At 35.4% G+C, this 63880-nt stretch overlaps 3 protein-coding genes and 1 pseudogene across 3 annotated transcripts; all 4 read right to left on the bottom strand.

Moving 5' to 3' along the window:
- Window positions 1–7586: 7586 nt before the first annotated feature.
- LOC120206297 (BEL1-like homeodomain protein 8) lies at window positions 7587–9258 on the bottom strand. Its single transcript, XM_039205991.1, is given in 5 exon segments — window positions 7587–7769; window positions 7906–7966; window positions 8049–8067; window positions 8070–8439; window positions 9037–9258. Coding segments are annotated over 5 exon segments (855 nt in total).
- On the bottom strand, window positions 9028–10271 carry LOC120206338. Its single transcript, XM_039206024.1, has one exon. It carries the CDS (start codon window positions 9970–9972, stop codon window positions 9586–9588), a length of 387 nt encoding a protein of 128 aa, XP_039061955.1. The 5' UTR covers window positions 9973–10271; the 3' UTR covers window positions 9028–9585.
- A 20681-nt stretch (window positions 10272–30952) lies between these two features.
- LOC120206337 lies at window positions 30953–36513 on the bottom strand (annotated as a pseudogene).
- Window positions 36514–52834: 16321 nt separating this feature from the next.
- On the bottom strand, window positions 52835–54687 carry LOC120206280 (high affinity nitrate transporter 2.6-like). The gene is made up of 3 exons (XM_039205981.1): window positions 53887–54687; window positions 53694–53809; window positions 52835–53612 (listed from the first exon to the last, which is right to left on the bottom strand). The coding sequence occupies exons 1-3, from the start codon at window positions 54685–54687 to the stop codon at window positions 52934–52936; spliced, it is 1596 nt and encodes a 531-aa protein (XP_039061912.1). The 3' UTR covers window positions 52835–52933.
- Window positions 54688–63880: the final 9193 nt, after the last annotated feature.

Here is a 63880-nt window from a genome sequence, read left to right as displayed (position 1 = left end):
GTTAAATTCCATCACCATATTCATTTATTAAATTTTTCAGAAATTCACTTTGAAACTCATTTTCTTTAATCTTTCGTAACTCCTTTATGTTTTGATTTCTAAGATAACTTAAGCTTCCTTAAGATTAATTATCTATGATCAAACTCAACTTTTAATTCCACAAATAATGAGTTCATAAACTCACCTTATCTCTTGAAGCTCACGGTTGGAGAAGAAGAAGAAAGAAAGAAAGCTCTGGATAATTCTCTCATTTCCCACGTGCTTATTACCCTTTATAAAGGGAAATAAAATCTTTCGTGAGAAATGACCATAATACCCTTATTACTTCCAAACTTTGTTATTAAATCCAACACCAATATTTTTTTCATTAAAATCCCTAAACTTTTAATCTTTCTGAGATTGGTCACTAAATTACCAAAAATTCCATTTTGGTCATTGACCAGACTTTTGGGATGTTACAAATCTCCCCTCCTTAAGAAAATTCGTCCTCAAATTTTCACTGCATACATTTATAATATCATCTCTCCTAATATTTTCATGTTGATTCCCTTTCTTAATCTTTCCTGTTACCGCTAGCAAACTTACCTTTTTCCGCAACTCAAATCTTCATATACATCCACATTTATAAGTCCATATAATACATTTATATATAGACAGTAACCCTAATCCTCATTCATCAATTATGAATCAATTGATCTTCTTCATCATTCTCTTTGTGCTTTGCACATAAATCAAGCTTTTGCTCATTCTTAATCATTGTCTGAATTACTATACACACAAATTTTTTTATAACCCTTACATATTTACTCAAAGAATAATCACCCGTTCTTGTTCTTCTAATAATTGAAAATCGTATCGTTTCAATATCAAACTTATAACTTATCTCTCAATATACCTCTTGTCATACTGATCTTTTAAACTACATCTTTGACTTTTTTCTTATCCCTTTATTCTTTCATTCATTCAAAATCAAAATCTTTTATACACATATTATATCTTTTCTTATCATTTATACTCAGCTCTGATTACCGATCTTTATCACGTCTTCATAACTTTGATAATCCACTTTACTTATATAGAACTTCATTCTTTACCATTTCTTGTACTTGTACTTCCTTCCTCAAATCCCCCTTTTTAAAACATACAAATACTTATTTCTTTGTCTCCATCATATCTATATGATCAAAACCATATCCAAATCCACATCATACTTGATTAACTTAACTTTATATTTTCTTCAAATCTTATAACTTTATTATCCATACTATTACAATTAATCAGTAACAACTTTTAATTTAGGGCATAAGCCCAAATCAGACTACTCATATTCATCTTCTCAGTTGAAATCCAATCAGTGCAATTTACTCACTTATCCACCCACACTCTTATTCATATACATATTATTCTATTGTCTCTTTCATTACCTTACATTTCTGTGATCAAAATACATAATCATGTCTCAATTCACACCATAATTAGTTAATTTACCCTGACAACATTTTATAATCCTTCAACTTAATACACTTATCATCACATAATTATGTTAGTCACCACCAAATATTCCAATCTAAAACATAAACCTTCATCGAACCATTAATATATATTCCTTTCAGTCGAAATTATCCCAGCGATAGTTTACTTAACTTATCAAATCCACATTTTCTCATACTTCATGAAATTTCCGTTGTTCCAACTCAACATTCTAACTTCCTTTATTATAAATGATCACTGATGTACCAATTCTTAAACTCTTCTTATCAACCCTTAGTTTTACTCAAACATACGAATCCTCATCTTCTTCACTATGTCACATTATAATTCTCAAAATATACAACTGTATCCCAATCCTCCTCATCTTTGGTTGTCTTATCCTGACAACATCTTAAAATTTTATATTTCTATATATATATTTCCATCACATAATCTAGTTAGCCAACGCTAATTCTTTCCATCTAAAATGCAAACCCTTATCATATCCATATTCTTGCTTAAACATAGTACTATCCTTTTGTCTTAAATTCATAAACTCTATCTCCATATCTCTTATACACTTGTCACTGATGCATCTATTCTTGAATTCTTATACAAATACTCACCACATCCTTTGATCTTTTTAACAATCTTATGGTGACACTTGTTCACCATATTCTATCTTATCCACGTAATAACAAAACTACTCCATATCGTGTGTCCGATTCAAAACAATGAAAACTTTCTATCATTATTCAGATATGGTTTCAACTTTCTGAAATCAACTTTTGATCTTACTAGGCATTTCCTGAGGTGTCCGCTCTTCATCCTGCCTGGCCAGGGCAGGTGAATAGCTATAACAATCAGGAATATCACATTTCCCTTTATTTCGGAATTATCATAATTATACTTCTATTATAACTTAGCAATCTAATTCTATTAGCAAGATAACACACTCCTTACACTATCATATCAGAAATTTCCACTCTATGTTGGCATGTACACATCTTTAAAACTCATTTGACTTCGTTTTAAGCCTAGAATCGACTAAACCTTAGCTCTGATACCATTAAATGTAATACCCCCAACCCATACCCGACCGGATACGAGTCTGAGGTGTCACATTGACTTTTCAAACTTTGACTCCTGACAAAATTCAAAGAATATTTAAAGCTTTAATTAAAGTAAAAACAATTTATTTACATAACTTGACCACAATAACTAAAATTAATCAGAGCATATTAACTCAATTCTTTAGTACATGCCAATTATATTCAAAATAACCAAAAATCATTTAAATCATCTATTTTCTTATCTGAAATTTGTAAGGGAGATGCTGACCTGTCTTGCTCTCTTAGATATTCTTCTAGCTTTCCGAAACCTACGTGTGAAACACTCACATGCTAAGTCGATGACTTAGTGAGGCAAATAAAAATTATAATGCACTTGATAACATTTAACAATGCATGCATGTTTCATTCTATCATGCTATACTAAATCACCTTATTTCATTATAGCATACAAAATCATATCAGATTACTTAACAAAATATACCTACATACACATAAAGCATCATCAACAGTTTATCTTTTAATCACATACTTTTATACTTAACCCCTTAATCAAACAATATACACACACACAACATTTATCATATCACAAACATATATTTATTATTATCTCCTGATTAGCCCATGGACGTATGTGAGAACTATAGGTATGTGAGTCTATAGAGGTTGTGCATTAATGCTGTCACCACAGCTCGTATAATTGCACCGAAGTGCCACGTAGACTTGCACCGGAGTGCCGCGTAGAATTGCACCGAAGTGCCATATAATAATGTCCATAAGGACCATATATCATTCCTTAAGAATCATATACATATACTAGGGATCAAGTATGTGTCTCACAAGACTTCACACATGTTCCAAAGAATATATATATATATCCCGAAGAACCGCGTAGAAAATTCCTTAAGAATCATATACATATGCTAATGGCCAAATATGTGTCGCAAAGGACCTCATAGATGTTCCATATGATACCTATATGCCCCGAAGGACCGCGTAGACCCTCGACTCTTGGCATGCCAACTATACCCCAAAGCTCTCAAGACACATAACATGGACACTATCTTTTATATCCTTGCACATATTCATGTAAACATATCACATATTCATATAAGCTCGTAGCTTCATTCACACATACATGTAATCACGTAGTTCACTTACACATAGCACATTTTCATGTAATTCACAGATATCCCTTAGCTTATATCTCTTGATCATTTAATCATAACTTCTTATCACATATCTCATAGTCATGTCTTCGTATATTCATTTCATCACACAGACTCATAGTTTCTGGTCATATTATTCACATTCTCTGACTTATCTCTTATGATCTGGTAATCACTACACTTATTTCATATAACTTATTACCAAATAATTCACATATAAACACCTAGATAACTTCACATAGCTTATATAAGTTTCCTGAATCCTTTCATATTACTGATAACGTATATCATATAGGTATATAATAACTTATCTCATTTCGTCTACTTTATGCTTTATTTCTTTATATTCCCTTAGATTATATAACTTATGTCGTATTTCTAAACATATATATTACACTTAATCATATTTTATTTATATACTACTTTAATCCATTTAATTAATTCAATTTTCATACATTCCTTATAACCTTTTCATATAACCCCATAGATCTTTAGCATATAATTCCATAAATCTTTAGCATATAATTTATCATATATGTATATATATCATCGCTTTATATTCAAGTTCCCTAATAGATATATTATTCTCATTCCATTCTATAATTCAATCTTATTTAGTTTCCTCAATTCTCATTAAATCAAATAACTCTATTTTACTAATTCTCATAACCATGTATTTCACGTAGTCTTATATTTCATTATCTTATTACTTATATTTATTCTCCTATGATTCTTCATAAACCTTTATTTCCATTTCCATATATCTCTTGACTTATCTTCTATATTCATATAATTTCATAACTTATTTGATATTCTCTCATTAACACTTACTAGTGTGTGTACATAAACCACATAGCACATACAAACCATATCAATTCATATAATCAAGCATACATACACTCATATTCAACTTATACCTTTAATCATGAATTCATATGTAACTCTTCAGGAAATAGACTCATCGCAAGTCTTCTTCCCATCACCCATCATATACTATTGAATATGCACTCACCTGGCCTCACTAGTCAATTACAATATCTTATCTTTCCCTTTGATCGATCTTACTTGACAATGATTCCGGAACTCGTTCAGACTCTGAATCTACATAATTATACATTTTCAAGACAATTATTAGATACATACACCTTGTAATTTGATACTAGCAACTTAAACGAACTTAATAAACTCATATTCACATTTTTCCTTAGGGGTGCATCGATTCACAAAATGGCTTCGAATTTTCATGCATCGATGCATCCCCTTAATGCATCGATGCACCTTCAAAATTTGTCTTGGTGCATCGGTGCATACTCAAACTGCATCGATGCATTCCAGGTATTCAGTGTTCTTCTTTTAAGAGTGCATCGATACATATTGAATGTGTACCGATGCATCATGCCCAGAAATTTTATTCAAGCCCGAAAATCATCAACTCTTCACTCAATTCTTCTATTTTAAGCCCCTAACATGTCATTAAACTCAACTACCACTTTATAAACCAACTTATATCCATATAAGCTATCTTTATCTTTCATATCTCTTCATGATTCTTAAAATTAAGAATCATTCCCAATTTTCCATGTTATCCAAACTTTGATTTAACACTTATAACTTCTTATTCACACCTATGACAAGTTAAACACCATCACCACATTCATTTATTAACTCTTTTTCAGAAATTCACTTTGAAACTCATTTTCTTTAATCTTTCGTAACTCCTTTATGTTTTAATTTCTAAGATAACTTAAGTTTCCTTAAGCTTAATTATTATCTAATGATCAAAACCCAACCTTTAATTCCACAAATAATCAAGAGTTCATAAAACTCACCTTATCTCTTGAAGCTCACGGCTGGAGAAGAAGAAGAAAGAAAGAAAGCTCTGGAGAATTCTCTCATTTCCCACGTGCTTATTACCCTTTATAAAGGGAAATAAAATCTTTCCTGAGAAATAACTATAATACCCTTATTACTTCCAAACTTTGTTATTAAATCCAACACCAATATTTTTTCATTAAAATCCCTAAACTTTTAATCTTTCTGAGATTGGTCACTAAATTACCAAAAACTCCATTTTGGTCATTGACCCGACTTTTGGGATGTTACACGAATGTTCTCTACCTCTTTTGTTTTTGGTTGCATGTTATATGTGGTGATGGTTTGGGTAGAGAATGATGATATCTCTACATATGGTATGGTTTTCTGATTGATTCGGTAGGTAAACCTCAATTTTTTGGGATTATTGACATTTTAAAAATGGTTTTCAGATTAGGTTCTGACTTGGTTAATTTTGACTGATGGGGTTTTATATTTTGCACTATTTTGGGTACGTTGATGATGATGGCGGCGGCTCACGCGGCTAGGGAGTAGGGCGGTGAAGCTCACGCACTGGCTGGATGAGCGTGTGCATCTCACGCGCCGAGCGGACAGTCTATATTCCTTGATGGCGGTGGCTATTGATATGTTTAGGGTTTAAAACCCTAACCCTTAGGTGATCTAGACCGTTGGATGGGTCCAGATCCAAGGGTTGAGATTGGGGCGGTTGGCAGCTAATGTGGGAACCCTAACGGGTTTGGGTTGAGTGCTTGGCCTGGTGCTGGGCCTGAACCGGGTCGGGTTGATTTCCTGGTGGGCTGTTGGGTCATTCGGGTCAGATCTTGGGCCGAGTTGGGTTGATTAGTGTACTGTTGGGTTGTGTCCTTGTGGGCTTCAGGTTGTAATTTGGGTTCCATTTGGGTTGTTTGGGCTTTGTAATTTAGGCATGCAATAATGTAATAATATTAATAAAATTAAAAATAAGAATAATTATTATTATTATTTAAGAAGTAGAACGTGGACAAAAACGGGTATCTACAATATCAATGACATGAACTCCATCCTTTCTCCTTATATAAGGTTCTGCTACTCAGATACTTGATTCTTTTGCTCTACTTATTTGGTTCATTTTTTAGACAGGTGAAAGCAATTAATGGGTGCAAAAATTAGGCTTGTGGCTCTTGCTTTAGCATATTGATGGAGAGTTCCTGCTTGACAGCAAAGGTTATAAAAGAGGATGTACCGGAGCATGAACGCACCATTGTTGACAGCCGGCGGCTTCTAGGCAAAGCCAAAAGTGGGTATCCTAAAGAAAGCAGCGTGAACAACCACCATTACATTCCTAGGGAGAATTTTAACTACCCTGGTGGCGATGGAGATGGAAGTGGGTAAAATTAATGGGATGATCAATAATATGGGAATTAACCGGTTATACTGCATGGTTTTTCTACATCTAAACATAGTTATAATATAATTATTTTCTGTACGTGTAGCTTGAATAAAGACCGATAGAACCAGCAGAATGTTCCCAAATTTATATTGAGAATTTGTAGTTTCGGGGTATATCTAAGGATGTCAATCTTTCCAACCCTCAAAACAAACATGTTCGTATACGGTCAAGGTGGCCTGCAACCGTGTATTAGTAATTGTCACATTTTGAAAATTTATCGTAAGGAATAGCTAGGCTAGCTGCCCACTCCACTCATTTCAACTTCAGTACGATCGAACATAAGCTCAACCAACAAATTCGTGAATCATTCGGCCTCCGAACTGTCCCCGAAGTTGGTACTCGTGTGGCTGATATTGTAGCTGATGTTGGAAGACTTCTGCACTTTCTACTCCATGCTTGAGACCCAAGGTAAGTGACACAGCTCCAAGGCCACCCGTCTCAAGCCTGCTTTGGTCGTGAGGTGTAAAACTAATCAATGAGCCGTCCATGCTTGATGAGATACGAAAATCCATACTAGAGTGTTTCTCGTGATACCGGCGTTCAGCGTCATAGGCACCTTCCGTAATCCCAGCAATAGCCATGTTTGAGCAAGCCAATTGCTTGTCGGATGTTGTGTTATACATGAGCTGTTGATAGATGTTCTTCATTGGGCCGAATGGTTATGGCAGTAGTAGATTTTGTATCAGTTTTGATAGAGTTCTGATTGCTTGCTTCCAAGCCTTTGCTCTCAAGCATGTGTATTTCTTCAACCATCGGTTTCCAAACTCGAACTCGAGCGTTTATGAACCAGTTAGAAACCTGCATTCAGAAATCAAATTGTTGAAATCATGAAAACAAGCCAATCAAACACTTAACTGTGCTACATTCCAATTCAATCACACAGAATCGTTAGGCCAAATACTTTAGACCACAAAACAGGAAGCAGTGAGCTCACCTGGTTTCGAGCAAGACCGGTTCGATTTGCCAACATGTGCTTATCCGTGTCTGTGGGGTACCTATAAGAAAGTAGATACAGAAATTCACACCAAATTATATTACAGGACATAATGAAATGCTAAGGAAGAGAAGTTGATTTACGGATGAAGAAAATGCTCAAGAGCCAAGCTCTAAGAATTGCCACTGCACGTTCCGGTAGGCCTCTTTGGGGCCTCCAGCCTTCTTGTTGAGGTTCAAGGAAGCCCGTGTTAACCCCACCAGATTTCTGAACCCCATATTTCATCCTAGATATATTTATATCACCTTTGCTACTGCTAGCACCGGTAGTTGGGGACAATAAATCCTCCCTAAGGGTTCTAGATAAATGCCTGACACGGTCCGAGATAGCGTTCCTTAGGCACCGAAAGTTCCTTTCTACTGTCTTAAGAGCCAAGGAAATGTATGGAGTTGCAACACTTAGACAATCTACAGATTCGAAAGACGAAACCACCATTTGCATCTGCTGATAATATAGCTTGTATCGTCTGCAAACCTTTCAATTGCACGGCATATACAAGTTCTCATTAGAGTAAAACAGTAAGACAAAGAACACAATCAATTATCTTGATGAAGATTGATGCTATTAGGATTAGGTCCAAAAACAATAATGGTTCACAAGGAAACACGATGTAAGAACAGTGATTTCACTGTAGTATTCACTTATTGATCAAAGAAGTTGGCCAAGTTGGGAAAATAAATAGTAATACAGATATGCATAGCCTGTTATGTCAACCTACAATGGGTCCTTCATCAAAGGCAAGAGGACAACTTATTCGGGTTTAAACTTTTAAATAAAGTAGATTTGAAAGTGTGGTCATCACTTTTAATTGAGATGTAATTTTGGTTTGAAGGTATATACAGAGACGAAGAGTAACTGATATCCAGCGTCTAACTGCTGTTTCAAAATGACTTAAATTTCATTCATCTTCGGGTCTTTATTAATGTTAAAATAACTTCAAAATAAACATACGTGATAGTTTCCTTCATTAACGTTCATTAAAAAAAATGCAGATAAGAATTAAATAGCAATGTATAAATGAGAAGAAGAAGAAATGATGACCAACCTCATCCTGCAATATAAAAGCTTTGCCTTCTTTTGTTGGTACTCAGAGCTGCCCCCAACGCTAACATCAACTGTACTAATTTCATTAGAACTGCAAAGACCAGAGACCGAAGCCCCGGAGTTATTTCCCTTAATAGCTCCATCTTCCATATCAACTGCATTGGCAACAGCAACCGAGGCTGAAACACCGATGCTATTGGAGACCCCATCGGATGTCTCGTGAACTTTACCAAGCTTTGAGTTGGTCATATGACAGTATTGACCCAATAGTTCTTGTGCTGGTTTAAGAACCTTGAATTCTTGAGAATAGTTGCATATCCGGTGAATGGACCAAGGGGGTGAACGTAAGTTGAATTTCCGCTACTTTTACTGATTATAGACGGCTTCTGCATCGAAAACAAATGGCCAGCTTTAAAGCTTTTGAATCACGATGAGGTTCCTTGAAGGCATGCTGAGAACCACGCTGGTCCTCTGTGAATTGAGCCGCACCATAAATTTTCGACGAAGGATTCGACGAAAGAGCTAGAGAGAGCCCTTGGATAGTACTTGAAGTTTCACCCCACTGTGGACAGTGCTCTAATAGCGGCCTATTCGTCCAAGCACCAGCGTTATCAAAATGCAAAGCACTAGCCTGAGTACCCACAGAAGCTGTGGCAACATCATAAAGTGAAGATGAACAAACTGCAATTCCCCACAATGCCTTTTGCTATCCTGTCTACAAATGTCACTCCCAGTCCCAAAATACTGCATAGCTGCACATTCGTTGCTTTCCCTTGCATTATTTGACAGCACCTCCCCAATAAACATAGGGTTTTGATTGTTTTCCCTGCCACCTAATCCACTTGCATAACCCACCATCAGATTTCCACAACTTGGTGGGTCACCAGAGACTTTAGCAGAAGCATTTTCCTGTGGCGGAACACGGATGATACCTGAGTAAACAATAGTTGGCTCGTGAAGCATCTTAGCATTCCTAAGATTACGAACTTGAACAAGATCTGAGTTTAGCCCCGAATGGACCGAGGAGTCTTGCTCCAAACTATTGGGGAAATCCTCAAAAATGGTGAACCCTCAACTTTTCTCGCCTGCTTGTTGTGCTACATGAGATTCAGGTTTGAACTTGCTCGTATCCATAACCAAACTCATGCAAAGCTAGCTTTTAAGAGGTAAATGAAACCAAGCAGCTCGTCAAGTTCAACAATCTGGAGATACAAAACAAAACAACGAATATAAAACAGATTGAAAGGAAACAAATCAAAAACACAGAGAACAGATTGAAAGGAAAGAAAGAGATAAAGAAAGCACAGTGGTGAAAGAAAGTTAAAGTTTTTATGTATATATATATATATATATAAGAGAGAAATCAGCTAAAGCCTACACTGCAAAAAGTACATGTAAATGGAAATCACAAGCTTCACGTCAACCTCCGGAATATAAACCCTAATTCCTCAAAGCCGACGAAACCCCCGTCAGTTGCAAGCTCTATTGAAAAACACCCTACTTTTTAAAGCTTAAGATCTAAGAAAATAACATCAAGATTACAGAATCTTTAGCTTATATTTTTCGCCTAAGTGGTATATATATAAACATTTTTTTAAATCAAGATGTCATGAAGAATGAAGCCCCACAAACTGAGAAAAATAAGACCAAACTCAACATCCACCGATCAAGAACAAGATCCAACAGCTACCCTAAGTTTCTAACAATGGAGTAATAATTAGTTTTTAAGAAAAGAAAAATAAGACGTATTATAACTTGTTATTATCCATAACTTAAGTTACCTATTTCAAGATATCGCTGGTGTTGTTAAGATGTGAGATCTCAAATATATGAATTTTCACCAGTAAGAAAAAATATTCATTAGAAAAGAAAGAACCTTTGAGGGGATAATAATTGTGGGAAAAAGAAAAGAGAAATGTGCTTTGAATTGAAAGACTGAATCTTCAAGTGTTGAATTCCTATGTCCCCTGGTAGGGTCCATCTTTAACCTAATTTTTCATGCTTGAAAGTTATAGCTAAACTACGTGGGGGTGGGTTTTAGATGAACCGGCCTTACTTAATTAGGATAATTGTAGTCATTGCTTTAAGATAAAGACACCTTTAATAATGCAACCTCGTAAGTAACAACCCTTTTAAATTTGTTTTTCGGTAAACTACGTATAAAAGTCCAACTTATTTCGTGTTATGTTCTGGTTCACTCAATTACTTTTTTTTAATTATATTTGATATTATATTTTGATCATCATTATTAAAAAATAAATAAAATTATTGATGTGATAATTTTTTTAGTTTTTAATTATAATAATATAACATTATATTATAGTGACATTTAGTATCATAATTAATTTTTTAACGATGAGTGACCAAAACATAACATTAAATATGATTTTGAAAAAAAATAATTTGGTAACCAAAACATAATCAAAATAATACGTGGGTGACTAAATATGAAATTTACCCTTTAGTTTTTTCTCTATTCTCTATTTTTTTGGGGGTAAAATAACATTTTTTTATAATAACAGTAAAATTAATATTAGATACAACATTTAGAATCCTAATATAATCCTAAATTTAAAAAATATATATTAATAAAAGACGAATAAATCCCTACTTTATAAAAGGAAAAACATAAATGTGATATGCACGAATTTGTTTTTGTCAAGTAATTGTATATAAAAATTATCTTTAATGGTGTCTGCATCTATCACCTAAGGTTATTTAGTTATTCTCTTTTATAAAAACACTTAATGTATTATTTTTATTAAAATAAAACAATAATATGATATAATTTTAATCAGCAAAATTAATAATTTATTAACATTTATTTATATCATATACTCAAGCAACAAATAAAACATGATAAAATATAGTTTTTGCCTATTTAAAAACAAAGAAGTTATTTTTTAAAATAAATCATCAATTTTTTTTCGAAATAGTAAATATCCTAAATTATTATCAAGATTTAAAATCACAATCGTAAATTAAGCATATGATTAGGATAATTTCTTATGATCATTGAAACAAAACTAGCAACTTAATATCACATAAGGATCATATAAGGAAAGATTAAAATCCAACCAAGAAAACTCGAACAAAATTAGATACAAACAGATCTGATCGCATCAAGCTACTGAAAGACCACCAGCAAACCGCAAATCAGACTTGAGCGACGTGAAAAGTTATCCATAAATGCTTAAACAGGTATTCAAATCCAATCTGATGGTCCAAAGTAAGGAAGATCAACAATATAACAGATAAATACCATCTTAATCGATCGATGCGATGTTTAATCAACCCTTAAAAAATAAAAACAACTGCTAAAAACCAAAAAATGTCAAAAGATAAAAAAAATATACTATAAAAATAGTAAAAAAAATACCACAAAGATTGAGGAAAATGTACCACAAAGATCTACCAATAAGAAAAAACTATCAAAAATGAGAAAATTATGAGAGTTTTTCCTAAAAACAAAGAAGTTATTGATTGTACAGTCACATAAAACAAAGACATTCCTCTTTATAAAGCATCGTTATTGTATGTAATGAAAAAAGATGGCAATATAAAAATTATTAAAAATGTTACATATGTAATTAATTTTTTAATAGAAATCAATAATTTTATTTTAAATAGAAAATATTATAAATTATAACATAATAGTAAATTAAACACATAATCAATATAATTTCCTATAATCATTGAAACAAAACTAACAACTTAAGATCACAAAATAACCATACAAGAAAATATTAAAATCTTATCAAGAAAACTCGAACAAAGATAAATACAAATAGATCTGATCGCATCGATAAATGTACCACAAAATAGGGACAAACCGTAAATAAGACTCAAGAGATTGAAAAGCTATCTACGAACGTATAACAGGTATCCAAATCCAATATGATGATCCAAAACAGGAAAGATCAACAATATAACAGATAAGTTTAATCTTGATAAATCTTAACGATGTTAAATCAACCCTTAGAAGAAAAAAATAAATGAAAACAACTGTCAAACAACCAAAACACATACCAAAATGTACAAAAAAAAAATGTCATAAAGACAAATGAAAACATTCATTATAAATAAAATTATAAAAAAATAAAAATAAATAAAAAGACATAAAGAATATCGAGAGTCAGACAATTAACCGTGGTTGTTCATAAAAAAAGATTAACAACTTGCCAATGAAAAAGATAATTCATGAAATTAATTTTTAATAAGTAATATTTAGATAAAATCATATTTTGAAGATATATTTTAATAAATAAAAGGCAAAAATAGTTAGATGAGGTGACGAAAAAAAATCTATTCTGTAGAGTGTTGGAGAAAATATTTTTTGATTTAGATAAGTCAACGTCGGAAGCCAGTCGGAATATTCTGTGTTTTGAAACTTTCATCTCCACTTTTAAAGTATTATCCGGCGGAACACCTGACAATTCTCCATCTCTGTTGTAGGTGTAGCCGACTACGACATTACGGTTGGTCTCTTGAAGACCAGAAGATAAGGGCATTGGGTGTTGTCGAAAATGAAGAATCTAAAGACGTCGAGTGTTCCGATTAATTTCTCCTAAACGTAGACTGATCTGATCAACTTCCTCCCTTTCACCATATTTTTCCTACATCAAAATTTGATTTTTTTTTCACTGCCTCATATCAGCCATTTTTTTTTCAAAGCTATCTCAACATTTTTGCCAATAAATTAAGCCACCTGATTTTTATTTTAATGTTGGAGAAAAACAAATAGATTAAAGTGTGAGATGGAAGGCCTTGTTGGATGGGAATTCATAGAACAGAGTTGGGGAACTGTACGGGCAACTGGGGATGATGAGGTCAGCAGGAAGTAACGCCTGCATTCCAAGCTGACGGCCACGCAATTCCTTGCTTTTTAATCTCTCCTCTTTCACCCATTCCCAGCAACGTTGGGCACCGCGTCTCCGGTCTCCGGTCTCCCCTCCTTTGAACGGCAACACAAGCCCCTCGAACTCTCTCTTATATATTGCAATCTGCATAATGCCTTTGAGTTCACATGAAACCCAAGTTGATGCGGACACAGGTAATAATAATACCTAAACTTGCCCCACACACCAACAACAGTGAACATCCAGAAACTGCTGCTGTCAAAGGTTTTGCTCACATGGATGAAGATAGTATGAACTTAATGGATCAAAACATAATTATTATTCCTCGACTGTGAATGAGGCAATTAAATATACCATATTATAGTGTGTCAGTCACAGTAGTCCAATCAAATAATAAAAGGAAGTTAATGGAATTTAATCTTCTGAAAAATCATTAGGATCACGTTATCTCATTTACTGCAAATGAAGTGATAAAAGTCCCATCAACACTGCACCAAAAACTCCCATCAAAACCCAAATATAGAAACGATTTTAGTCCTTCTATTCTATTACGGTGTTCTCCTCAAAAATCACCGGTGATCGGTATATTTATCGATCTAATACTGATTAGATTATATTTCTCGATCTAATACCCGTAGCAGTAAAATGCGCCTCCTGTCTCGCGTTATATATTGATTTAGCGCCACGTGGGGTATAACGCGCCCCTGTCCCGCGCTATACGCTGACATGGGTTACATGTGGGTATAGCGCGACCCCTGATTCGCGCTATACGTCACGTAGGGGTATAGAACGGATCAGAGGCCGCGCTATACCTAGTTATCTGACACGTGGGGTATAGCGTGGTACAGGGGGCGCGCTATACCTTTAATTACCCACCCGTCTACACCCCAATCCTCCTTATAAATACCTCAATCCTCAATCACTTTCAGCACGACAAATTCTCTCAATTTCTCTCAAATAATCTCTCTGTTTAAGGTATATTTTATAATATTTTTAATATTATGTATTTAATTTATTTAAGTATTTTACTTTATTTAATATTTTACTAATATAATTCTTTTACAGATATATAATGAAAGGCACTCTATTTCGCTTAGATGGAAATCATATATCTCGACACTTTGCTGATACGGTAACATTTTAACGTTTCAATTTAATTTAAATTATTAGTAATAATTAGTTGATTTATTTAATGCATGATTATTAGATTAAGAATTAATTTTTGTAATTATTTATTTTTAGGAGAATGACCGTGTATTAGATCCTTTTATTAGGAATCTTAAGTTAGTGATACATAGTCGTGTCTTGTCGTATTTAGTAGAGGCTGGATTTGGTTACATAGGTAGATATCAGGGTCACTGTAAGATAGAACCAGACCTTATTTCTGCCTTAGTAGAGCGGTGGAGGCCGGAGACCCACACATTCCATCTTCCGTGCAGAGAGTGCACGATCACGCTTGAGGATGTTTCTATGCACCTGGGGCTTCCGGTGGATGGAGATGTGATATCAGGGATAGCTTCCGGTTCTTGGACTACTTTGTGTCGGGATAATCTAGGACGTGTCCCGAAAAGTTTTATCGGAGGTATGATACCGTTAAATTGGTTAGATGCCAATTTTCGGGAGTTGAGCGCAGACGCCTCTGAGGATGAGGTTAAGATGTATGCACGGGCATGCATATTGCAGTTGATAGGAGGGTTGCTGATGCCGGATAAATCGTGCAACCTAGTTCACTGCATGTGGTTGCGACATCTTAGCGACTTTCATCTCGTCGGATCATTCAGTTGGGGCTCGGTAGTTTTGGCGTTGTTGTACAGGGAGATGTGTGGAGCTACTGACTACAGGCGTAATGCTATCGGCGGATGTCTCCTACTGCTGCAGTCTTGGGCATGGTATCGATTGCCCTTTTTATGTCTAGTTGTGAATAACTCATTCGTATTTCCACTACTTCTGAGGTAATTATAAAACTGATTTTGTATATTAATAATTTTATACAGCGTATAATAATTTTTTTTCCTTGAATAGGTGGTTTACTGATAGGAAAAATCATCAGGAGCTACCTGATGATTTAGAAAAAATTGGGTGCTAATTGATCAGAAGGCTGGCACACATGTATGAATTTTAATGTTTAAAAATCGATTTTAGATTATAGTTATATAATTAGATTATTATTTTGATAAAAAAAAATATATTATTTGTTTTAGTTTAAATGGGTGTCATATTCTACTGATGATGTGAAGGCGGTGATCCCACCTGAGTTGAGGGGTCCATCAGATGTTTGGATGGCGATGGTCCCTCTGATCTGTTATGCGACCGTCGAGTGGCACTCCACTGGTCGCGTGCTCCGGCAGTTTGGTTGTTTTCAACCAATTCCGGAAGCACCTCGCAATATGGACGAGTTGCATAGCTTAAATAGACACGACAAGACAGATACAGATTGGCTGGTGAGGCATCATGAGTGGGTCGTGTTGTGGGAGGATCGATATCGGCGCCTTCCCCGTAGAGAGCCCATTTTTTATGACCTCTTGATGTATGCTGACGGATATTATGAGTGGTTCAACAGTAACAGGAAACTGTTTCTACTTCCCGATGATGCACGAGGGCAGACCTTTCCGTGACGTCGACAGAGACGTGATCTGACACAACACCATCGTCCCCCGACTCATGGATGGAGAGCAGGTGCTTCTGCTTCATCCTCAGCTTCACCAGCAGGACCTTCACAGCAGCCACCGTAGCCATTTATGATGCCGCAGCTATATATGATGCCGCCATCGCCTTTTCATTACCAGATGCTGCCGCCGCCTTCACCTGGTTTTATGACCCTACCGCCGCCACCGTCACAGATGACGCCTCTTAGAGGCTATTATGGGTCTATGTTTGTAGATCTGACTTGGGGTTCATATGCTAGATATTTAGAGGGTTCAGCCTCATCACCCATGGCCAAAACACAGACACCTCCTGTATAGTTTTGACACTCAGCGATGTCTGGGTTTTCCCAGTTTTCGCAGGCCGATGGGATAGTCAGTCATATACCTCCAGGGTCCTTATTCTATAGAGGTGCTTCATCGTCATCAGCTCCTCATCAACCTAATGTACCAGCTCAGGACGACGACGATGACAGCGAGGAGTCAGAACCAGTGATACGAAGAAATTCTCCTCGAGACCGACAGCCACCGCCCTGCGGAACACATTCGCGACGCAGGCATCGATAGATTTTTTTTATTATATTTGTATTTACTTTATTTTGTTTAATTGTAATTTTTTATTATTTCTCATTTAATACTTACTTTATTTTGTTAAATTTGTTGGACTTTTTTTAATATATTTCAGTTAATTTTGTTTATTACCATTTAATATCAGTTATTGTAATTTGGTTATCATTTACCATTTAATTCTTATTGTAAGTTTGTTGTATTTAAATACCAAATTGTTATTAGTTTGATAAAATTTAATGATTGTGTTCGTTTTTTTAATCTTCATCAGTGATTATCGAATGACATTAACTTGAAGTAAATGCAAATTAAAATACAAGAATTATTATTTGATAAACAAATACATCATTTCCTCATCAATTGTTACTTGATGACAACAGAAGTGGACATGTTTTTCTAGTGTGTCCTGGGTTTCTACAATGGCCACATCTTCTATCTTGTCTAGATCTTTCTCGAATATCCATATCGCAATGAATTCGATTGGATTTTGGACAACCACGCTCACTTAATAAACTCAGATTTGGTACAATCGGAAGCCAATCTTGAACCTCATCAAGGTCTTTATCATTACCTATGGGGGAAAACTCAAATTGGTATACCTTAAAAGCTTCAAATAGTAGGTATACGGGATCCACAAAATGGTTATAGTTTTGACGTGTATGCGAGCAAGCTGCTATCACATGAGAGCATGGATACTTCAGAGCTTGAAAAAACCCGCAGTCGCACGTTCTGTCCCTTAGATTTACTCTTAACGACACAACTTCAATCCCTTGAAGAGGTCGCAGCAACTCTGTGACACGAAACATTTCATGCCTTCTAGAGAAGCTTGTTACAGACATTTCATTTGATGCAACAATTTTTTTCTGTAGATCTGCAACTAATCTAGGGTGATAGACATGACCGCCTTGCATCCATGTTTGAGCTTGTCCCCCGAGCTTCGCAAAAAGCGCCCCCAAACGAAAATATGTAGTTTTTACCAAAGCCGCTACAGGTAAGTAACGTGCACCCTTTAAGATTGAATTGATTGCCTCAGCCAAGTTGGTCGTCATGTGTCCATATCGATATCCACCATCATATACGTTCGTACACATTTCTTTATCGATGAGGCTGATGTAATCGTATCCTTCCTCGTTCTTTGCCCGCAAATCTTGAAACATTGATTCAAACGTTCGAGGAAGTAGTTCGTAACCTGATCAAAAAATGTATAACTTACTAACTTGCTTTCTTTGCAAAATTAAAATGATAAAAAAATGTATAACTTACTAACTTGCTTTCACTTACCCATGCACACAATTAATTGACGCTCATCATTCTTCTTGTACCTTCTATGATAGTTCGCAGCAATGTGTCAGAGGCAATACATATGTTGGACAAAGGGTGGTTGCCACATTGAACCCAAAGACTCCATTGCTGCTTTGATCCCAGCTCCGCGATCTGAAATGACACAAATGTTTTCCCTTGTGATAACATGTGCACGTAAATTTCGGAGGAAAAAAGCCCAAGAATCTGTATCTTCTCCTTCGATAAGAGCAAAAGCAACTGGAAGAATGTTGCGATTGTCATCTTGGACAACTTCCAATAATAAAACTTGCTTGTATTTTCCATACAAGAAAGTCCCGTCGATCTGGACCACAAGCTTGCATTATTTGGCAGCATTAACGCACTGTGGGTAACTCCAAAAAACCCGATAGAATTGGCTTCGATCTCGAAGAACTCGATCATTATGGTATGCATAGGAGGTTTTGAAGTCCACAATTATCCTAGGATTCAACGTCCGCACCAGCCTAAACCAACCTGGAAGTTCATTGTAAGATGCATCCCATTCGCCATGAAGTTTGACAATGACATTTTGTTTTGCCAACCAATCTTTTTTATAGGAGACAGTGTACCCATACTGCGATTGTATAGCTGAAATCAACACTGCAACAGCTATATGAGAGCTTGCTTTTACCATGGGCATGATGACTTGACATATCATTTTAGAGTCCAAGTTGGGATGATCTTGGTTAACCCCTCCAACACAATATGCGTGAAGACCGTTGTATACTGTTAGTTCCCATATGTTCTTTTTCGTCTTCATTTTCGATACGTGAACCATCCAATTGCATCTGTTTTCGCGTCGGGCACAGTAGCATACATATTTTTCGGTCGTCGATCGGTTGACTCTGGACTGAACAAAATTACGGATATTGTAATTTTTTATAGCCATCATCGCTTCTTCTTTGCTTGAAAAACTCCATGCCTAAAGATAACTCACCATTATTTATTGATGAGTAATATCCATAGTCGCCGAGATGAGGTATATCCGCAAATTCTGGCCCGTACATTGCACCATAATCAGCTTCATACATGTATGCAGGAGGGTCAGTTTGTGTCACATTTCCTGGAGTTTCATCTACATCATCATCATCGGAGTTGAATTGCGGTGATTCTGGGTGAATGAATAGTCCAGTCTCAGCACAATCCGCACCAGGCTCACGAAGCGGTTCTTCTGGTGGAGATGATGGTTCCTCCATGCGCTCCACATTTAGGTCGAAGAACCTACTACTTGCATGTCTTCCCCTTGAACTAGAAGGCATATCGACATTGAGATCGAAAAAGTTCGCAGTCGAATGCCTCTCCCTGGAGCTTGAAGCCATCGTGTCAAATGGAAACTGCACAGATTGTTACGTCGATGACATCTCCATATTAAGGTCAAAGAAATTTGCAGATGAATGTCTTCCCCTTGAATTGGACGCGGTGTTGCCATACGGATTGTTTGTGGACCCACATCGATACATATCGTAAGGAGTTGCAAATGAATGTCTCCCCATTATGGCATTAAAATCATTACACATTACTGTAGTCGGGCTGTCAACTTGATCAACTTGTTCAGCCAGCCCATAGTGGGAGCTTAATGATTGACCCCGAACAGTACGTACTTGAACAAAATATGCATACATCTCAATAGTGGCGTCTGAATAATTACTTTGAGCTTCAACCATCATTTGAACATCATCATTGTTCGAAAGTTCGAACGCTATATAAGTTAATGGCAACAATGATGTTGGAAATCTGTACTGCAACGACGACATTCTTCTACTACTTCCAACATGAATCTTCCTTGAAATCTTCGTTATCAGCTCCTCAAGAGTTATGTTTCTCTTGAATGATATTTTAACACGCTCATTTGATATGAAAACAACACCGGTTTCATCTTCTCGAATTTCACCATCATAATAAACAATAGCTGAAAGTCGCGCCATTCTTTGAGTTTAAAAGTGCGGCAATATTATATCTGCAAAAGAAATAACTGAAACAAACCTGATTAAATAAATTATATATGAACGAAAAATATAACACAATAAATTTTTATTACCTGCAACAAACCTGCACCGCAAATAATTTAAATAATATAATTTTATATTAACTGCACCGCAAATATATTAACTGAAACAAACCTGATTAAATAAATTTTTCACATATCAACGTAAATAATTTAAATAATATAATTTTATATTATTACCTGCACCGCAAAACTATTTCGACGTATGCTCCCGCTTTTCAATTTTACAAACATAAAAATTAATTGAAAATAATTAGTATAATATTTTTTCAAATAATGATAATAAACAATAAGTTTAATTAAAAAATTATAACAAAATTACCTTATAACGAAAAATCGATCGAACTTCTAAATCAAATATGAGAAGATTGCCAGAATTATTACTCATTGACGGAATTGTTGTATTAATTTATAAGTTGAGAGGAGAGATACGAGGAGATGTGAGAAACTTAATCGGCGGAGGAGGGTATTTATAACCATATAAGGCGCGGTACCTGCACCGCGCTATATGTAATTATTCAGATAAAAGATATAGCGCGGACCAGGGACCGCGTTAAATATAATTCACCCCTACGTGGCGTATAGCGTGGCCCCCTGATCCGCGCTATACCCATATGTGGCGTACAGCGCGGATCAGGGGGCGCACTATACACACGTGTAACCCATGTCAGCGTATAGCGTGATACAGGGGGCGCGCTATACCCCACGTGGCGCCAAATTAACATATAGCGCGATTCAGGGGGCACGCTTTACTGCTACGGGTGTTGGATCGAGAAATATAATCTAACCGGTGTTAGATCGGTAAATATACCGATCACCGGTGATTTCTCAGGAAATACACATTCTATTATCACCATTTACCATACATTATTTTATTAACACGGTTTTCTCTTTGTTTTTTTAAATTAAAAGTTAGACGTTATATTAATACGTCATATAAGTAGGGCTGTAAATGAGACGAGACAAATTACGAGTTACTGAAGATCGACTTGATCAAGATTTGATAAAATACTCGGATCAAATAGACTCGAATCGAGCTTGAGCTCGACTCGAGTTCTTAACGAGCCGAAATGAGCTACTCGATATTCGACTCGAAAAGCTCGTGAGCAGCTCGAAAATATAATATATTAAGATTTTATATTTTTTTAAAATAAATTATTAATAATATTAATATTTATGTATTGATTTTTTTTAAAAAATACAATAAAATTTTATGTATTTAAGGTTCATGTTTGAGTTTAAGTTTGAGGCTTTAATCAAATTTAGTTTAAGATTTTTTTTCATTTCGAGTTGCTCACGAGCTTCAGTTTATGATTTTGAGTTCGAGTCGAGCTTAAAAATTTTAAGCTCGTGAGTTTTCGAGTTGAATCGAGTTCTGTTTCAGAGTTTTCGAGTCAAGTCGAGCTCAACAATACTCGAATTCGACTCGGCTCATTTACACCCCTACATATAAGTGTGTAAAGATGTTCAAGCAGTTGGTTCAACCTTTGAAAATAATTTATCAAAATATAACAAATCTAAAATTTATTTAAACAAAACTAAAATTACAATTATACCTAAATACAAATTTTGTTTGATGAATGAAATATATAGTTTAAAATAATAAAGCTAGTTGGGGCTGCTATGCAAAACGAACAATCGGTGGCTAGTGGCTAGTAGCTAGAAGTGTGATATCAACCTGCCCTATTTGAAATGTAGCAGAAAATTGGGTTTAATTTAGGGTTTTTATTTTGTCTTCATTTATGGGGAACGTTACATCTTCCTGATGCTCTACTCGTACAACTTCGACGATTTGATTAAACTAACATTTTTTCGTCGAAATTCTCATTTTCTAATACTCTTTGATTAATATTTCTTGAAGCAGTACCGTTTCAGTTGAGGTGGCACAAAAGCGCATCTCCGGAGACGCGTTTTACCTGGGTTTATACTGAGTCGGATGCCATGCAGGTAAGGCGCATCCCTGGGGACGCGTTTTCACGGGGTTTTGATGAGTCAGATGTCACTGGGTAAGGAGTATCCCCGGTGACGCGCCTTTCATTAAATGTCATAAATACCCATCCGTTTTTTCCTAACTACCGCCTCCTCCTCCCCTATATAAACCCCTTCAACCCCTCTCATTCTTTACACCAAAATCATCTTTTCCTCTCTTATATAACTCGAATTCTCCAACTATTTGAGTTTTAAATTTCTTATTAGTGGTAAGAAATTTATTTTAAATTAATATTTTTTAAATAGTTGTTATATTTTATATTTATATAATTATATAAATATTATTTTTTATTAAAATAATATTTATATAATTATTATTTATTTAAATTTATTAATTAATTATTTTTTGTGCTAATTATATTTTTTTGTCTACAGTTATAATGGAAAGTGAAATGTTGTTGCAATTGGATGTAAACCATATCTCCAGACATTTTAGTGATATGATAAAAAAATTATAATTAATTTTAATATTTATTATTATTTTTAATTTAAATTTATCATGAATTTATATTAATTATAAATTTTTATAATGCATATTATTTAGAAAATTGGTCGTATTTTAGAGACATTTATTAAAAACCCACGTATACCGACACCGCAACGTATTTTGCCATATTTGTCTTCTGCCGGGTTCGGGTATATTGCAACAATTATTGGCGGTTGCAAACTCGAACCTGTCCTAATTTCTGCATTGGTTGAGAGGTGGAGGCTCGAGACACACACATTTCATCTTCCATGTGGAGAGGCTACAATTACATTAGAGGATGTCTCTATGCATTTGGGGATTCCCGTCGATGGGAATATTATGTGTGGTATGGCGGATGGTGATTGGCAGTCAATGTGCATGGAGTATCTTGGAGCTGCTCCGCCAGAGTTTAATGGAGGTAGAATAGCTTTATCATGGTTGAAAGCTAATTTTAAAGTTCTGAATGAAAATTCTTCAGATGATGAAGTAAAGGCATATGCTCGAGCTTATATTCTATGAATCATTGGAGGAATATTGATGCCTGACAAACTCGCAACCAGGTGCATTGTATGTGGTTGCGGCATATGATTGATTTTGATGAAGCTAGAATATATAGTTGGGGCGCTGCAGTTTTGGCATTTTTCTTTATAGAAATGTGTTGTGCGACGAATTATAAGAAAACTGCTATCGGTGGATGTCTCATGCTTCTGCAATCATGGGCGTGGTTCCGCATGCCTTTCTTATGCCCGATCGTCAATGAACCATACATATTCCCCTTATTATTGAGGTAATTTTCGAACTAAATTTTAATTTAAATATTTTTAATTAAATAGGGTGATATTTAGTTTATATTATATTTCATAGGTGGTCGATGAAAAGAAAGAACCATAGAGATATACCTATTGGACTATAGGAAATCCGTTTACTTATTAATACAAAAGCTGGGTCTGAGGTATGTTTTGAAATCTGTTTAAATTTGAATATTTTAATTTAAAATGCTAGATATAATTAGAATATTATATTTATTTGAATTGTATATTTATATTGCAGTTTCAGTGAATACCTTATGCGAGCGATAAAGTAAAGGCTTGCATCCCACCCCATCTGAGTGGGTCATTAGAGGTTTGGATGTCAATTGTACATCTTATATGTTATGCTAATATTGAGTGGCATCCAGTTGATCGCGTGCTCCGTTAGTTTGGTTGTACGCAATATATTCCTGGAGCACATAGGAATTTAGACGACATGCATAACATAGATAGACGAGGAAATAAAGAGGTTAATTGGGTGGTGAGACACAAAGATTGAATTACGCTTTGGGATAACCGGTATGCACAGTTGGCCCCTCGACAATTTTACGCTAAAATTGGTCATATGGTTACGGATAACTATATGGACTGGTTTAATGAAAATGGAAAGTCGTTTCTACTTTCGGTGGAAACACGAGGGGTTAACATTCCTAGGCGCCAAGAGAGACGTCTACCTTCTCAATATCATCGTCCTCCGAATCATGGACGGAGAGAAGGCGCTACCGATTCTGCATCAGTCCCACCACAACATCCTTATCCACCGATGATGATGCCACAGGGGTACATGCTCAGCACTCCAATTCAGATGCCATCTCCTCAGGGGTATATGCCAAGCCCACCAGTTTATATGCTATCTCCGCAGGGTTACATGCCTAGCCCGCAGGGTTTTATGACACCATATGGAGGTGCATATACGATTATGTTTAATGATCCAGCATATGGTTCATATGCATCTTATTTGGCTGGTGGTCATTCTCTACAGACACCTCAATCTCCATATGGATCACAGACATTGATGCCAATGTTTTCACAGTTTTCTCAATTTTCTATGAGCGGTGGGATTATTATTAGCACTCCTCCAGGGTCGTTATTTTATACAGGCCCTTCAGCGTTAACTACAGCAAATGAAGAAAATGTTGCTGATGATGATAATAGTGAAGATGAGGAGATTGAAGAACAAAATCCACGAATAAATCCTCAGCGAAATAGACAACCACTGCCATGTGGAACTCATTCGAGAAGACGACATCGGTGATCCAGTTGTATTCTAATCTTATTTAAATAGTTATATTTCAGAAATTTATATAATTTTGTTATGTTATTTAAATGTTTCATGGTTGTTACAATAATATTTTTAATGTTATTTTTTATTCAAATTTAACATTAAATGTTTGTTAAATGATTTTAAAATACAAATTATACTATTCAAAATTTAAAATTAAAATACAAATTATAGCATTCGAAATTTAACTTTAAATTCAACTTAATATTCCAATTGAAATTTAAAATTGTATTCGAAATTAAAAGTTATATTCCAATTATAGTTCACAGTACTTAAATTGAAATTAAATTTATCCATACATATGCTTTTATCCTTAAACATATACATTAAAACATATATTAAAACCAACTTATCAGTTCACATTTATTCGTAAAAACATGTCGATGCTCATTCCATACAATTTCAATGTCAACCAACTTATCACTTCACATTTATTCAATTTATCCATAACATTTTATCCAATTTATTTAAACTTCACATAACATTTTAATTTAAGTTATGAGCTTAAATTTATCCATATGTATGATTTTATCCTTAACTTGCTGAACTTCCAAAAAGAACTTAAATTTTGGTTATAATTTACCTGATTTCACCATCCAGCTCTGTGCCTCTGGGGGACATGAGTGACATAATAGGGCAATGATAACATATTCTCTGACAAAATAATAGAAGGTGCCCCCCGGGAACGCGCTTTCACCACTTTGCCAAGTCCCCTCAGAAATAATAGGTACTGACATGAATAGTCCCCCGGGGGACATGAGTGACATAATAGGGCAATTTTAACATATTCTTTGAAAAAATAATGGAAGGCACGCCCTCGGGAACACGCTTTCACCACTTTGCCAAGTCTCTTCAGAAATAATAGGTACTGACATAAATAGTTCCCCGGGGGACATAAGTGACATAATAGGGCAATGATAATATACTCTCTGACAAAATAATGGAAGGCGCTCCCCCGGGAACGCACTTTTACCACTTTACCAAGTCCCCTCAGAAATAATAGGTACTAATATTAATAGTTCCCCATAGGACATAAGTGACATAATAAGGCAATGATAAGATATTCTCTGACAAAATAATGGAAGGTGTGCCCCCTGGAACGCGCTTTCACCACTTTGCCAAGTCCCCTCAGAAATAATAGGTACTGACATGAATAGTTTACCGGGGGGACATAAGTGACATAATAGGGCAATGACAATATATTCTCTGACAAAATAATGGAAGGCGCCCCCCGGGAACGCGCTTTCACCACTTTGCCAAGTCCCCTCAGAAATAATAGGTACTGACATAAATAGTTCCCCTGGGGACATAAGTGACATAATAGGGCAATGATAACATATTATCTGACAAAATAATGGAAGTCGCGCCTCTGGGAACGCGCTTTCACCACTTTGCCAAATCCACTCAGAAATAATAGGTACTGACATGAATAGTTTCCCGGGGGACATAAGTGACATAATAGGGCAATGATAACATATTCTCTGACAAAATAATGGAAGGCGTCCCCCGGAAACGCACTTTCACCACTTTGCCAAGTCCCCTAAGAAATAGGTACTGACATAAATAGTTCCCCGGGGGACATAAGTGACATAATAGGGCAATGATAACATATTATCTGACAAAATAATAAAAGGCGCCCCTCGGGAATGCGTATTAACGTGAATAGTATCCCGGTTATAGAACTATTATATGCAATGTATTATAAACTTTCAAAACAAACTTCAGTTCACAAGCTTTCAAATTCTAAAACTCTAAATTTCTCAAAAATCTCAATCCTCTATTCTCTGAAAATGAGTCGTCTTTTTGCTGTTGTTTTATATGATGGAGAAATTAAGGAAACTGAAGAGGGAGTTGTTTTTGAATCAGATCATTATATCCCCTTAACCTTGAAGAGAAACATCACTCTTGAGGAGTTAATCACAAAAATTTCATTAAAGATTCGTGTAGCAGGCCGGATAAGACTATCTTCACTTTAGTATATATTTCCTACTGATTTTTTCCACTCACATATACATCATTTCAGCTTTCCAATGATGATGTTTCTATGATGGTTGATGCTCATATGGGAAGTTCACAATCTCTTATTGAAATGTATGCCACTTTTATTGAGGTTCGTGCTTCTCGTGGTCTCTCATATTCCTCTCACTTTGGTATTGCATATCAAGTTGATAGCCCAACGCAACTGGTCTGTAATGATTTCACATCATTAATGGCGAATCCAATGTCAGATGTCGTACCATCAAGTTCAATAGGAAGACATTCATCAACAACTACTTATGATCTCAACCCACATGGCTTCACCAATAATCCATATGGCAACATATCTTCTACTTCAAGTGGCAGACATTCATCTGCCAATGTTTTCGACTTACATATGGAAATGCCATCAAGATGACAGTCTGTTCACATCCACATGATACAATGGCCTCAAGCTCAAGGGGAGGACACGCAAGCGAGAACTTATTTGACCTCAATATTAGATTATCGGAGGAACCCTCATCTTCACCAGAAGAACCTCTTAGGGAGCCAGGTGCTGAAACGAGATTATTCATTGAACCTGAATCGCCACAGTTTAACGTACATTATGATGATGATAAGGATGACATTCCGAGCCATACAACACCAACCAAACTTCCTACACATATGTATGGGGCTGATTATGATGCAATGTACGAGCCTGAATTTTCGGATCTCTCTGATGTTGGCAACTATGGACTTCAGTCATCAGTCAATGACGGTGATTTACATATTGGAATGGAGTTCGCATCGAAAGAGGAAGCAATGATAGCAATAAAAAGTTGCAATATTCGTAACTCAGTTCAGTCTCGAGTTGATCGATCTACCACGGAGAAATATGTCTGCTACTGCGTCCAACGTGACAACGAATGTCAATGGATGGTATGTGTATCAAAGAGGAAGAGGAAGAACAACTTATGGGAACTAACCAGATACAACGGTCCTCATACGTGTTGTTCAAGAGGTATAAACCAGGATCATCCCAACTTGGACTCCAACATTTTTTGCCAATAAATCATGCCCATTGTGAAGCAAAGCTCTCATATAGCTATTGCAGTGTTGATTTCTGCTATACAGCCACAATATGGGTACACCGTCTCCTATAAAAAAAACTTGGTTGGCAAAACAGAATGTCATTTGCAAACTTCATAGCGAATAAGATTCCTCTTACAACGAGCTGCCTAGTTGGTTTCATGTTGTGTAAAGACTCAATCCCGAGACAATTGTTGAGTTCAAAACTCAACATCATTACGTGAATGATTGAGTGGTTTGCGATCGCTGCCAATTCTACCGTGTCTTTTGGACTTACCCTCAGTGTATTAATGTAGCAAGTACTGTAAACCAGTTGTCCAAATTGATGATACTTTCTTGTATGGAAAATATAAGCAAGTTTTATTATTGGATGTGGTCCAAGATGGAAACCGCAATATTTTTCCTGTTGTGTTTGCCCTCGTTCAAGCAGAAGACACTAAGTCTTGGGTTTTTTTCCTTAAAAATTTACGTTTACAAGTTGTCACCAGGGAACGAGTATGCATTATTTCAGATCGGGGAGCCGTGATAAAAGCAGCAATGGACTCTTGGGTACAATGTATAGACTTCTACATGTTCAACATCGTTATTGTGTTCATCATATTGCTGCAAACTATTACGGAAAATACAAGAAGAACGATGAACGTCAGTTAGTCGTGCGGATGGGTATGTTACTTTTTCCCAATTTTTCTATCATTTTCGTATTACGTATTTATACTTCATATTAATTATTACATATTCCTAATGGCTTAGGTTACGAACTCTTACCTCAAAGGTTTGAGTCTATGTTACAAGAGTTGTTTGGCAAAAATAAGAAGGGGTGCGAGTACGTTATGGACATCAACAAAGAAATGTGGACAAATGCGTATAACGGGGGTATCTCTATGGTCATATGACAACCAACTTGGTCGAAGCAATAAATTCAACCTTAAAGGGGGCGTCATTTACCAGTCACGGCATTGGTCAAAATGACTTATTTTCGTTTGGGGTCAACTCTTTGCAAAGCTTGGTGGACAAGCTCTTACTTGGATGCAAAACGACCATATTTACCACCCAAGACTAGTAGCTGATTTACAGAAAAAAGTGGTTGCATCAAATGGGATGTTGGTTACAAATTTTTCTTGTACCCGTGAATTGTTTCGTGTAACCGAAATGCCACGTCCGCTACAAGAGATTGAAGCTAACTCTTTCAGAGTTAATCTGCAAGAGAGGTGGTGCGATTGTGGTTTCTTTCAAGCACTCAAATATCCATGCTCTCATGTCATTGCAGCTTGCTCACATTCCCATTTGTACTATAAAAATTATGTTGATCCCGTATACCAACTTTCACAAGTATTCAAGGTATATGAATTTGAGTTTCCGCCCGTAGGTAACGAAAGAGACCCAGATGAGATTCAAACTTGGCTTACAATTGTACTAGATCCATTGCTATCGAGGAACTCAGGTCGTCCAAAATCTACTAGAATACATTGTGATATGAATATTCGGGAGAAGTCAACAGAACAAAAACGATGTGGGCATTGTAGAAACATCGGTCACATTAGAAAAAAATGTCCAGCTCTGTTATCATTACATAACCGTTAACCCTTATATAATTAATATTCTATTTAAATGAATGTTTTTGTTTCCAATATTTAAATGTAATTGCATTTTCTATAATTTCCCAATGTATGTACACCTAAAAAAAATTATTTTTTTTAAATTTTTTTTAAATTATTTTATGATATTTATTTAATATAATAATTAATATTATTTATTATAAAAAATTAATTATTAATTTTAAAATATTATAATAATTCCACCTTCTATGTAGAGAAAAAATATTAAATTAAACAAATTAAAAGTTATAAAAAATTATGCATACGATGACACATTTCATGTTCTGATTGGAGGATCAAATTTATTAAATTAAATTAAAATTAAGACTAAATTGATAAAATATGTGAATATTGAAGATTAAATGTGTAATTATACTAATTTTATTAACTGATGCATCAATATTTTTGTTAAATATTGATAACAGATGACTAGATTGATAACATTTAAGTGATAAAATTAATAGATAAAATAATAGATATAATCATATGTAATATATAATTTCATACATTTTTCCTACAACTACAATAAGATCAAAGTTGGTTTTCATCTATTGTTCCATCCGATTAATGTCGCGTGGAATGGGTGAAAGTCTCTGAAACATATAACACTAAAACACTAAAACCTAAATTCACTCCACCTTTAACACACATTTAAAAAATACATTCGATAATTCTTAAATTATGACCGACACTTTACATAATATATTACTAATTTATAATAAAATAAAAATAAAATCTTTATTATTAAAAAAATATCAGCGTGACATCCGACTCAGCAGAACCCATGTAAAGCGCATCCCGGGGATGCACCTTACATGCGTGGCATCCCAGTCAGCACTCAGATAAAACACGACCCCGGGGATGCGCCTTTGTGCCACCTCAACCGAAAGATGCTACTTCGAGAAATATTAATCAAAGGATGTTAAAAAAAGGGAAATTTCGACGAAAATGGGTCATTTTAATCAAATCCCCTACAACTTCTCTTTTTCATCTTTGGAGAAATAACCAACCTACCCTTCCAACAACAACCATTTTATGGATTTAATTAAGTTTTACTATTTCTTGGTACGAACTTCATTTCTAGCTGTTTTTAAAGTCCTATGTAGCTTCTGCAAATTCGGTACAGAATTTACATCAAGAAAATGGAAGGCAATCATGTGATGTTAAAGAGATTTTAATGTGTTAAGGCTTGATTCTATAATACACTCCTAACTTGTTGTACTAATTTTATGTAGGTTCCTGCCAAAAAAAATATATGCTGGTCTTTAAATTTTAAAATATTCTGATTATCTTTAATATTATAGTGATTACATGTAGCGACAGACACATGATTGCATCAATTAATGACAAATTGTTAATGGACATGAATGGTGTATAACATAAAAAAAGGATTATACGATTCGAAAAATTATCAAAGATTAAAGATTTATTGTACCATTTGCATTCATCTCAGGTTGATGATTTGCGACATTGGAAAATTCTATGTAGGGATACATTTTTCCCAACACGAAAATGTAGCAAAACTAACACAAGAATTCTATATCCAACAGCCATGAGGAACAACACCAGTAAATTCTCCCACTTGGAGTTGCTGCTTTGAGAGATGTCATAAGCACTATGGATTGCCTGAAACCCCGGTATCGTCCTCACCTGCCCGACGGCAAAATTGGCCCCGAGGTACTCGTTCTCCAAAATCCCCTATGATCAAAACATCAATGATCCATTCAGCAATGATAAAATTCCCTCACCAATACAAATATGGTTTGTATTTTGTAGTAAGGAATAGATGCACACAAACCTGGATTGAAAAAGTGTGGAAAGCAATATATGATAATGGATACTTCCAGACAGGTCTAGGCAACTCGTTTCGGATTCTCAAATAGCCTGCGGCAAGCATCATTACCACCTGAAACATGTATTTTGGTCTTAAGACTGGCAAAGGCTAGGTTAAAGATAAAGATTGGAATGGAAAATAATTTTAAGAATGTAAAAGAATGGGGAGTAAATAAGTGATAACTTACATGTATGGTTACAAGTGTCAAGACATTCCAGAAAATATTTTGCCACAAAGAAATAACAGTCAGCAGCAATCCTTCATTGACAAAGAGGCACATGAAGAAATTCAGCACAAAGTACATCAGCAAGCTGAATTCGCACGCAATCCTTTTAAGAAATAGAACACAAGACTCGATGACATGGCGATGAGGAACAGGAATGGAATGCTGGAGAGAAGTTGCCCGAACAAAAAGACTAAAGCTCCTGAATGCTGGTTCGACTCCTCGCTGGCATATATCTGCAAAATAGAAAAAGCACTAATCATGCAACTTTTATCAATCAAATCGAAATTCAGAACAAAAGCTGTCTTATTTTTCAGTTAAGATGGGAAATGAGTGGATTTCAAATTGGGTACCTCCTTTTAGCTAAAAGAAAAGGTACCACAGACAGGTAGGATCACCTTGATTTCTTTCAGTAGTGAAGGAACTCCAGCAATGCTCAAAAGTGAAGTAAACGAAACAAATATGAAAATTGCAGTGACTCTTTTCTGTGATGAGAGAAAAGGATAAAAGTTAGAAAGATACACGTACTACACGAGTCAATCAATTATTCAGAAAAAAAAAAGTTGAACTACAGAAGCAGGATAGTCAAGAACTTGGGCCATGCATCCAAAATTAAAGAGGTACATTTTACCAACAATGATGAATTATAGAATAATGTGTTAGTCAAATTACTTCTATTTGTTTATCACAACAATGTGTTATAACATAATGTGTTGCAAGCATCCCCACGAAATGCATTTATTGGACCATTCCGTCATTAACTAGATGAATTGAATGTTGAAGCAAAAAGGTTTAAATGGTATTTTAGTCTCTGAAGTAGTACTTCATTGTCGTTCCCTTTGGTACCTGAAGAATTTTTTGGCTCAGTTTAGCCCCTGAACTTTCCAACCACAGTGCATGTTACCCAAGCCCATTTTTTAGTTACAAAAAAAAAAATTCATGTGACACTCTAGGACCATGCCACATAATATATGTTACATTTGAAAAACTTCAAGAGATTTCATAAAAGAAGTCGGAAGATTCCATATGGATTTTTTTGTAACAGAAAAACAGACGAGGTATTGTGCATAATAGTTGGAAAGTACAGAACCCAAAAATTCTTCTAGTATCAAAGTGATAATGAGGTACAACTTCAGAGGCCAAAAAACCATTTAACCCAAGAAAAAAATAAAATTCCGTACTATACCAATGACAGTTTTTAAATTTAAGTTACTTGAGAAAAGTTCACAAAAGTAAGCTAGTAGAAGTATATCTTTGCAGCTCAAAACCATAGGAGACTTACAATAAAAGGACATTAACGAATGCTATGACATGACAAACCATCTATAGAAGTCATAAAAATAAGACAATATTCTACAGAAAATAAACAACATACAGCTTTAATAAATATAGATGTTTGCATCACATTGGTATAAATGCTTATCAAACAAGTTTAGGTCAAATTAAGTCAGATTCACCTAAACATAAGAGAAGACATATTTTGACTTGAGCACAAATGGTTGTACTCACCACAACTGAAGACAGAGAATTCCCCAAGCCCGAAAATACTGTTCCAATACACAGTGTAAGGAGCATATAAAGAATAAGCCGAAGCCAGTAGTATTTCCACTCCTTTGACATAATTAACAATGATCTCCAAGTCAAAACTGCAATTCGTGTGGCATTGCTAGTCTTTCCCTTGCTTTTGAGAAGAGGACCTTCCTGTGGAATGCAACAAAGTGAAAAGATTAAAAGGTGTGACTTATAGCCACCATAAGGCTCCAGGAAATCATGCAATAAAAATGCTTAACATACGGTGTAAATAGATGTCAGCCAGCAAGACTCCATCAATCACTTACCTTAGCTCATTCTAACTTTTAAACTATTGATTGAACCTCGGGCTTAACCCAAATGGCTCACCCATCTCCATTAGGTGAATCCCCACAAGGCTTGGGTTCAATCCCCAGCACTTGCAGATTCCCCTTTCCTAATTTCCCCTAGGCCTTGGCATCCTTTGTACCAAAAACAACTATTGCTAGTTGTGTATAGTAAAACTGTAAGGATTTGGGGCACAATTAGATTAGAATCTAACACATGCCCCAAATAAGAGCCAGTTATACATGATGACACATAATTAAAGCTTCCTAGTATCCTATTAGTAAAAGCCACGAAATGATAAATGGTTATGGTTCAAGGCAAACAAGAATACATATTGTACCCTCTCTGTGAGTCTCAGTATCATAGTTTCAACCGCAGCTGCATCAGCTGATGATTTATATGTTGCCTCAAGAGTACGAATTGCAACAGCAGTATCCATGTTCACAGATGAGAAGTCCCCATTGGCATCCTGTTACAACGTACCAGCTCACACAAATTAAGTTCTCAAGTAGCAACAATAAAGACTAGAAGTCATTATTCAAGTGTGAAACAATTATAAAAACAGGAACAGTTTGCTCAATACTAAATAATATAGAACACCATACAAGTATTTCTAAACCTCTTAATTTACCGTCAAGCCAAACCATCCAATAGCTTTTGAGATCTGACTGAAAAGTTCTATAGATTCTATTCTTATTCTTATACGTTGGGGGTTTTACTTGTTCTCGTAAGTACCATTGAGGTTTTGAACTATATTATACTTGATAAGAATCATTGAATACCTGCCAATTTTTGCACATTGCAATGATCCTGTCAAAATCTGTATTTATGGCACGCAGAAAGTGATCGGAAGGACTTTGCATAATTGGGCAAGGGAATCCAGCATTTGAGAAGTGCTTCATCAAGAAAAGGGAGATAAATTAGAATAATAAGGAAAGTTTGTACTCTTCAATCCACATTACAGGAACCAAGTGCATATATGAAAGAGTCTTTAGATGACCTTCCTTTTCTTCCATATCAACTAAATAGAAAATGAAAACAAAGAAAGAGATAAAAAATAATTATACTCATGTTTACCTGCAAGCAAGCTAATGTTTCCCCAAAAAACAGGGTGTTCCCATTTGAGAGCAGACAAATACGATCAAAGAGGCCAAAAACTTCTGTACTGCTCTGGTAAATGGTGAAAATAAGAGTGCATCCCGTGCTTGCAAGTTTCTTTAGTGTTACCATCATCAAAAGGGCAGAGACACTGAAAAATAAATAAAATATTAAAATTTAGTAACATCATAAATGATCTTGATTCAATGGAAAGTAGATGGCACACCAATCATACAACCAGCAGTGTAAAGAATGCAAGGGAAACGGAACAAATAACAGTAAAACATTTCTAAGAATTAAATTAAGGAGAATAAATGAAAAATTATACCTGTCGAGATGATAAAGAGGCTCATCTATGAATAAGTTACGAGGTCTCATCACAAGTTCCCGAGCAATACTAACACGCCTTCTTTCACCCCTAGCAAGGCCTTTCATATAGCAGTGGCTGCCAATCAGTTTGTTTGCATAATCACCCAAGGACATGGCTTGGATGGCTTCCTCTACCACACTCTTTTTCTGACAGAAAAAACCAGGAAGTTGGAGCAAAATGAGTAGTATAGATACTCCCGGACTGTGAGTGAACCAATTAGAGTAGTTTCCCTGTCAACAAATCCCTGCAAATTGGATGTTTCAAAGTAAAAAGAATTAAACAACCTTGAATGGAATGCTTCCTTGCAATTTCTGTTCCAACTAAAATAGAATCAAAGTTGAAAGGGGCAAAAATCAAATATCAGTTTTAAAAAAGGGATTTCATAGAAACCCTGATGCTTGCTAATTGGAAGCCTAAAAGGATTCACATAATGAAGCAAGTGAAAGGAAAAAAAAGGATCTATGTGCTGCATAAGATGATTGCTCATCAGAGATTTTCCTATAGTCTATGATCCAAAACAGGAATGAGATTTGTGCTGACAATTTCAAGTATAATTCCAAAAGAACAAATCCAAAAGGTTTCATGCGAGAAAATGTAATATATATATCATTTTGGACAAAAATGACCAAAAGTAATCACTTTCAGAGGAAAGAATCACTCTGTCAAGATAAATAAAAGTAACATCCAGTAATTTCACCCTCAATGAAAATGTAACTGAAACTCACATATGAACCATAAAGCAAGCTTGTTTTCGCCCCAGTAATGAATACTTCACCATACATTTTAGCCGAAGGATGTAATCTTCCTATATTCAAGAAAGAAAAAAATTCAGTCCTAAAAATATGAAATTAAACAACAGAAAAGCATAAAAGGATTTCTTGTTAGTTAAGTAGCGAATATAAGTGTCATGCTAAAAGACCTGCTATAGCCCTCAGTAACGTAGACTTCCCAGATTTTGCAGGACCCATGATTACTGTCATTGTGCCAGGTAATGCGTAACCATTGGAACTCTTGACAACCTTAACAGAATATTTCCTTTTTCCCTAGATAGTAACAGCCAATTCTTTCCACACAACTGACGCACCAGCAGTTTTTCTAACAACACCTCCACCTTCTGGCTGTGGTGGTGATGGCAAGGACCCACTATTGAGTTTCGAGAGAGATGGTGAGACTGGCGTATTTGCGGCATTGATAGAGTCACTTCCTTCCTCCACCCTGACATCAATATCCGTATCTTCCCACTCGGGTGAATCCTCAAATGAGATAGGTTGTTGGTGAGAACCAGGTTTACGCAGATAAAAAAAATTACTTGAGGGCACCCTACTTGCTGGACTACTTGCTGAAGAGGAAGAAGACCTATAATTGTCTGACTGAGACTGTATTTCTTCCATTTATAACTCCTGATTTCTAAACCTTCAAAATCAACAGCACTGGAAAATTATTTGGGAAGCTTCCTAGCACACCACTTAATAATTCAGGGATGCATGATTGTTGTACCATCCACACTTTAGATGCTTACGCAATTCTAATTAAAACATCGTGTCACATGTTAAACAAAAACAACTATTAAGCAATGATTCTGGAATTTGTACCAAGGTACTGTAGGAAATCGAATTTAATTTTCCTTGTAAAAGAAGGTATTTGAGTTTGAAAACCACAGGCTGTATTCAATACGAGGAATTAATTAAACAAAATATAGTTCATCATTTCAACCAAAATCAAGAGAAGCTCAACTTCCCAGGAGATAATAGATAAAATTCAACACCATCAATGGAGCACAAAATAAATAAATAAATAATTCAGAAAATCAATAGCTCAATATCACTATAACCCACTAATCTTACATGAATATAACATGTTTGCCAGCATACCAGAACAAAATACTAATCGAATTGAGCTCCCCCGACCACATATCATCTGTCAGCTTGATACAACTAAAACTTCCCAACATTCCATTTCATAACCAAAACAAAAATAATGCGGTGAAATACTCCAAAAACGAAAACTTCATGAAGAAGCATGAACAGAGTAATAAAGAAAACGGAAACCACTATGTCTTTGTACCAAGAGCAAATTATTGAACTAACCAGTAACTCGCTCAGCTCAACATGCTGAGTTACATATAACCAACAAACACACAACCCCAAACCTTGAAGTGTCGGCCTTCTCTTAGTATGCAAGTACCAAATATAATACAAAACAAAATAACTAGTAATAATGATAATAAGCAAGAGATAAAAGAAGTGAGTTAGAGACAAACCTGGATCTGAGTAGGAAAGAAGAAGCTCAATGGGAGGGAGAGAGAGAAAAAGAGATGAATGCGAAAGAAGAGTGTGGTAACCAGTGAATCACTGAGCTAAAGGAAACCAAAAAAACGACTCTAAAAACTCGGTAAATGTTCCCGGATTACTTGACCCGCTTTTGTCGGGTTTCTTTTTTATACTATTGCTTTGTTTCATTGATGGCATCTGTATGTCTACTCAGCGCACTTGACTGAATTCTTTATGCATAGACAAATATAGCGTTAATTGCAGAAATAGCCCCTAATTTCTGATCCACATTTTAATTTGATTCTTTAGAATATCAAGATTCTTTCACTCGTGTCGTTCCTTCAGCCTAATGTTAGATTAGATGTTAAGTGTCAAATTTTAAATACGAGCATATTTATCACGTCAAGTTTTAATTATATATGTGACATGTATAAATGTATTTAAAATTTTGAACTATATGCTTTAAAAATATTCAACATCATATATGTGCTAGCATTTGATGTCCAATTTGATAGTTTAGATTGATTGATATAATATTAATAATTTAGAGACGAGTAAAGTACATTAGATAGAGGTCATTAAATCATGTTCAAATGATTGTTATGGTCATCGAACTTTTAAAAGTTATAAAATAATTCTATAATAGTTATAAAAACTTGATAACTTTAATGACTATTCTATAATAGTTTGCTAAAATTTAATGATTATTTTATAATAATTTGATAAATTTAATCGTAATTTTATAACTTTTGAAACTTCAATGATCAAAATGATCATTTTATCATAGTTTAGGGACCTCTTACATATTTTACCCTTTAAATTTAATTAGAATGTTTTCAAATTTTTGGACTAATTTATAACATATGCCATAGTATAAGAACTTTCAATGTAATTAATTTATCTATCTTTATATATAGTGGTTCTTTTATTAGTATATAGCGTTTTTTAAGACATATAAAGTTTTAGTGGTATCTTTTTCTTTTTGTAAGGGTCTCTTTAAATTTATATTCTTAGGAAGAAAATGATGATGTTTACTTCATTTATTGGATTTAAGTGATTGTTATTATCTTTTAAGGTTTTAGATTCGAACACCGTGTATGTACAAATATAAACGTTCATTGTCAAATGATTAAGTATTTAAACAAATACTACATTTACATTCACCCTAAAATTATCCATAATAATAATAGCATGATTTATTCTACTTTTATTTTTTATTTATTTTTAAATTGGAAATATATATACAAAATTAGATATGTAACAATTCTGAGGATTTAAGAAATTCTCAATATTGCTCAAATGTCAAAATAAGTTCATCAAAGTAGGCTAATATAAATTGAAATGCCAAACCCTAGATTGATTTAATCTACAAAATGCTATATTGCCTAGTTGGAAAAAAAATTGGAAACTTTTGAAAGAAACTGCGTCCACAATATTTCCCACTCTTCTATTTTGTTGTCTTCCATTTCAATCATTTGAGAAATTTGCTTTCCCCTTTTCCTTTTAGTAGCTCTATTTTTTTAATAATTTATAGGTAATATTATCTTAGTTTATTCTGAAAGTATATATACCTAGACTTACTCATGGGCCAAACCTAGTCACAAATTAGTTAAACGTATATATTTTTGGACATAAACTTAGCCCAATTTAACATAGTTTAACAACCCATTTTCATTATCCATATATTATAGGGTTTTCAAACAAAAGTTTTACTTTTAATATTCATATATATTTTATTATTAAATTAAAATAAAATGATTTTATTAATAAACTTAGTTTTGAGCCGGATTGAATTGATCTATTTTTATCTAAATACGATCCAGATCAGTAACATCCTAAATTTTGGACTAAATTTAAATTTTTGAAAATTTGGTATTGGATTTTAAAAGTTTTGAAAGTTTAGAGACTAAAGGTGTAATTTTCCCAATTTCTAAGGTAGGTCGAACCCCCTTCTTCTATCTTTTCTTCCTTTTCTTCCGGCCGTTACTATCACTTTCTCTCGCTCTCTCTCCATCGTTTTTGCTTTTTCTTTGATTCGTCACTAACCATGTGGTGGTGTACACCACCTCCTACATCATTGTATTCATCTCGTCGAACCCGTTTTTCCGATGTCATTGGATTGTCGTTCTCTATTGTCATTTGCAACCAGTGACGATTCGAATATTCGAGTTTTGTGAAAACCCCATCTTCGTCGATATTTTCGGGACGACGAAGTTTGTGATCACGTGTCTTCGCATCGCTCTCCGATAGATTTCGACCACGCTCTCTCGGCTCATTTTGATTCCACTAGCTTGTCTTGAGATACACGTTATCATTCCGCAGGACCTAATACGAGAAGCATAATGCTTAGCTAGTAGTGTTTAGCTGTTATAGGTGTGTTTTTTTACCTAAATGATAACTTTTATAAATTTATGTTGTTATATGGTATGATATTAATTGTAAGCATGATTGTATTCTGATTATGATGATCTCGGATATGTTTGATTTATGATTGCAGTTGTATCATTTTTGAACTGTATACTGGTGCACACATGATTCTGCATGTGATTATATCCCCTCCTGATTCTGCATGAGATTAAATCTTTGTTCTGTTTTTGTTTGGGATCCTCTTTGGAGGGTTATATCCCCTATTTTGATTTCTGATTCTGCTTGAGATCCTTTATGAGGCAATATCCCCATTCTGATTCTAACTGAGATCCTCTACGTAGGGCATCCCTATCCTGATATTTTGTATTCTGATTTGAGCACCTTTTGTAAGGTATCATTCATATTCTGTTTTATCCATGGCGAAAGGTAAAGTTGCATGAATTTTTCTGTTTTGATAATATACTTGGAATGATCAATTGGATTGCTGATACTTGTATTATAATTTGCATTTTATGAAATAACTAAATTGTTTATAGTTTATTGATGATATTTGTTTCACTTAAATGACACACTAAGCTCTATAGCTCACTTTTTAGTTTCTGTCTTTTCAGATCACTCAGACTTTTAGAATTTTTGGCTGGTATTTGGAGGATCGACTAATAGCATTATTCCTTATATATCATATGAATATTTTCAGACTATGTTCTTATTTTCATTACCATTTATACTATTAATATTATATTTGGGATTTTGGGATATTACATATTTTCTTATTTTGAACTTTATTCTTGGATTATACTTGGATTTAGCGACTCTTATTTCCGCTATGGATTCATATTGATTTTATGACAATACAATTTGTTATTTAAAACGTGTATGATTTGAATTGGTGTGATCTCCAATATTCGGTTGTAACGTCCAGACCGAGTTTTAGGGGTTTCAAGATCAGGTATAATGAGGCAACACGATCTAGACGACTGAGTGAGTCTCAAATTACGTTTTCAGGGATGAGTTGAAGGAGGGCTGGTGAGAGCAGTTTTCCTTTAAAAGTTTCAAAATTCTTATATATTTAGATATTTTCTATTAATAATTTATTTTGGTCCTTGAAATTTTATAAATTTATCTTTCTTCAAATTTTATAAGTTTAACCCAAACATAACATTATATGTCTATTCTTATTTATCACGGACAATCAGACACCCACCATACTATAACAATTTCCATAATTTTTTTGATAAAAAATACTAGTTTTATTAAAAATAGAAAATATTCAAATTACAATGAAGTTTTACAAATAAATGGTAAACTAAACACACAATAATGATATTTTCTTATAATCAATAACACAAGAAACTAACTACTTAAGATCACACAATGACCATATAAGAAAAAGGTTAAAAAAACTTAACCAAATAAACTCAAACAAAAAGTAAATACATGCAGATCGCATCGACAAACAAACCACAAAATGAGATCAAGCTATTAAAATATCACCGACAAACCGTAAATTAGAGTCGAGCGACGTGGCAATTCTATCCACCAACGTAAATCGCGTATCTAAATCCAATCTGAAGACCCAAAGAAGAGAAGATCAACATGATAACTATAAGCATCATTTTTGATAAGTCGGTGTGATATAAATTACAATTCTGAGAAAAAGAATAAAGAAAAATAACAGTCAAATGAAAAAAAAATAGTACCAAATAGTAGAGAAAAAATGTTATAAAAACATATGTAAACGTGTTATAAAAGTAGTGTTATTAAAAATAAAAAAAATATATAATATAATAAAATAAAATAATAATAATAAATACCAATGATCGACGAAAACATCAAGACTACTATGGTCGCTAATCATAATTTTTTTCTAAAAGAAGAAAGATTAACACCGATTAAAGTAAAAGAGTGAAATCTAAGAATTTTTCCTAAAGTTTTTTATATAATATTTTAAACCTCCACCGATCTACAATAAAAACCGTACATTTATACAATTAAAATAATTATTTTAATATAAATTGTCTAGTTTTCAATTGATGTAAATGTCAAGTAACCAAATATTTACTTGTGTGAAAATGATAGTAGTACCCATTTCGTAGTCATAACAAAAAGTCAAAAATCAGATAAAACAAAATAATGATGTATTTGTAATTAAAGAAAAAAGATGCCAGATATTTGTGAATTTAACACATATAGAAAACAATAAAATAAAATGTGATGAAAAAGAAAAACCTAACAAAAGATGTGGACCCTTATACATCAATTCACTTTGATATAATATATCCTTAATTTTTTTTGTTTAACATTAAAATTTAAACTCATAATCTTACTTCAGAAATCTAACACATTGTCTCATCATTGTCATAGATAGGGTGCACAAAAAATCCGAATATCCGATTTTACGAAAAAAATATCCGAAACCGGATTTGGGAAAAATCGGTTTTTTTTTAACCGGATCGGATTTTTTTAAACCGGTTATTTTAACCGGTTTGGAAAAAAAACTAGACCGGTTTTTTTACCGGATAAAAACTGGTTTGAAAAAAATCGGTTAAAAATCGGTTTTTATCCGGAAAAAAAAATCGGTCTGGGTTTAAAAAACTAACCGTTAATATAGCCGTTGGGGGGGTTTTGTGACCGTTTTTGACAGTTTTTTTCTTTAAAAATTACCATTTTACCACCCTAAACATGTATAAATAGGTTGGGGATGTATTTGGTTGATTACAACTTTCTCAAATCTTATTACACAACACCTAAACATCTCTCAAATCTTATTTTTATAATTTTTTGTTCATCATGAGTAACACGGCTGAATCTTCCGTCGGGGGAAACCTTGAAGTCGTGATAGTGATCGAACACACTCGAAACAAAGATATTTGGGATCACTACGATTTATGTGAGATGTCAAATGGCTCGAGGAGGGCGCGTTGTAAACTTTGTCTAAAGTTGCTTGCATCGGAAGGAAACACAACGTTGAAGAACCATTTGAAAAATCATGCAAGGCACTTCGCTCAAGATCGGATCCTAGTCAATCTAATCTTACACCGCAAGGTGGTGTTTTTGTTTACGACAACGAAAAATTACGAGAAGCGTTTACAAAGTTCGTGATTACAAAAGCATTGTCGTTCGACCACTTTGATGATGAAGATTTCACGACAACAATTCAACAACTAATGCAACCACGTTATACTCAAGTAAGTTGTACTACCCTTAGAAGAGATGCTATAAAAATGTGGCGTACGGCGAGGGAAAAAATGATTTTAAGATTCCAAGAACACCGTTATGGTGTGTCGCTTACATATGACGTTTGGAGTTCCCCTCATAATACCAGAAATTCTTTTTTAGCCGTTACGTCACATTGGTTAGATCAAGATAATTGGCAAATGATGAAAAGTACAATCGCGTTTGAATTATTCGACGAGCCGCATACCGGTGCTAATTTATTTACACTTTTAAAAAGGGTAATTTGTCTTTATAAATTAGAAAATAAAGGTTTTTCTATATCCTTTGATAATGCATCGAATAATACAAACGCGGTTCCAAGATTGAAAATATTACTTTCATCGATTTTAGACGGTGCGTTTTTTCATACCCGTTGCGTTGCACACATAATTAATTTATCCGTGCAAGCCGGTTTGGAGGTTATTGAGCCGATTAGATTAGAATTTAAAACAATGATAAAATCGGTTCTTTGTAACAACAACAAAAGACTAAATAATTATAAAAGATTTTGTAAGTCCGTTAATAAAAAAGCTTTGGGTCCTAATTTGGATTGTCCAACTCGTTGGAACTCAACTTGGATGATGATGCATACTTCCTTAAGGCAAAGGGAAACATTGCAAACATTTCACGATCGACTTTTCGAGAGGGGTCATGTCCCAAACATTTATCCGGATTCGAGTTGGGAAACTATAGCCAAAATAACCGATTTGCTTGGGGTTTTTAAAAATGCAACAACTTTTTTATCCGGTGTTTATTACCCTACTAGCCCGTTGGTTCTTAATCAAATATTCTTGTTGGCTACCCGACTAAATGACTTTGAATTTGAAACCGAAGTTTTTCAAGAAATTGGCTTTGCAATGAAGGAAAAACTTTTAAAATATTTTAAGGAGATTCCCCCCATTTTTACTTGTGCCCGCTTTAAACCCAACGTTAAATGTTGGCGGGGTTGAAACACTAATTGAACAAATTGCGTTTGCTTTTAATCTAACCGATGATGAACCCGACTTTGTCCAAAACCAAATAAATTATTTTAACAAATGTTTTCGAGACATGTTTGCAATTTATTTAACTAAATACAGATCAAGTAGTGTAATACACGATCAAATGAGAATGAGTGCGGAATCATCTAGTAGACGTCCAAGTAACATAAATTTGAATCTTTTTAACACTCTTGTAAATTCCCAATCCAAACGATCACGTACTACCACCCCAAGTAGCAAGTTGGGAAATTACATGTCATGCGATTTTCTATCAAAAATGACATTTTAAGAGTTTGAAAGTTTGGATATTTTGGCTTGGTGGAAAGAAAAGGAAGCACAATTTCCGATTCTAGCCGCCATGGCCCGTGATTTACTAACTGTCCAAGCTTCTACGGTAGCTTCGGAATCCGCTTTTTCTGTTAGTGGCAGGGTTATATCGCAACGGAGATCAAGACTAAGTCCCGAGTCGGTGGAAGTATGCATTTGTTTAAAGGATTATTTGGATGGAGCGGCTCGTAAGCAACATATCACCACCCTAGAAGATGCAATTGATGCCGATTTGGAAGCAAACTTACACATTGAAGAAGTCGAACTTGGAATATCCCCTCCAAACGAAGAAAGCGAAGATGTTGAAGAAGAGATGGCAATGTAGTTTATTTTTAAACTTTATTTCAATTATCGTAAACTTTGTTTCAATTATCGAACTTGAAGTTTTTAAGTATTTGAATTTATCGAACTTGGAAGTTTTTAAGTATTTGAATTTATCAAACTTAGAAGTATTTAAGTATTTCAATTATCGTAAACTTTGTTGCAATTGATGACAATGTAATTTTAATAATATTAAAATCGGTTTTTTTATAACCGGTTTTTTTAAAAAACCGGTTTTTTTAAAACCGAAACCGGTTACACCGGTTAGGATATCTGGCCCTCCAAACTGGTTAGAAACTGAACTGATATTTTATAAACCGGTTTTCTTTCTATGAAAAACCGGATCGAATAAAAACCGATCCGGATCGATTAAAATCCGACTTCTGTGCAACCCTAGTGATAGATCATGAACCACGGTTCGTAACTCATGCACACTTAGGAGCCCGAAGAGTTACTAAGCGACATGTCGGGACAAAAAAGCCCACCAAAGTCACACTTGTTGTCATCCGAAAGGCCCACCTTCGAGAGATTTAATTGATTAAGTAAATAGAAACCTAGTCGAATTAGGATCCAAGGATAAAATATAACACCTCAAATCCGGCTTAAAATTTCCAACAAGTTTGTGAGTGTCACATTCGACCGTAGGGATGATCCAAAATTTTTTAAATAACATAAACTATACAACACCCTAAACTCAATTGGACCTATTGTGTCACATTGGACCACTGAAGTCACTACTAAATTTTTTCCATTTAAATCATCATAAATCAAATCCATCAAGTTATAAAGCATTTTAAAATAAGTTTACATATTGGAGCTCCGTTTACAAGTTTATCAAAATAATCTCAAAATTTAAATTAATATTCACATACCAAATACGTATAAGAGCCTTATGGATACATATGTCCACTAAAGTACTCAATAATTGTACCTTGAAGAACGGATGTTGGAACCCTATGATGAGAATGCTCCACTAACGAATCAAGTTCACTAACCTACGAATAAATTATCATGAACTTCACAAACTTAATAGTATATCGCTAATAGAATGAACACATCATAAATATCATAAATATAAGTATGCTTCCAAAATATACAATGAGTAGTGAGTACATGCACGTTTTACAATACAAGGCACGACATGTCTCAATACAACATTATGAGTCTCATACTTTCTCTAGTTCGTAACGAAAGTCTAACTATGAACTATCATCAACTATTACCAACAAGGCAACATTATATTTCAATGTCACCAACATACTAGTATCTCTCGATCTCGTTTAGTATTAACAAGTATATATAAGTGATCTCATATATTCATATAGATCTCGTCACTAAGTTTGCAATAGTATAAAAATGAGTATTTATCATCTCACCATTAAAACCGAATAAGTATAATATCGGGTATCCGTATTATTTTCTCAATCGCCACTAAAACCGAATCAACGTAGTATTTGAATGCCACTATGACTATGTTTAGATACATCGAGTATTTATAATATGTCAATCATCATTAAGGTCACACAAGCAACTATGCTTACGCCACTAAGATCAACGTTTATATAATTAACGCCACTAAGGTCAACGTTTATATAATTAACGCCACTAAGGCCAATAATAAGACCTTTATGTCACCAAGGCCAATCATCAGGGCCTTAAGCCCAAATACTCATTCTTTGCATTAAAGTCATCCATAGATTACCACGTAGTTCGATAAAGATATTATCGGATTCTTACTTTCTTAAGGGTATTTGTAACATCTAAGAAGCTAATACTTTGTATTAATCTCAACTGGACATCTATACTCATGTCACGTCTCAACAAGGTTCATAACCTAAAATCGATCAGCTCGTATCGATACCCAACTCGAGTATCAGTATCATTTCTTTGTATCAATATTAAAATAAGCATAGAAATGGATTTAACGAAAATGAGTATTGATACTCTCATACCAATATTGATATCACTCCCATGGGTATTGATACTAACCTAGATTACCGATATTAAACTATGATTCAAAGTATAAAAAAATAATTGGATATCGATATCACCATGTTGGTATCAAATAATTATCTTTAGTATCGATACCATATGCTCAATATCTATATCCTATAAATGATATTGATAATGTGAAGAACAATATCAATACTCAAAGCCAAAATTTCTCAGATTTCTACATTAGTAACGAGTACCAATATTGCAAGAACAATATCGATGCCAAAACTCAGAAAATAACTTATGAGGCTCGAGAATCATCCTAAATCCCCTCTACATGCTACCATTAATGCCAAACGTTATTTGTAAAGTCCAAAGGGTCCTATAAAATCATTTAGCACATAAATATTTTATGTTAATGTTGAAGAACAATATACTTTGAACTGTATATTGAATTCATATCATTCTCATTTACAAGCATACCAGCTTTATAGCTAGTGTTAAGCTAACCACACTAAAAGCCTAACAACTTTTGGCGCCTAAACTAACCGAATGTTATTAGCCATGCTATAATACACGCATGTTCACAGCAAACAGTTCTTTCTGCTAACATTCCCCTTACTCTTTTCTTCTTTATTTTTTTTAAAACAACATTACATCCCTGACACTACACACACTGCGGCGAAATTCCTCAAATGCAGATTTTGAGAGAGGCTTGTAAAGCCATTGGCTATTTGATGTGCAGCTGGTATGTAGTTAACTTTCAACTGGCCAGCTGCAACCTTCTCTCAAACAAAATGTATATCGAGATCAATATGTTTCGACTGTGCATGGTACACAGGATTAACACTCATAGCTACTGCTTCTGTGTTGTCACATCAAACCACCGACTCCCTCTATATTGAAACCCCAAATCTATAAGTAAAGAGCTTGTCCAAGTAACTTCAGCTACTGCGTCAACCAAACTCTATATTCAGCCTCCATTGTGGATCGAGACACGATTTTCTATTTCTTCGAACTCCATGCAACCAGACATTTGCCAACAAACACACCATAGCCAGAGATTGATCTTCGATCATTTATGTTTGCTCCCCAATCAACATCTGCAAAGGCTGATACAGTCAACTCTGCCTCGCTTGCTTGAAACATTAAACTGTTATTTACAGTACCAACCAAGTATCAAAGTATTTGCTTGACTGCAAGCTAATGTGTTTCACGTGGTGCATGCATGAATTGCGCCACCTTTCCCACACTATAGGCTAAGTCAGGACGAATGTGGCATAAATAGAGCAACGATTCTACTATGCTGCGGTATTCACTCGCATTTGACAGCAACTCCCCAACATCTTTTGATAACTTTGGTGCCAGAATCATCGGTGTATGACAAGCAGCTTCCCTCGTCATGTTTGTTTTTCAAGCAATTCAAGCACAAACTTCTTCTGGTTCAAGAAGAGACATTCACGGGAGCGATGAACTTCAATTCCAGAAAAAAACGAAGTGAACCAAGGTCCTTAAGCGAAAACTTAACACTGAGTAATTGAACTACTGCTTGAGTCTCACACGATGAATACCCAGTGATGATGTCATCAACGTATACTAATACAAACATATTACCAACACCTCGTTTATAAACAAAAAGGGATGCTTCTGCTCGAGATGCTGTAAAACCTATCTGCACAAGGCTGTCACGGAGCTTAGCATGCCAATTCCTGGGCGTCTAGCGTATTCCATACAAGGCCTTTTGAAGCTTGCAAACTAGAGTAGATCCATCTTCAACAATTTGTTCAAACCCTGGTGGTTGATGTATGAACACGTCTTCAGTGAGATCACCATTGAGGAACGCATTGTTCACATCAATATGCCTCAACTCCCAGTCATTAGACACTGCCAGTGCCAAGACTGTATTAAGCGAAGAAAATTTAACAACCAGGCTGAATGTATCAAGGAAATCATGCCCCTGGTATTTGCGAGTAGCCTTTTGCAACCAGTCGCGCCTTATAGCAGTGTATGGAACCATCTGGGTTACGCTTTAGCTTAAACAACCATTTTCACCCAATAGAGCACGACCTTCTGGTAGTTTGACCAGTTCCCACGTGTTGTTCCTTTGAAGTGCTTCGAGCTCAGATTGCACAACCTCCTTCCACTCGACCAATTATAACGCCTCTTGAACTGTGGAGGGTATCTCATTATCAAAGTAACTAGAATACATCTTAGGTTTGAAAATACCACATTTGATGCGTGTCATCATCGGATGATGATTTTCTTTAATCGGTAATGGAGCTAATGGAGTAGGTGCACCAATAGGCAACACTAATTTTCATGCTCCCGATTTGAGCTAGTGATTGTATCAGTGTCATTTGTAACAGGTACACTGGATTCTACCCCCAAGTCAGCAGTAGGAACTGATCCTTCATCTGATGAGGTCCCAGCATTATTACTATGTGATTCAATCATATTCTGGCATAATTGTTATGCGGCTTCATCATTGTCCTCAATAAATACAGTATCCTGATGGTTCGTAGGCACAATATCACGAACCAACTTTCTTGCATCTGCCACGATCGAAATGTTTTGCGAGTGAATACCTTATGAACCACGTGACGAGAAGGCTGTATCATTCTCTGCAAATGGAAAAAATGGTTCGTTAAATAACACATGTCTAGAGATGTAAACTCTACCATTGTTTGTCAAGCACTGGTAGCCCTTGTGTTGAGGGCTAACGCCGAGAAATGTGCAAGATTGTGATCGAAAACATAATTTAGTATTCTGGAAAGGTCTGAGATGCGATAAACACTGGTATCCAAAGACCTTGAGGGAAGCATAGTCCGGTTTTCTCTGAAACAGCTTCTTGTACGGAGTTATCCCTCCAAGCACAGCTTTTGGAAGACGATTTATCAAGTGAACAGCAGTTACAAAGACATATGACCAGTACTGCATACGCAATGAAGCTTGGGCTAGCAGAACAAGACCTAATTCAACAACATGGCGATGCTTGCGTTCGACCATCCCATCATGCTCAGACGTGTGAGGGTAGATAAATCGATGCACTATCCCTGATTTAGCAAGTAAGGCAGAAAATACTCGATATTCTCCACCCCAATCTTACTGAAGAGCTTTGATTGAGCCACCAAATTGATTTGCAACTAACTTGTGTAATCCATTGAATGCTTCAACAGCTTGAGCTTTATCTTTGAGTAGGTAAAGCCAAGTAAATCGAGTAAAGGCATCTACAAAGGTTACATAATAACGATAACCATTTGAAGCAACATGGGGAGGTCCCCAAAGATCAGAGAAAACTAGCTCAAATAGTGTACTGTATTGAGTACTGGATGAAGAAAACGGGTGCTTGTGACTTTTACCCATAAAGCAAGCCACACAAGTTTTATTAATATCAAAATCAAGTTCTTTATCAATTATACTAAAAGCAAAACTAGATGGATGCCCCAACCGTCGATGCCACAGCTCAGATTGAGAAGCAGTTGCAAGGTGAGCTTCAGCATTCTTCCTTTCTGCACCAAGCCCGCTGAGGGAAAAATGTATAAGCCTCCTTTCTCTTCACCTTGTAATAAGATCGCCTTGGTGAGTTCATCACGAACAAGGCCTTTTTCAGCATGGAATTCAAGGTAAACCTTATTGTCCCTAGCAAGCTTAGATACCGAAAGTAAATTTTTGCTTATGTAAGGTACATATAATAACTCGTTCAAGATCAAGGTTCTTGAAGAGGTAAAAGTAAGAGGAAGTTAAGCAGTGCCAATGTTATGAATATGAATAGAGACCCCATTACCAACAATGAGTTTACCTAGACCTCAAAATTCAGTAGAGTTCGAAACATTAGCTGCATCTGAGGTGATATGGTGCGTGGCTCCAGAATCGACCACCCAATGGTCATTGGATATGGAAGCAGTATTGGCTTGCACATTGTTTGCTGCCTCTGAGTGACCCTTGCAGCATTCACAGCCCAGTCTCGAAGTGTCAGCAGCTGAGTAGTGAGCATTGATAGACTGACATTTACGAGCATTGTGAGTTTGAGTCAGACGTCACACACATGAACTCCTCATCAAACTGGTGTTAGCAGCGATTGATCAGGTGACCAACTTTGCCATAAAGTTGGCATTGAACTCTGGCTCGCCCTCGACCTCGACCACCAGTTCTACTAGAAACTGATGATCGTGTAGGTTTAGAGTCTCGCCTCCCATTGGAAAAGGAGTCATGAACTTCCTCTCTTTCAACTACATTGGCAGCCATAGGTACATAGTCGAATTGCTCATTAAATCCGGCTAGTTGTGCTTCAGTATATAACAGAATAGTATATAGACTATCCAAAGACAACGTTTCCTTCATTGTGGTGATAACTGCCATAAACGGTTTATACTCCCTGGGCAGACCTTTCAAGATGCTTGCAACATGGCCAACATGTGAAACATCACTGCCACACGACGCAAGTGCGTCACACACTTCTTTCACTCGAGTGAGATACACCCGGATACTGTCACTGCCTTTCTTGAGTGACTATAGTTTGCAGTGCAAGCTCATGGCAGTAGTAGTAGACCTGCTCGCAAAGAGTTGTTGGACAACATTCCACACTGCAGCTGTTGATTCAGCACCCACAAAGTGAGGAAGCAGATGGAGGCTAATGGTCAATAGGAGCCAGGAGGCCAGCACACTATCCTGCGTTACATAATCATCGAATACATCATTGGCGCGAGTTGCACCAGTATCATCAAGTATTGTCTCCGGTGGTGGCCTCAGCGTTCCAGTCAACTAGCGTTCAAGACGGTGACTCCTTACCGTAAGCAGAATTTACTGCTTCCACAGCAGGAAGTTTATCTCATCAAGAAGCACATTGATTTTCTTGTGAGAGAAGCCCGTACTTGTGAACGACTCCATGAAGCTCCAAGCCAGGACGCGCAGCCACAGACGCGAATCAAGAAGCCCAAGACCGATCGACGAAAGATACCATGTTGAAGAACAATATACTGTGAAATGTATATTGAATTCATACCATTCTCATTTACAAGCATACCAGCTTTATAGCTAGTGTTAAGCTAACAACCACACTAACAGCGCAACAACTTTTGGCGACTAAACTAACCGAATGCTATTAGCCATGCTATAATACACGCATGTTCACAGCAAGCAGTTCTGCTAACAGTTAAACATAAAATCAAGCATTTCAAGCCACAAACATACATATAACTCAAAAACATGCTTTCAAGCTATAAACTACAACAAGACATCATTCTTATTATAGTCATGATATTACAAAGGATTAGAAATATATTATCTTACTTAAATTTAACCAAAGAAGACTTTTGGTTCAAATTCAATCTTCTTCTTACTTCTAGGTCTAGGTTTTTTTTTGTCTTTCTCTAATATACTAAATAATATCAAAGAAAAATGGTACATAGAAGTACAGTTGTGACGGCCTTGATTTATTTTAAAAATATTATATGCTTGGACTTGTCCACAGATTAAGCCTAGTCGCAAAGTTATTAAAAGCATATATTTTTTGAACATAAACTTAGATCGATTGAACATGTTTTAACAACTATTTTCATTATTCATATATTATAAAAAAACATATAAAAGAATACGAAAACGACTATAAATTATCATAACATGGACCGTACATTTATTTAGTGTATAACAAGCCGTACTACTCACGGCATTTTATTTTGATTTCATTTTACTTTTCTAACAGTGATGGTTATCGTCTTTCTTAACAAGCAAAAGGAAGCGAGCCTACGTGCTAATGACTTTGACAGTCGAAAAACTTCAATATTATACTGATAAAGAAAAAGAACGTCTTGGATCTATAAATCGAATCACAACAAACGGTGGTAACAAAATAATAATAATAATAATAATATAGTTGAATTCATGAGCAATTTATTTAATATTTAGGGTACCTTATCATGTGTTTTGTATTTATCTGTACAGCAAGAAGAAAACGTACCTTTCATCTAAAACAACTGTAATAGCTTATCATATATTTTGGTCAACTTCTCCGCCAACTTCAACTTGGGGAAGATACACTTCTTTTCGTTTGTGAAGTTATCCTTTTCTCGACTAATATAATAATAAGCCCTTGAGGTATTTTAGTTTATTCAGATAGGCCCTTATACTTTTATTAGACTCAATTAAACACTTACATTTTAATTGGTACTCTAATCTTTAACTTGTATCCAAATAAATCCTTGACTCTTTTTTTGGTATAAAAGAGAGACAATTCATATTGCATAGGAATCGTTCTTGAGAAAAAAACATCCGAGTTATCCTCTTGAATAAATTGTATTATATCAGTTTATTAATTTGCTACAGAATCAGTCTAATAAATCTTCACGTACAACATAAGAGCACTATAACATAACTACATAAGAACACTTTCTAACTTTTTAATATATGAACGAAAATCTCAAATTTCATTAATATTCCAAAAGTACATAATTGGAGGAAATTAAGAAAAGAGTTCTCAATAACCTCAGCTTTAGCTACGCTCGACTTATTGCTAATTACATGTCGATTCAAACTAATGCCATGTACATTAAACGTGGACCGGTGTGGAGCTTGGGGGAGTCGGTGCAGATGAAACCTCGTTACCGACCCGTTTCCCACGTTCGGAACGGCTGTTTTCAGCAAACTTGACACTTCCTTCATGCAAGCCCTTTTGTTTCTCATCCTCATTCCATTCCGACATGTAATAGTGCTCTTCAGTGGATTTTAGAGGGTCTTTCGAAGGAGGAAGAAACATGCTTCCCCACTGTGGGAAGTGCAAAAACGCCACGGGTATCGTGCAAACAACGGCCATAGCACCCATCAATGAGAGGCCGGTGGCCGTCGAGAATCTCGAGCTAGAGAAAAACACTAACTGAGTCAAACCCGACCCGAAGTTCCCTCCGGCGCCGGTGAGACCCGATAATAGTCCCAATGATCGACGTGAAACAAATGGGACGACCCCAAAAGTTGCACCGCATGCAGCTTGGGTCCCGAGCGAGAAGAGGATCATTGCTAAGATGGCAACGGGAAGTGAATCGGCTTGGCCGAGCCAGATGCAGAAGGCACCTCCTAGGGTCTGGAAGAACCAAAGGATCCATAGCCTGCCTCTCATGCCAAACAATCTCGCTGCTACATCAGAGGCATAACCGCCGAAGGGACGAGCAAAGAAGTTGGCCATGCCGAAGCTTGCTGCTATAGTCCCAGCAGTGTGGAGTTTAAGATTGAATCTGTCGGTACATACAAAATTTCATATAGTTATAAGCAATTGCATATACGAGTACGACTATTATATATATAAGATTTAGTACCTGTCATAAAAGTATCCTGAGATGACATTGTTAATAGTCAATTCAATGCCCATTGAGAACCCATAAAGAAGGAAAAAGATCCATGTTCTATAGTTTGTGACGGCATATCGAAAAACCTGACAAAGGGAAGCAAATCAGCACCATATTGGGATAATTTAGTTATAGATGATAGCAAGTTCAAAGAAACATTTACCTTGGAGAACTTATCTTTGGAAACTTGACCCTTCTTTTGAAGGGCTCTAAGATTTCCATCAGGCAAGTCTTGGCCAAGGGTTAAGACCAGGATGCCCATAATGACATGAAACCAGCCAGGGATGAAAAAGGCAATCCTCCAGGCAGTGAAAGGGGTTGCACCAGCGAGCTTGATTAAATGAAAAGCTAAGGGCATAAAGAGTTGAGTGACTCCACCACCCATGTCACCCCATCCACCAGCACACCCATTGACAAGCCCTATGATCTTGCCGTTGAACATTATCGTCGTCCAGTACTGACACGAAACGAACGTCGCGAGGCAAAAACCGATCATGAACCGAACCGCCAAATAGCCCTGGGCATCCGAAACAAATGACATGCAGAAAACAGTTGGGGCTGATAGCATCAGAAGAAATGCAGTCCCATATCTTGGACCAATTAGGTCGCAGACTGCACCCATAACCAGCCTGGATAATATACTTCCAGAAACTGAAGCAACACCGGCATTACCAATATCTGCTTGCGTTAAATCCAGATTATCTCGAATGACGGGAACAAGGGGTGCAGCAGCAAAAGTAGAAATGAAACAAGTGAAAAAGGAGATCCAAGCAAGGTGAAAGGTTCTCATGTGAGGCTTAGCAAATGATAATGGTTTGAAAACTGTGGCCCTATGCTCTGAATCAACGGGTAGAGCAAATTTTGCCATATTGTTATCAGTTGTTGAAACCGAGAAGGCAAAAGTTTGCTCTCTGCCCGTGACTCCATGCATGGAAGTCCCTATAGAACCTTCATTCTCAGCCATTTTCTTTTTCTTTGATTCAAAGAAGATAACAGTTTTCTTTTTTCGTTTTTTTTGGATGTTGCTTGAATGAATGTATTGGATTTGGGGGAAGGTATGGTATTTATAATTGAGCTAACCCGAGGAACCTGCACATGGTGGGATATTGTTCGATCAGAAAAATGAACTTAAAAAAACAATGAAATGAATTTAAATTTTGTTAAATAAAATTATGAGTTCAGACTTGAAAAACTATTTCAATAGAAATATAATGTAAATCAATTTTTTGTGTATAAAAATTATTTTTGAAAATTGAGATATATTTCAACTATGAGGTATGAGAGTAGATTTTAAATTTATAGATCATGTGTTTCGTCCTTATCTAAATTTTTTTAGTACTATTTATTTAACGAAATATAAATTTATTAAAAAATATATTTTGAACTCAATAAAAGAGAAGCTTTGGAGCTCCAAATAAGAATTCCATTGGGGGTGTGGGTCGGGAGATTGAGAAAATAAAGGAAAATATCCCCTTTTTAAACTCATATCGACGGCCATAATTTTAACATTATTTACTATATGAATGACGTCTTATCACAATAAATTTATTTATTTTATTTAATCAAAAAAATTATTTCTTTTATAGTTTAATCCTTCATTTTTTAATTTTAACATAATTGAGATTCAATCTCTATCACATTTTATACGACCATGATATTAAGGTATGAAATAAAAGAAAATTGTTGCCAGATATATGATAAAAAAATTTGTTTAACTACAAGTATTTTATCTAATATATATTTTTAATTTGATTTTACAATGACCCATTATAGGGACGACTCTCACAATCATGTTTGTTCTATTTCCAAATAATTCAAATTTCTAACATTATTTAAGGGATTTAATATTTTATCATATTAAATCAACTAGTTGTTTGTGATATAAAAATTTAGGGTAAAGTACATAAAATTTCCCTTGACTACATGATATTTTGTTGAGTCCTCCGACTATTAAAAGTTATAAAATGGTCACTCGACTATAGGACATTGTTTAGTTGAGTCCATCGACTATTAAAAGTTACAAAATGGTTGTAACACCCTTAACTCATATCCGACCCGAATACAAGTATGAGGTGTCACATTGACTTTTCAAAACCTTGACTCTTATAGAAAATCCCGGGAATTTTTAAAACTTTCATTAAAACGAAATACTTTAATTTACATAAGACCATAAAATACAAAATCAATCAGAGTATTCGTAATTAACACTTATTACATGCCAACACTCTATACATAACCAAGTACATACTTTGTCAATTACTTATGATCTGATCTCTTAGTAGTATTGCTGTCCGTGCTACTTCTATTTCCACCTTTCCTGATTCTTGGTACCTACGTGTAAATCACTTACACGCTAAGTCATAGACTTAGTGAGGCAATAAATGAATATGCAACAATAAACTTATGAATGTTCATACTTACAATTGGATCATGACATTTCAATATGCATGTATCTATCGCACGATAACATATAATGCACATACGAAACTTACCTTCTTGTATCACTTTCACTGTAAATCGGTATTTCAATTGCATAGCCCATGCATATTATTGAGATTAGAGGTATGTGAGTGCGTTGAGGTTGTGCACTAATGCTGTCACCACAGCTCGTATCTATTCCATCATGGGGCACCGAACCTTAGTTCAGTATTCGTCCCGTAGGACTCCTACATCCCGAAGGACTACGTCCCGAAGGACTACATCCCGAAGGACTACGTCCCGAAGGACTATTATACCCTCGACTCTTGGCATGCCAATTACACCTATAATTATCATATCGTATACTATGGGCATTATTCTTATATTTCATATGTTCATGTACTCATGTCATTTCTCTTGTGATCATGTAGCTCATGTCACTTCATATCATGTTCTCATATCACATATCATATCACATGAACATATATATGTCTTATGCATGTATCACAATAATTATCATGTATGCATATTCACAACTACTGTATTATAAAAATCAACATAGGGATTAGACTTATCACAAGTCTTATTCCATTATAATATACATATAGTATGCACTCACCTTAGCTTTGCTTTGATTCGATTATAATCCTTTGATCGTTCCGGAATAAGCTTACTTTTAGTATCTACATAATCGCACATGGATCTATATCAGTATTATAACTAATATACTCTAATGATTCACTCTTTAGACTAAGAGAAAAGTCAATTTCATCTTTTAATGAAGGTATGCATCGATGCACTACTAATGCATCGGTGCATAAAAGGTATTCGATGTAGTATTATTGTTGGGATGCATCGATGCACTCCTTATGCATCGATGCACCAATTGCATTTGATGTTTCATTATTAATGGGATGCATCGATGCACTACTTATGCATCGATGCATGAATTTCATTCGATGTCTTTATTTTAAAAGAGTGCATCGATGCACTACCAATGCATCAGTGCACATTCAAACAATTTCTGGGTTTTAACCTTGATGCATCTAAACCAATTTATACTCATTTATTTCATCTTAAACCTTCAAATCCTATCCTTCACATGTAATTCAAGAATTACATTAATAAATCAACATGTTTGAATTCCGTTTTTAACACTTCGTATATCTTAACTATATTGATGACAAGTCAAATATAACTTTCAATTCTAGTTATGAACTCTATTCCAAGATTTCATTTAAGAACTTCAAATCTTAAATCTCTCCTAACTCAATCATCCTTCGATGTTAAGATAACTTAAGCTTTCCTTAAGCTTAATTATCATCTAATAATCAAAACCCAATATTAAATTTAACAAGAAACTCAATAATCAGAATTCTTACCTTTGCTTTGGTTCACACGTACAAGGAAGAAAGAAGAAGAAGATAACTCTGGAAGGCTTTGGTGTTCTCTTCTTTTCATCCCACTTGTACTCATATATATCCTTATCCCTTCTTTAATTAATTTTCCTTGCAAATGACTCTTTTGCCCTTCCATTCCTTCTTCTTTCAATTCAATCCTACACAATAATTTACATATAAATCTTTATACTATTCATTCATTCTATTTTAATCACCAAAATCTGAAACTTTCCAATTTAGTTACTAACCCGGTATTGAGGATGTTACAACTCTCCCCCTTAAGAAAATTCGTCCTCAAATTTTCATTATGCAAAGAGGTAGGGGTACTTAATCCTCATGTCCTCTTCACATTCCCATGTTGCTTCCTCTACTTTGTGATTCCTCTACAAGACCTTAACCAATGGAATAGTCTTGTTCCTTAGTTGCTTGACTTCATGTACTAATATTTGAACAGGTTTTTCCTCATAAGTTAAATCTGGTCGGACTTCAATTTCTTCAGGAGTCACAATGTGAGATGCATCAGATCGATATTTCCTAAGCATTGAGACATGAAAGACATTGTGTATCTTTTCCATTTCAGGTGGCAAAAATAACTGATATGCTACTGATCCTACCCTCTTAGTAATCTCATAAGGTCCAATGAACCGAGGACTCAACTTTCCTTTACGTCCAAACCTCAATATTTTCTTCCACGGAGACACTTTCAAGAACACTTTATCTCTGACTTGAAATTCAATTTCTTTCCTTTTTAAATCAGCATACGATTTCTGTCTATCAGCTGCAGCTTTCAAATTATTTTGAATTACTTGAACTTTTTCTTCTGTATTCTGAATCAATTCAGGATCAATAACTTCTCGATCCTTAAGTTCATACCAGTTCAAGGGCGTACGACATCTTCTTCCGTATAGAGCTTCATAGGGAGCCATTTTGATGCTTGACTGATAACTATTGTTGTATGCAAATTCAGCAACTGGTAAATACCTTTCCCACGATCCTTTGAATTCAATGACACAAGCTCTTAGCATATCCTCCAGAATTTGAATAGTTCGCTCGGATTGACCATCAGTTTGAGGATGAAACGTTGTACTGAAGTTTAACCGAGTTTCCAATGCTCTATGTAATGACTTCCAAAACCGTGATGTGAATCTAGGATCCCGATCAGAAACTATGGAAATGGGTACACCATGCAACCGTATAATCTCTCTAATATACAATTCAACATACCTATCCATGGAGAAATCAATTCGTACTGGAATAAAATGGGCTGACTTAGTCAATCTATCCACGATTACCCAGATTGAATCCTTTTTGTTCAGAGTTAAAGGCAAACCCGTCACAAAATCCATCGTTATGTTTTCCTATTTCCATTGAGGAATTGAAATTGGTTGTAACAATCCTGACGGAACTTGATGTTCAGCTTTGATTTGTTAACAATTCAAACACTTTGATACAAATTCCGAAATGTCTTTCTTCATTCCCGGCCACCAATATCGACTCTTAAGATCCATATACATTTCGTTCCCTCCCAGATGCATTGTCAATGGACTACAATGAGCTTCCGTTAACAAATCATTCTTTAATTCATCATCATCCGGAATTACTAATCTTTCTTGATAATATAAGTTCTCATCAGACTTAATTTCATAATCCGTACCCTCTCCATTCTTTATCTGTTGTATCCTCTTTAAACATTTTTCATCTTTAACTTGCAATTCTTTAATTCGATTTAGCCAAACGGGCTTGACTGTCAATTCTGCACAAATTGCACCATCTTCTCTTAACGATAATCTAGCATCAAGAGTTCGCAAAGCTGCAACCGTCTTTCGACTCAAGGCATCAGCTACCACATTTGCCTTTCCAGGATGGAAATCAATCACCACATCATAATCCTTGAGAAATTCCACCCATCTTCTTTGTCTTAAATTCAACTCTTTTTGAGTCATCAAGTATTTTAAGCTCTTATGATCCGTATACAAGTAGCACTTTTCACCATACAAGTAGTGACGCCAGATTTTTAAAGCAAACACTACTGCTGCCATCTCTAGGTCGTGTGTTGGATAATTTTTCTCATGCGGTTTTAGTTGTCTCGAAACATAGGCTACCACTTTGCCTTTTTCCATTAATACGCATCCCAAACCACTATGAGACGCATCACTATACACTATAAAGTTCTTTCCAGACTCGGGTTGAACTAACACTGGAGCTTCTGTAAGAATCTTCTTTAACTTTTCAAAACTCTCTTGACATTCTTGAGTCCAAACAAATTTTACTTCCTTTTTCAACAGTTTAGTCATGGGTAATGCTATAATCGAAAAGTTTTTAACAAACCTTCGATAATAACCAGCTAACCCCGGAAAACTTCTAACTTCAGATACATTCTTTGGAACTTTCCACTCCATAATAGCTTTAATCTTTTGGGGATCCACTCAAACTCCTTCCGCAGAAATTACATGTCCAAGGGATGCCACTTCATTCAACCAGAATTCACATTTAGAGAATTTAGCATAAAGCTTCTTGTCTCGTAAAATCTATAAAACAATCTGTAAGTGTGAACTATGCTCTTCTTCTGACTTTGAATATATTAAAATATCATCAATAAACACCACAGCAAACTGATCCAAATACGGTTGGAAAATTCTGTTCATTAAATCCATAAAAGTAGCTGGTACATTCGTAACTCCAAACGACATCACGATAAATTCATAATGACCATATCTTGTTCTAAACGTCGTTTTCAAAATGTCTTTTTCTTGAATCTTTAATTGATGATAACCCGAACGTAGATCAATTTTTGAGAACACTGAAGCTTCCTTTAATTGATCAAATAAATCGTCGATTCAGGGAAGTGGATACTTGTTCTTGATGGTCACTTTATTGAGTTGTCTGTAATCGATACAAAGACGCATTGATCCATCTTTCTTCTTAACAAATAGAACTGGAGCTCCCCAAGGTGATACACTTGGTCTAATAAACCCTTTGTCCAATAACTCCTTTAATTAAATCTTTAATTCTTGTAATTCCTTTGGAGCCATTCTGTATGGTGCCATTGCAATGGGCGTTGTTCTTGGTATTATCTCAATCTGGAATTCTACCTATCTGTCAGGAGGTAAAACTGGCAACTCTGCAGGAAATACATCAAGAAACTCTCTGACTATAGGAATCTCTTCAATCCCTTTCTCCTTGGTTCTAACATCCAGTACATTAGCAATAAACCCTTGACATCCATGTAGTAGTAACTTCTTTGCAGTCAACACTGAAATCACAATTGCTAATGGATTCCATCTTTCACTAAATACAATAACTTCTATTCCTTCAGAATTTCTCAATGTCACTCTTTTCAATCTACAATCGACATCAGCATAATAACGATATAACCAATCCATCCCCAGTATCACTTCGAATTCGTCAAAATGTAATTCCATTAGATTAGCAGGAAATTCAATTCCCTGAATCCGTATGGGACACCCTCGGCTCACCATATTTACCTGAACACTGTGCCCTAGTGGATTCGTCACTATTACTTCATTACTAGTAGTTTCTAAAGGAATGTTCAATTATCTTACTAACGTACTAGTAATATATGAATATGTAGATCCCGAATCCATCAATACAATAACACCTTTATCAAACAATAGAAAGGTACCTGTTATAATATCTGGGTCATCACAATCCTCATTGGTCTTGAGGTTGTATACTCGAGCAGTGGAGTGTATCTCCTGTTGAGCAGAGGACTCTGACTGACTTCTTCCTCTGCCTCTACCTCTTCCCCTCTGGGCTACAGAAACAGACCTCTATGGCTGTACAGATTCACTGGTTGACATTGGACAATCTCGAACGAAATGTCTGGCGTCTCCACATCTAAAGCAAACTCCAAAAATCATTTGAAATACCCCTAAATGACTCTTTCCACAATGCAGGCATTGTCTGGCTTGACTCTGATTAGTTCTCCCAGCTCCAGATTCCACTGACTGAGTTTGTCTACCTCTCATTTGATTTGATCATCTAGCGGAGGATGCCACTGATTCTGATCTAACCTGGGGTCGAAAACCAGCATCTTTGCCCCTTTTTGATGGTGAGGAACTTGAAGAAGAACTCGAAGAAGCACCCGATCTTTTGACTATCTTAGCTCTCGAATTTTCAAATCTCTCGTTCTGAGCTCTTTCCAGAGCCTTGGCACGGTTAACTACTTCTTGAAATGATGATAAATTCAAGACAATCAACATTTCCTTTAACCGAGGACGTAAACCCTCTACGAACCACTCACAAGCATCCTTTTCAGTAGGAACTAGCTCGGCAGCAAAGCGACTAAACTTATTGAATTCACACTCATACTCATATACAGTGTGATTCCATTGCTTCAGATTCATGAACTCTTGCTTCATTTGACGAACAAATTGATCTCTGATGTACTTATGCTTGAATTCTTCTAAAAATAAAGACCAAGTTACTTGAGCGTTAGACATCCTCAATGTAACATTGGTCCACCAGATCCTTGCTTGTCCTCTCAACAAGGAAATTACTCCATCCAGCTTCTCAGCATCGGAACAATGAAGTCCCGTAGCATGACTTTCATGTCATTAAGCCGAAGGTAAGGTCCGCAGTAACAAGACCTTCATTGGATTCCCCCTTAAACTCTGGAGCTCCTAATCCCTTCAACTTTTGCAACATTCATTTTTTGGAGTTGAAGTAACAGGAGGTTGGAAACGCGTCAATACCGCGTCTAACGTTCTAAAGAATATATCTTGATCATTGACAGGCATTCCAGAGGATGTCTGTTCTTCACTCTGCCTGGCCAGGGCAGGTGAATTACTGCTTTCAGCGGGTCTATCGTCTCCCGCTTCATTTCTAGATCTACTTTGTCCGAACATCTATAAAAATACAACCATATAGTTCTATTAGCAAAACAACATACTTACTATTCCATCAGATCAGAAGTTTCCACTATTTGTTGGCATGTATACCTTATAAGATACTCTAGACTTCGATTTATGTCGAGAATCAACTAAACCGTAGCTATGATACCATTAAATGTAACACCCTTAACTCATATCCGACCCGAATACAAGTATGAGGTGTCACATTGACTTTTCAAAACCTTGACTCTTATAGAAAATCCCGGGAATTTTTAAAACTTTCATTAAAACGAAATACTTTAATTTACATAAGACCATAAAATACAAAATCGATCAGAGTATTCGTAATTAACACTTATTACATGTCAACACTCTATACATAACCAAGTACATACTTTGTCAATTACTTCTGATCTGATCTCTTAGTAGTATTGTTGTTCGTGCTACTTCTATTTCCACATTTCCTGATTCTTGGTACCTACGTGTAAATCACTTACACGCTAAGTCATAGACTTAGTGAGGCAATAAATGAATATGCAATAATAAACTTATGAATGTTCATACTTACAATTGGATCATGACATTTCAATATGCATGTATCTATCGCACGATAACATATAATGCACATACGAAACTTACCTTCTTGTATCACTTTCACTGTAAATCGGTATTTCAATTGCATAGCCCATGTATATTATTGAGATTATAGGTATGTGAGTGCATTGAGGTTGTGCACTAATGATGTCACCACAGCTCGTATCTATTCCCTCATGGGGCACCGAACCTTAATTCAGTATTCGTCCCGTAGGACTCCTACATCCCGAAGGACTACGTCCCGAATGACTACATCCCGAAGGACTATTATACCCTCGACTCTTGGCATGCCAATTACACCTATAATTATCATATCGTATACTATGGGCATTATTCTTATATTTCATATGTTCATGTACTCATGTCATTTCTCTTGTGATCATGTAGCTCATGTCATTTCTCTTGTGATCATGTAGCTCATGCCACTTCATATCATGTTCTCATATCACATATCATATCACATATCATATCACATGAACATATATGTCTTATGCATGTATCACAATAATTATCATGTATGCATATTCACAACTATTGTATTATAAAAATCAACATAGGGATTAGACTTATCACAAGTCTTATTCCATTATAATATACATATAGTATGCACTCACCTTAGCTTTGCTTTGATTCGATTATAATCCTTTGATCGTTCCGGAATAAGCTTACTTTTAGTATCTACATAATCGCACATGGATCTATATCAGTATTATAACTAATATACTCTAATGATTCACTCTTTAGACTAAGAGAAAAGTCAATTTCATCTTTTAATGAAGGTATGCATCGATGCACTACTGATGCATCGGTGCATAAAAGGTATTCGATGTAGTATTATTGTTGGGATGCATCGATGCACTCCTTATGCATCGATGCACCAATTGCATTCGAT

The sequence above is a fragment of the Hibiscus syriacus genome, unplaced genomic scaffold, assembly GCF_006381635.1.
Source record: "Hibiscus syriacus cultivar Baekdansim isolate YM2019G1 unplaced genomic scaffold, ASM638163v2 tig00013680_pilon, whole genome shotgun sequence".
In the NCBI taxonomy this organism is placed as follows: domain Eukaryota; kingdom Viridiplantae; phylum Streptophyta; class Magnoliopsida; order Malvales; family Malvaceae; genus Hibiscus; species Hibiscus syriacus.
This window is presented reverse-complemented; position numbering and strand designations above follow the sequence as displayed.

Excerpts from the sequence above, each read along its gene's own strand:
- LOC120206338 (XM_039206024.1), bottom strand. The coding sequence starts at position 9,972 with ATGCTTCACGAGCCAACTATTGTTTACTCAGGTATCATCCGTGTTCCG.
- LOC120206280 (XM_039205981.1), bottom strand. The coding sequence starts at position 54,687 with ATGGCTGAGAATGAAGGTTCTATAGGGACTTCCATGCATGGAGTCACG. Across the intron at positions 53,810-53,886 it reads CCAAAGATAAGTTCTCCAAG|GTTTTTCGATATGCCGTCAC; the intron begins GTAAATGTTTCT and ends TCCCTTTGTCAG. Across the intron at positions 53,613-53,693 it reads TCAGGATACTTTTATGACAG|ATTCAATCTTAAACTCCACA; the intron begins GTACTAAATCTT and ends ATGTACCGACAG.